The following is a 64,168-nucleotide window of genomic DNA, read 5'->3' on the forward strand; positions in this document are numbered from 1 at the left end:
TTGACTTTGTCCCCCCGCAGGACGGAGCGAACGCTTGTTTCCCCCGCTCTGTGATGAAAAGGAAATTAGTTTACATGTGATGAGGGCACATTAGCCTGTGCGCCTGCTTGTGTGTGTGTGTGTGTGTGTGTGTGTGTGTGTGTGTGTGTGTGTGTGTGTGTGTGCTGGTGTGCAGAGGCCGGGAGATGTTTGCCTGCTGTTGTAGGGTATACAGTACATAAACCCAACCTCCCCATATGTCCCACATATGCAGGTCTTAGTCATACTAAAGGAATCTCCTATGGATCATGGCACACGTTTCCACAGTATGTTCTTTCTCTCTCTCTCTCTCTCTCTCTCTCTCTCTCTCTCTCTCTCTCTCTTCCTCTTTATCTCCCTCTCTCTCCCTCTTTCTCTCTCTCTCTCCCTCCCTCTCTCTCTCTCTCTCTCTCTCCATCCCTCTCTCACTCTCCCTCCCTCTCTCTCTCTCTCTCCCTCTCTCTCACTCTCTCTCCTACCGCTGCACTGCGTTGCCAGTCTGTTCTTGCCAGTGAATATTTCGGGCTAACGTCACGTTCCGTACTGCGCAGATTTTGACGGAGCGCGAAGGAAAGTTGAGATAAAAGACGCTTCTCACGTCCCCTCCCCCGCTCCGCGCCTCCTTAAGGAACAAACACAACGCGTATAAACGGTCCGGGGCATTTACTAGCAAAAGGCGGTCAGGTGCGCTCCTCTCCTCCGCTAAAAGTGGCGCGTAAGGAACAACACGGCGGACACAAGCGTGGTGCCCCCCCCCCTTCAACGCGCTGGAGGAGCTGTGTTGAGTGTTTGTGTCGGCTGGCCGAGAGGTCATAACCACTCCATTTGAAGGAGGCAACTTCCTCCCCTGTCACCCCGCGGGTCAGGTGAATGTAATTGCGGCGTGAAGAGACGGCGGTGGCGTGCTCCGTGTCGGCGCGCCTGACATCCCCACAGGTTTAGCATGCACGCCCCCCCCCCCCCCCCCGCTGGGAGGAACACAGGCTCGCAAGGACATGGGCTTCACCTGTCAATATATCACGCTGACCGGCCGGCCTGAATGGAGCTTAGTTCAGCTCTCTCTCTCTCTCTCCCTCCCTCCATCTCTCTCTCTCTCTCCTCCCCCCCTCCCTTCTGTATCTCTCCCGTCTCTCCCTCCCTCCATCTCTTGCTCTCTCTCTCTCTCTCTCTCTCTCTCTTCTGTATCTCTCCCCCCTCTCTTCTGTATCTATCCTGTCTCTCTCTCCCTCCATCTCTTGCTCTCTCTCTCTCTCTTTCTCTCTCTCTCTCTCTCTCTCTCTCTCTTCTGTATCTCTCCCCCCTCTCTTCTGTATCTATCCTGTCTCTCTGTGTATCTGTCAGCCCGTTATATCTGCAGAATGTCTTCCTCCTTCCCTAGCTCTCCTTACACCTATCTATCCATCCATCTATCTTCTGTTTCTTACGGTCTTTCATCCCTACCCCCCTTTCTCTCTTCCTCTCTCTCTCTCTCTCTGTCTCTCTCCCGTTTTCTCTTTCTCTCTCGTTCTCTCTCTCTCTCTCTATGTGTATGTCTTTTTCTGTGTCTCTCTCCACCCTCGTCCTGCCTGCCGGTGAGGACTAAGCTGAAAGGCCCTGAGGGACCCCGATCCAAACACAGGAACTAGAAACATATGGCACATTTTTCAACTCCCAAGGTCAATTACAGCTATTTATCCAGAGATTGCAGCTAAATTTCCCAAGGTTTCCTCGAGATTTACCACAGATTGCCACGCCTGTCTGTCACATTTTAAATCAGGACACCTTTTTTTTTCTTCCTCAGGTCGCTCCACTCTGCGTCTCCACGCGACTCTCCATCAAATCTTTCAAAGGCTTTCAAGTGGATTTTAGACATGTTTTATCTCCGGTTATCATGTGCCCCATCTTTTTTTTCCTTCGGCACCGCTAGGGGCAAGTGCCCCTCGCAACACAAATCTAATAACATGTAAATTGGAGATAAGCCCAGATCCCTCCGAGTGATATTTTTTACATTCATAGTTTGTCAAGTCAATTCCTGGGCCCCTGTTTTAGCAGCACAACACATGAGGAGGGAGAAAATTAACTGGATAGGTGATTCATCATTGCTAGCACACTGTCAAGGACTCCCTCTGCAGCTATAGAGAGGAGGAGGAGGAGGAGGGGGAGGAGGGGGGTGCGTTGTTTTTAAATGATGGCATTTCATTCAGAATGCATTGTATTTACAGCGTCCCATTTGTATTTGTGGCTCCTATTATCCGGCGAAACAGTTGTGTGTGAAATGTTATTTGTGACAGGGGTGACCCGTAAGCCCCCCCCCCCCCCCCCCCCCTCCCCAGCCCCCCACCCCGGCGGTGGCGAGTATGTATTTCATCGGCTGAGGCCCGAACCGCGCCCACCGCCATACGCCGCGGCACTAGAGCCTGTCACAGCTGCGGCCGGCAGCGTGGCTCCCGGAGAAATATCACCTGGATACCGGGCCCTCCCTTCCACGGGCACCATCACTCCAGCGTCTGTCGCTGTAATTAAGTTGAAGTCAATGATTCTGGAGCTATGGTGAGAAATAAACATGCAAACACATGCCAGCCCCTCAGCCAGGCGGACAGAGAGAGAGAGAGAGGGAGGGAGGGAGGGATGGAGGGAGGGACAGAGAGAGAGAGGGAGGGAGAGATGGAGGGAGGGAGGGAGGGAGGGAGAGAGAGAGAGAGAGAGAGCTGGAGAGAACAGGCAGTACTGGGATGATGTACATCATAAATGTACGGTTCATTTTCATTAAACAAATAGAGATTATATTGATCGAATTAAGGGTCAAATTTTATTTTGCATGCTTACCCCCCCCCCCACCCACCCCCACACACACACACACACACACACAAACACACACACAAACACACACACAACTGCCTATATTTATGCAGTCCTCCTGGTGGAAATGTTATCTGACAAGCACCGCTGTAGTGTAGTTCCGAGTCTGTCGAACAAAACACGCTGTTTGCTTCCTCCCAGAGCGTGACAGGATGTTTTCCCTGCAACAAAGCCGTCAGAAATTCTCTGTGATCCGGCGTTGTGTCGTAGCGGAGGCCCGCTGAGCGGGAAGCCCGAGTTTGTTAAAGCAATGATTTATGATTAATGCCAACAACATTAAATAAGCCACAAGTGCCTACAGTACAAATCAATTACAAAGCTACAACATCAGATCTCTCCCTGAGGCCTGCTAGAGTCGCTTGTATTTATGCTGATTTTATTGGAGGGAATATGCATAGTGGTCGACAAGCAGGACTTACAGTATAAATAAGCACAGCGTCGTGTTCGTGTGTTGGGGTGCAGACAGCTGAACCGCAATAGGTTTGCTCAATGTTTTTTGATTCACGCTCACACGCAGTCAGTCCTTTGAGGCCATTTCACGCGAGGCGGGCCCTCCAGGTTCCATCGAGAGCATGTTTTTCACCACCTTTGAACGCTCTGAGTAAAAGCTTCAAAACAAAACCAATTACCACAGGAGTGTTTTTTTTTTTAAAGTAGGCAATTCATTATTTTTACGAAGTAAAATTATCTACAATTCTAATCCATTAGGCAACCATCCGTTCTAATTAATCAGCTCGGTCTGAAAACGGAGAGAGGTTGTCTAGTGTCTCCGCGGACCAACGATGCCCAGTCCTGCGTTTCCCTCCCCACCGCCTCTCCTCCGAAAACCACAAATTACAAACCTAAACTGTGGATCCAAGCGCCTCTCTGCTGGCGTGCCCGTGTTTCCAGGGCATTTGCAGATGCTTGAAATAATCTCCAATGTTTTTGCTCAATCTGCTCTGAGGATGGCTGAAATAAACGCTTTAAACTAATTAATGTACGACCAGCTGTTCCCTTCACTTGGCTGGCGTTGGTGAATATTGATGGGGGGGAGGCTGAGATTCCCTCACGTGTGTTGGTGGAGCGTTCAGCCTGACACATGATCACACATGAACACTGGAGGGAGGGGGGGTGTTTGGGGGGGGGGGGGGGGGGTCCACAGAGAGCACAGACTGTGCCCTCTCCCCAAATAAAACTTTATTCCTCAAAAATCGAGGGAGCAAAAACAATGGATGGTGTCTACTTCCTTTAGAGACAGCGTTGGCTCTAGGAGGGCTTTGGGGTTGGCCTCTGGAGACGCACCGGCGGTCATGAGTTAGCGGATGACAAAACCATCCTCAAACACATTATAAACATGCCACAGATCTCAATTGGGACCTCCTTCTGACAGACTGGAGATAATGTCCTACACAGCCTGGCCTCTCTCTCCCTCTACCCCTCCCTCTCTGTCTCTCTCTCTCCTCAGCTATCTCTCTCCATCCCTCCCTCCTCTCTTTCTCCCTCTCTCTCCCTCCCTCTCTATCTCTCTCCATCCCTTCCTCCATCACTCTCCCTCTCTCTCTCTCTCTCTCTCTCTCTCTCTCTCTCTCTCTCTCTGTCTCTCTCTCTCTCTCCCCAACTATCTCTCTCCATCCCTCCCTCCATCACTCTCCTCTCTCTCTCCCTCCCTCTCTATCTCTCTCCATCCCTCCCTCCATCTCTCTCCTCTCTCTCTCCCTCTCTATCTCTCTCCATTCCTCCCTCCATCACTCTCCTTCTCTCTCTCCCTCTCTCTCCCTCCCTCTCTATCTCTCTCCATCCCTCCCTCCATCACTCTCCTCCTCTCTCTCTCCCTCTCTCTCCCTCCCTCTCTATCTCTCTCCATGCCTCCCTCCATCACTCTCCTCTCTCTCTCCCTCCCTCTCTATCTCTCTCCATCCCTCCCTCCATCTCTCTCCTCTCTCTCTCTCTCCTTCTCTCTCCCTCCCTCTCTATCTCTCTCCATCCCTGCCTCCATCACTCTCCTCTCTCTCTCCCTCCCTCTCTATCTCTCTCCATCCCTCCCTCCCTCCGACTCCATCCATCCCTCCGAGGTGCGGTGCAGCAGAGGTGGCTGTGCAGCAGATGGCCGGGCCCCGCCCCCTCCGCTGTTGATGAATGGGGGGTGATGTCATCGCAGGTCTGACCGGAGGAAGCGGGGCCCCGGCGGGGTCGAGCGGCGGGCCTGCTTCTGATTTGAGGGATTCTGCGTGACATCCCTTTAAATGGGAAAAGCTGGATTCATGTGGGTGATGATATTGTTGAAACCCCTCACCTAGACCTCGAGAGGACCAGGGGGAGGGGGAACATCCCAGGGACCCGACCGCTCTCTGTAGCTCTGGTCTCCGATTGGCCGGTCTGTATCTCAGGACCGAGAAGATCTGGCCTCTGATTGGCCGTGCTCTCAGAGGTCAACACTGAGACACTCGCCGCTATTGGCTAATTGGAGTCAGGGCCTATGTTTGATAGGGCTTCGCTGAAAGCTAAGCATTGCATTTGTGATATCAAGTAACTCCAACAATGTGTTAAACTATCAGTCCTTATAGCCCCTGGGTGTTAACTGTTATGGATACCAACTCTAACTGTGCTTTAGAAGAATGGTTTCTTGACTGGGTGTTAACTGTTATGGATGGCAACTCTAACTGTGCTTTAGAAGAATGGTTTCTTGACACATGTGTTGTTGTTTGCATGATTTCAGAGGACAACCCCATGTGCACCCCGACAGCGAGAGACAGCTATGAGAGGTTGTCATTGGCTAGCCAGGGTCTACATCCCGGCTTCCCCTCCCCCTTCCTCTTCCCCGATGGCCTGTCATCAATAGAGACCCTCCTCACTAACATACAGGTACGTTCCACCAATAAGGCCTCGCCTTACTATCTTAACAGGAGGGTTTGACCAATGGAGACCCTCTGCACTAACACACAGGTAGGTTCGACCAATAACGCCTCTCCTTACTACCATGCGGGGTTTACGGAGAGGCCTGAACTCTGAATCACAAACATCTCTATACCGTCGGCTTAGCCAATCAGAAAACACCAGGACTTTACAAGCGTCTGTCTTCGTCCGTCGGGGACGGCGTTTAGTCTCGGAGGCGAATCGCGCAGTGGTTAGACGGATGGCGTCCGCGCTCTCTGCAGGAGTAATGATGTGTGTACAGAGCGCTGCCCTTCTTATTTCACTCCTGACGTGGACAGCGGCGTCTCAGTCACCCTTTAGCCCGCACCGGTAATTAGAAGAGCACACACACACGTACACACCCCGCACACACAAGTACACACCCCGCACCGACACTCTGGCAAGCCATCTTTGATAATGATCTTGGCGTTTAATATTTATATACAAATCAACAAAATGAAACCAAGCAGAAAATTGAGATAAAGCAACTTAGTGTAAATTGGGGTCATGAGCAGCGACAATTAGTAAGATAGAGCCCAGCGCTTTTGGTTGTAATTGCATGATGGGAAATGATAGTCAGAGACGGCCTTGGCGAAAACACGGACGGAGACCCGCCCGAACGCAGCGGGGGGCGGTTGTCGCTGTCGTGGCGTCCGGCGCCGCTTGAAATCGATATCATCAATCAGGGTGACCTCTGGGGGGAAAATCCCAAACAAACCCGAGATCCCCGGTCATGCGAAAATGGCGTTGCGACGTTCCGCGATTGGATTGTTTTCCACGCGGCGTTCTCGCGGTGGACACGGTACGGATCTCACAGAGCAGATCTCACACAGTCTTCCACAAACAGGCCGATATCTCTGACGCAACGTGTATTTCACCGCTACGGCCAAGAGGGGTCAGACATCTCTCAAAGCTCCTCAGTCCTTCAGTCCGGCGCATTGGCTTGAAAGTGATCGGAGGGTCTGTTTTTAGCACTTAGACAGGCGGTGATAACACACTCTGAGCTGTTAAAGGGGAAGTCGCTGAAAGGCCGCAGTAGTAGACATGCAGAGTGGACCTACACAGAGATGTGGCTGTGAACAGATGAGAGACTATTCACTCAGGCTCGGTCTCAACTCAGTCCTACAGTCGTGTGTGTGGTACATGGTTCTGTGACATACATTCAGTTTGGTCTGCATGTCTAAACTTCAATAGCTGAACTCTCTCTGTTTCTCTCTCTCTCTCTCTCTCTCTCTCTCCTCTCTCTTTCTCTCTCTCTCTCTCTCTCTCTCTCGCACAGGGCCTGCTAAAAGTGGCAATTGACAATGCACGGGCCCAGGAGAAACAGGTGCAGCTGGAGAAGACGGAGCTGAAGATGGAGTTGTTCAGGGAGAGAGAGCTTCGGGAGACCCTGGAGAAACAGCTCGCTGTCGAGCAGAAGAACAGAGGTATGCTGGGATGGCTGCCTGGCACACACAGTGTGTGTCTGCGTGTGCGTGTGCGTGTGTGTGTGTGTGTGTGCGCAGTGGGAGGTAGGGGGAGGGGGGGGCGGGGGGGGGGTGTAAAGTGAGTGAGAGTGTGCGTGCGTGCATGTGTTATGGGTTTGGGTGTGGGCGGGTCTGTCTTTGTGTGTGTGTGTGTGTGTGTGTGTGTGTGTGTGTGTGTCTATGCGTGTGTGGCAATTAAGTCAGGCTCTGTTTATATTAGCATTGGCAATACAGTGATACAGCGGAATACATGATTATACATTTCTAATCAAAGCAACAACATTGAAATGCAATTGTGTGTGCTTGCCTCAAACCTCATTAAAATCGTTTAACACACACACACACCACACACACACACATCTAAATTATGAACATGTTTATACATAAGAGAGATGTTGTGTGCGGCCTCAGATCCACTTAGCATGGTACTCTAGCAGTGAATCCGATCAGATAATTATAAGTACATATTAGATTATAGAAATGCATGATTTATCATCATTGTAAACAAAAGTGACACAAATATAGAACTTAACTCAACACACTCATGTTCCATGAATTAGATTCACGCTTAACTATTTAATGAGAATAATTTCATGAAACTGCCTATTAATAGTGCGCATTCTTCTTCCCATCCCTCTAGCATTTTGCTACTCTGAATTTCCTTTGTTTCTTTAATGTAGAGAATATGTTTGAAGTGCTTTTCTGTGTGTACAGTGTACTTTAGCCCCAATACACCTACTCTTAACCAGCTGATATTTGTGGTAACATCTGGATCTACTGTAGGCCTCGTCTGGAATAAAACAACACAAAACATGGGCATAGGGGCAGAGCCAGAGCCTACCTCTCAAATACAGCTGCATTTGAACATTATGTCATCGGGAGCGTATAGTCGGGATTAACGAGGAAAACTGTAGCTAGCCAACTCTGTGAAGTGAGATAACGTGGAAGAAAATCCAAGTAGCCTAAATCACACTTCATGTGCCAAATATGTCGACAGCTCACACAAAACCAGGACTCGTTAGAAAAGTGGAAAGCTGTGGTCAGTGACCAATCAGAGGCCAAATCAGCCGCCTGGCACCGCCCACTACCTGCACGGGCCAATCATCCTCGCGCGCATAAAATCCAAGAGTCTTTTCCCTGGTATCCATTAATATCAAGGAGATTTGCTGGAGCAAAATTGGTCAATCTGAGCTAAGCATTCATTAATACTCAGAATAGAAGGGAAAGTACTTTACATTTTCAAATATATCAGTGATACAGTAGCACACTATTATGTATTGGTTACATAACCTTAACTCAATGATAACCTTTATAGGGAAGTCATGAAAACCTACTTTAGGATCAATAATATACTTCCTGTGGACAGTATTATGGTTGATGTTTCTCCTCTCTGAGCGGTTTTGCTCCAGAGAATACCAGAGGGCCCTGGGCTAACTTCTCTCTGATACCGTGTGTGAAACGTCCCTCCCCCAGCGATCATTCAGAAGCGCCTGAAGAAGGAGAAGAAGGCGAAGAGGAAACTGCAGGAGGCGCTGGAGTACGAGTCCAAGAGGAGAGAGCAGGTGGAGCAGAGCCTCAAACAGCCCTCCCCCGCCGACAGCATGCGATCGCTCAACGGTCAGTCCCACCTCCCCTTTAACCCCTAATAGCCCACCTCCCCTTTAACCCCTAATAGCTATGATCAGTCCCACCTCCCCTTTAACCCCTAATAGCTATGATCAGTCCCACCTCCCCTTTAACCCCTAATAGCTATGATCAGTCCCACCTCCCCTTTAAAGGAGTAGTAAAGGGAAAATGCATGTTTAGTCCTGTTTTAAGGTTACTTATGATCATATACAATGGTTCAGATCAAAACGTTGACAAAGCTAGCATTTTCGAGAAAGTTGATAATTGCTCTACCACCGTTTTGGTCATACAATGGATGTGGATGGGCATCTTGAAAAATCATTCAAAAACATGTTAAACTCTCAATTTCAAAGACAAGAAACTCACCTAGGTGTTAGTTGGCGTTCTGACATATAATTAATAAGATTCTAGTTCATCTGGAAAGGCTTTTTAAAATATTAAGCATAGAACTATTTAGCCGCAGCACATACATGTGTAAACTTCCACAAACTAGGTAGCCTAGCAACATAAACAATGACAATAGCTACCGTAAGTAGTTCCGCTTCCTGAATCCCCTCTGCGGATTGATCTACACATCTACAACGGTAGCGTCAATACAAGTCAATGGATTTCATAAAATGATCAATAAAACCCTACAGGATTCATACTTTGCGGCGAATTTGATGTCAGAACACCAACGGACATCAATTACACCCTCGGTGAGCTTCTTGTCTTTGAAATCGAGAGTTTAACAGGTTTTTGAATGATTTTTCAAGATGCCCATCCACATCCATTGTATGACCAAAACGGTGGTAGAGCAATTATCAACTTTCTCGAAAATGCTAGCTTTGTCAACGTTTTGATCTGAACCATTCTATATGCTCATAAGTAACCTTAAAACAGGGCTAAACATGCTTTTTCCCTTTACTACTCCTTTAACCCCTAATAGCTATGATCAGTCCCACCCCCCCTTTAACCCCCCATACTGTAGCAAAGATCAGTCCCACCTCCTGTAATTCCCAATGGCAATGCCCTATGCCATGTTAACATTACAACATGTATGTTGAACAGAGAATATTGTAAGCTAACTCAATGGTCATTCTCACCACCATGAGCTTCAGCACACAGGCATGCATGGAAGATGTGGCACCTAAAGAACTGAACTACCCCACTAAGCTTTGGTAAAGAGAAAACATATCAGTGCATGTGACGGATGTTTGACAATAGTTCTCCTCCTCTCCTCTCCTCTCCCCCCTGGTCTCCTCTTCGTTCCTCTCCTCCCTTTCCCTCCTCTCCTCTCTCAGACTCTCTGACCCCGGAGATGGAGAGTGACCGCAGCAGTGGAAGAACAGATGCTGAGAGGACAATACAAGGTACAGGACCCTGAGGAGACAATAAATCTCTCCCTCCCTCTCCCTCTCTCTTTTCCTCTCTAGCGTTCTCTCTCTCTCTCTCTCTCCCTCCTTCCCTCTTCCTCTCTCCCTCCCTCTCTCTCACTGTCTCTCTCACCCTCTTCTCTCTCTCTCTCTCTCTCCCTCCCTCTTCCTCTCTCCCTCCCTCTCTCTCACTGTCTCTCTCACCCTCTTCTCTTTCTCTCTCTCTCCTTTCCTCTCTCTCTTCGCTACAGTATGTGAACATTAGTGTGTCTCTGCCTGCTGTTCAGGCACATAGCTCACCATCTGGGCCACAGCACTGGGTCAAGATCATTGGCTTTCACCAGACATAATATTATTCTTTTATTAGAGTTGGGAGGGTAATGTGGCATTGGAATAGACTTTCTTTTGAACCAATATTGGGGCAAGGAGGGAGGTGTGTATGTGTGTGTGTGTGTGTGTGTGTGTGTGTGTGTGTGTGTGTGTGTGCGTAATTGACACATGTGCGCTCGCAGTTTGTTTACCTCTTAAAAACTGTTAATGAGTCGTTAAAATCACCAAAAGCGATGGATCCCCCTGCACTCGTAAAGAAAACAAATCAATCCCTTTTATGAATAAGATGTGTGTATTTGTAATGGCTTGTTTGTGCGTCTGCCTGGTAGGGGCAGGAGGGGGGGGGTTATTAGCCTCCGAAGACTCTCAACTGTCTTTATCAGGAAACATACACCTTGCAGAGAGAGAGACAGGTGGAATATCTTTATTGTTATGAACATGATGGCTTCATCTAATAAGCCCCAGAAGGGACGCCTCAACACTTACCTTCGTATCATTCACAGAGGTATCCCATCCCACCCCAAAATAAAATAATTTAAAAAATAAGTCATTTGCAATGAAAAGCGGGAAATCCTGATGTTCGTATTCAGTAGCATGTTATAGAGAAACCCTGAGTCACTTTGATTAGCCTTCTTCAGAATGTTTTTGTGAGGAAGGAAAGAATGAACGAATTGAGCAAATTGTACCCTGAAGAAAGGACAATGATTCTCACTGTCATCATTTAAACCAGCAGGTTTACTGATCGGGTTACTGCACATTCATACACCTCCATTTCATAGCAATTTAGTATACTTAATTTCTAACACTGTACAGTAGTATAAAATATTCACTGTAGCTCATCATAGCCTAATTGAGTCATATCAAATGATATCTCACAAACCTTTCACACGTGTTGAAGTGGACAATCTCCTTTGTGTTAGATGAGGACGTTAGTCATTACCATGCATAGCTGTCCTGATGCAGTATGCCTTTATTCTACCATTTAAACTCACATCATTTCCTCATATTGAGATACCCTCACTTAGAAACCATCACAGTGTACATACAGGTGATGGCTGTGTCTAGATGTCTGTGTCAGTCCTCTGTGTGGAGATGTGTGTGGTGCCCTGTAACTATAGACTATCTGAGGGCCCCGGGCCCCCGAAGGGCCCTCACAAGCACTGATCATTGGCCTGGAGAAAGGACTCTGGAGAATGTAGAATAACAGGGTACATTGTGTGTTTCTGTTCAATTAGAGGAGCATTTGTCTGCCATCCATGTCTCTGCTGCTCTACTCTGCTAGCACTGCTGTATAATTAACCTCAAATGGCAAAAAATGATGTTGATAAATTACACCAGCAAACTGGGGAAAAAACAAAACAGCCTGAAAGCCAAGAGAAAATGTGTAACGTTCTCAACTCAGACCAGAGAAGGGAATGGAGAGAGAGAAAAAAAAATAATGAGAGCATAATTTTAGAGAACTAATTATTTCTATTTGTCTTTTGTCACACTTCTCTAATCCCGCTATATTAACACAGTCTGTGTTTATTAATTGGTTTTGCAGTGTTTTGAATCTGGTCCAAGAGGGAGCGTAGCTGCTTTTACAGCCAGCCCCGCTACTGGGACTGCACTAACGTCTGGCAACGGTGCGCGCATAAATATCTTCCCCGGTATCTCCTCCTCTGGTTCCTGCCTGCTGGCTTGCCACTCCATGTGTTCAGCAAGTTTACACGACCCTGTGCACAGAGATAAAGTTCTTTGTTGCAAGATTAAACATCAAAACAGTTAAAGTCAAATTAAAATTAAATGAATGAATGTCACTGAAGCAAAAAAGACCGTAATTAATGGATCCCTTAATTGTCTTCATAAAATATTTGCATGGGCATAATTTGCATAATTTACATGTATTAATTAATCTTTCAAAAGAATTTTATGCTGAGAGAAGCCAAAAATCCCCTTTGTTTTATTTAGCATCTAATGAAATATTTATCCTCTTTAATGAACTTTTCATCTTGATTTGAATATAAAAATACTAAGTTTTAACATATTTTAATGAGTTGTTCTTTCATAAAGATGTCATAGATGTTTTTCTTACTCAAAAATGTTAATCAAGATGTTTCAACATTTGCAGTGATATTGCATACAGATGGCTGTGCGAGCCAATTAGAATAAGGGTTTCATTAAACCCCTTAACAGATTCTCAATCCTTCCCTGTTCATTCAAAACATACACCGTGAATTATGATCCTCAAGCAGTACAATGGCGCAATATCTCAAAGGAAATTCACAGCTTATGAATAGTCATCATCTTCAATACAGTCATCCTCCCTTCATCCCATTATCAGCCATTATCATCCCTACAGGTGGACAGAGAGACAGACAGGCGGACATTCAGGTGTTGGTGTTGGCGGTGTCTCATCTGTCGTGTTTATGATGGACCAGGGACGTGTCCTAAACCTGGTCACCCCCCCCCCGCCCCCCCCTCCCCTGTATTTATTTTAGTTCCTGCGCAACGCCGTTCACGCTGTAATGACTTTTACACACAGCTCAGTGGTGTTGCTTGAATAGCGGCGGCCACAGAGCAACGCCTCAGAGACCCGGGTCCGAGCCGGATAATTACCCTGTGTGTTTGTCTTCCTCCTCCACAACAAGCCTTTGTTCTTCTTTTTTTTTTCTTTTTCCACCCAGCGCTTCCCTCACACAATGCCGCTCCATCGACGGCCGGGCTGGAAATAGGCTTGACCCAGGTCGTCGCCATTGATTTCGCTTTGTCTGCCTTCGACATCAGATTAGGGAATTAGGAGCTGCTTCAAATCCAAATGTTGAGGGGAAACGCTCGGCTACACAGGCTGCTGCTGTTGTTGTTGTTGTTGTCGTTGTTGTTGTTGTCGTCGTTGTTGTTTCCCCAACGTAGAAACGAGAGGCATGTTATGCGGAATATACGGTTGTCCTTTTATGAGGCGTGTCTCTCCTCCGAGATTGTCCTCTGAACTCCTGCGAAACGCTGCTTCCTCCTTGTCCCTTTCCTGTGACACGTCGCGTTTGACTGCCGGCAAAACATCGCTTCCCCCAGGGCTGTCACCAGCGGCCTTATGTTTTCTGGTACGCTTTTCCCTTTCAAATTGAATTATTTAGCTACACTGCCATGGAGAGGAGAGGGATGCTTAAAGGCAGTAATGTAGCATTCTCTGGCAGAGGGAACGTAAGTGTAATAAACGTCAAGCGAGCTCCTGAGCTGTGGCTAACAGATGCTTTTACCAGCTCCCGAGTCACCGCTGCTCTGCGCACTCAGGCGTGCACTCAGACAAGAGTGTTCTTTGAAAACGGACAAAGCTCGTTAGGCTGCAGGTGTCTGGAGCGTCGGGAGAGAATGGCTGCCTTTTTCAATAAACACTATTTCCTTGCAGGAAGGTGTCACTTAGAGAGCGCTTTTACATCATGAGGGCAATGCTGTGTTCAAACAAGCGCGTCAGGAGAGACGTCTCAAACATGGCTGACGTGCAATTGTGAGAGCCGGAACACCGGATGTCACCCTTCCTCTTACAGTTTTCCGTTTTGTAGCATATCAAATATGAATCCATCAGTGTAATCCTCCCCTTTAAGGTCTTATTGTTGTACACGACAGAGAAACATGGGTAAATGCTCCCTTTAAATACCCATCTCTACACATTCAGTTAGCCTGATTCATGCTGGTGGGATACTGTATAACTGTTTAAGGTACAGTAACATATAACTAGCAGGTCCAAGTTTGCGTCAGCATGTTGTTGAGAATAATCCCTCCTACCTTCCTGTGCCCTGTCTTGCAGATGGAAGGCTGTTCCTGAAAACCACGGTGATGTACTGATAAGTCCACGAGGACAAGCTGAAGGAAGGGGAAAAAAACATGAAGATTCTCAAGAGTTGAGCTGCTTGTAGGAGTTCAATGGAAGTGCTGTGCTCAGCCAAAAGCTGTGAGGGTTGTGTCTGAATGTAGAATTACAAGTCTTTTTCTCACAGATGCCAACATTACCATAATTTCTACAGTAAAGCAAGTTTTGATGCAGTTTGTTGGTTATATCGAAGGATAATAAATTGAGCACATTCAAATGTACCAGTGGTACACAGTTGGTAATAACTCAAAATTTACAGCACTGAAGATTTTTATACTGTATTTCAACCAGCCAGAAAGCTTCGATAAAGGGTCAGACTCCGAAGTCTTGTTTTGTATTTCAAATTAAATTCAGAGATGATTAAAAAAAATATGACACTTGGAGAGAACTTCGAGAGAAAAAAAAAAGTTAATTTATCCATAATGTTGATCAAAAGAGACAACTGATATTTGATTTTAATGTTTTTCTAAATTAGATGAATATACAATCAAGTTTCCTTTTTACCATTCTTGTATATACCAGATCTGAGGATACTGATGGGAAAACTCACTCTATCAACAACTGATATGATTGATAAGGTTTGTGTATATTAAGGAAAGAGCGGTATTGTGTATGCAGTAGAGCTATTAGGCAAACAATACCAACATTTATATACATTTATAGTTTTGTTTTGTTTCATTTCTGAGCCGTCATTCTTTCAAATAGCTGCCATTTTGGTGAGAAAGCATGCAGGCATGTAAATGTTTGTCCTGGAATTCTGATATTTATAAATCCTATATTGTGCTGAACAAATACTGGGATTGTTTCACTCAAGCCCAAACTACATTGGAACATAAATCTCAAATAATCCACTGTCAAAACACTTTGATGTCAATGCAAACCCTTTGAAACAGAGTTCATATGACATTTCGATTGACAGTAGCTTTTCAGGTTTTTCATGAAACACCCTGAAAACTGTGGCTATTTATTTGTAACATAGTTTTGGTCATCTCAAAGTATCCCTTGGAAAAATACTTGTACTTTTCAAGGCATTTTATCCAGATTAGTGAGCTCTATGAGGATGATATACCAGCTCGAGTTAAATAAGCAATCAGTCACTCTGAGTTGTAGAATATTCTTATTTCTAAACCTAAATATAACTACATCCGTGACACAGTTGCCTCTTTGACATACTTGTTTTAAGACTCAAATGTGTCTCATGCCATCCTGATGGAATCATTAGGAGACGCTGGGATTGTGGGTGCATCAGCTCCTGTGTGTATACGTACGTATATTCCCAAAACATTGAGTTAGTGTCAGATTTTTGTCAAACGGGTTTTACAGTATGCTTCAACTATGAAAGGAAAAGAGTGTCCTCACATGTTCATGATGTGTTCTTTTATTTGAAACCTTTTTGCGATGGAGTGTCTAGGTCTGTTGTCAACTTGTCACTGATAACTTATATAGCTTCTTGAACCACCCCTTCATTGTACTTCAATTTCAAATAAACTTCAAATGTTGATGATAACCTGTGAGTTCACTGTGTTGCTATCAGTCTGAGTGAGACCATGTTCATGAGGCCATCTGCTACTGTACAGGCCTGGAAACATTCAAAAGCAGCTATTCCCTTCAATATCATAATACAAAGTTGTTGGTACAGGTAAATGTGTTTCTAGACTTTTAACTTTGAGATGTTTCTTTTTAACATGAAAAGACCTTTAAGCTCATCTGAGATGTCCTTCATTTGTTTAGTTTGTTCTGTGTATATAATGTATGGCAGACTACATGCAGCCAGGTACAGTAAATGGTGCACTGTAGCAATATTAATGAGCATAGTTTTCTTCACTTTGTATCGCAGTAAAGAACAATGTATGGGTGTTCAAATTATCAGAATGAGTTTCCTTTATTTTCTATGAGGGAGTGTGTTGGTGTGTGCATGTGTGTGTGTCCGTGTGTGTGCGCATGTGTGTGTGTGTCCATCAGTTTGTAATCTGCGTGACAACAATTTAGCTTTCTTGTAGCTTGTTGTGCTTTTATGTCCGGTACTTCCTTAATTAAGTTTCAGTAATGATTGTTGATATGAACATGGGTGAATTTCCATGTGTTTCTGTTGCCAGTAGTAAGCAGGATCAATGGGGATCACATCTCTGACTAGTTACAGGTACAGCACTTTAAACATGTGGAGGGGGAAATGGAATCGACATTGAGAGACAAATTTCTCTCGTAAGCAGTTCTGAGTGAAATGTGTTGACACAGCACTGCTTGCCCCGGTCCCATTTTGCATGCTTTTTAAAGCATGGCCGTAACACAGGCACAGATGAATAATTGACTGATCCCTGCATAATTCAAAGCCGCATTGTAAAAATTCAAGGTCTGAAACATTTCAAGCTTTTCTTCTCTTTATTATAAATGAGGTTAAAGTTTCAATCAACCTTGAGGGAGAAACATGAGACACAAATAGGCAATCAATCCTGAGTCAAAACTTCCGCAGCGTCTAGTTCAGCTTTTTTGTCCGAATATAATGAACTTCTGTTGTCAGTTGAAACTTGAGCTGAAGTCAGGCCTAGATTAACCCCACTACGGCCCCTCCGATGACTCAACTCCTATCCTACACAACACATCTCACCCTCCGCACTTTTTGTTTATTTTAGAATGGCTTTAGTAAAAGATTCCCTTCACTAACTCCAATTGTGCTGAGTTAGTAAGATGTGGGCTCGTTCACAGCTATTAGGCAGATATTCTGTTTATTTCTCCATTTGATGTCTTGTTCTGCACTGGTAGCTGAGGAAAGGTCCCCTGCAGCTACATGCTTCATATCAATGCACATTTACTCATAAATTCAATTCGGTACAAATATGACCATAAGGCACAAAAACCTTAAATATCAAACGTGCGTGCGTTGTGTTGTTGTGTAGTATGTCAAGCATATTCATTTAGAACGCTGGCTACATATTCCAATCAGGAGCTGTTGAGACGTATACACTTGGCTTACCATGGAGACACGCTCATACTGACATCACCCATAGAACATTATTCCGCCTTATTCCTGCAAGGTCTTGTTCATCTCTTGGCTAACTCCACATTGCTCAATCCAACGTTGCTTTGTGGTCGTCTTGGCTAAGTCATGACAGCCCTATACACATCCTGTTCAAGGCAGCAATGTGGCACCTTTAGTATGCACCATTCTGTATAAAAGGCATGAACACGGATGGTAGAGAAGGGTATTTTTTGTTCCATCTTCTTAACGGCAATATTGTGGAATCTCTTTTTAAAAGGGGCTGATGAGTGTGTTGGTGTGATCAGTGAGAATCCCGGACAATGGTTCTCATCCTTGAATCCTTGGAAACTGAACAGGTGTACTGGTAGTCCAGGTGATATGTGCCAAATGTGAGTTGAATTGTTCCCTTTTTCATAAAAGCATGAAACTTGGTACACTTGTACAGTTCGGGGCCATGAACATTTTCAGAAATGGAGCCATCACAAATATGCTTTGTGGCGGCCATTTTACTTTCCGTCATATCCAAATTATATATTCATCATATCTACTGAGCATGATAACACAGAATAGGTGATGTCTACCCCCATGCTCTGATGATCAAGGATTACAATGATACCATATACTGTAGATACATCATAAACGGTTCAGGTGAAACGTTATTGGTGAATTCAGTGACATTGCGATAAGCAAATCACAGTATCCGAGAACCTAGGCTAGACTTTATAACATGCCTGTTGCATGTTGCTACGGCCTCCTTCCCTTTGTTCAGTCCTTTGCTGTTTTCTTTTGCAGGTTAGCGATGGGGGGAGGAGACCTGACTGAGATGTGCTTGGTTGAGATGGAGTACAGCTGTGGCTGGCTGTGGGGCAGACCAATATAAGCTGTTGTGTGTCATTCATCTCTCTCTCTCTCTCTCTCTCTCTCTCTCTCTCTCCATGCTTGAGCACCATTTTGGCCTATAGGTTGTGGCAACCTTTTTGTGTGTGGCAACTTTTCTTTATATCCATAACAACACCCTACATGACTGTCCACTCATCCACACCCTAGACTACTGACCCGACTGACTAACACATCCCACAACTATTTTGTAGATTATGTTGATTCTTTAGTCAAATAAATATTTTGGTTTGTGCGCACCCAGGTTTTGTCTCCCTTATCGTCATGCCCTTTGAGTCGGGACATGAAAATGTTGTGTAGTTTTAAAAATGTAATCATTTTCTTCATTAAATATGGCAATACAGTGACTGTAAAGAGTATAACAATATTTGATTGGACCTTAGCAACTTAAGAACAATGTGTCAAACACAAAGATGTAGTTCAGAAATATATTTCAGAAATACATTTGGCAGATTTGTTGTTGTTGTTGAACCTGTTCTTCACCATCTCCTCCACATTGACACAGAGCTGTTCATTTTAAGGAGGCTTTTTTGCATTTGCAAATGTGAGTTCAAGGATGGACTGCTTGCCTTTGGAAGAGCTGACCACAATCGCTTGGGTCCATCCAACCCCAGTCTGGAGGAGACGACATATTTGGTGCCACTTCAAGTGTTGGTCCCCAACAGTGTCCTCCTTGGTCTTTTGAGGTGAGGAATGGAGCCCATGAGATTGCCAAGTCTCTGGGTCCTGACAAATTCAAGGCCCTTCCTGTGTTCCTGTGACACAGTATCTGCATTTGCAACCAGGGGTAAGAAGACAGCGTGGGTTCCCTGGAATGACAAGGCAACGAGGCCTTCATGGCTCTGTCAGAGGCTCCAAAGAGCATTCCAGAGGAGCCAAGTTCCATTGTGGACTGCTTCAAAATTCTTCTCTACAATCGCACCAGCAGCAAACTCAACATCGATCAAGCTCATCTTGAGAAGAAGGAAGAGGAATGGAGCAAATCCCTCCCACCAACCAAGGATGCACTGGTGCAGCACCTCAAAAGAGCAGTGTACCAAGGAGGATAGTGTTGGGGACAAGCACTTGAGGTGGCACCAAATATGTAATCTCCAACAGAATGGGGTTGGATGTAATTGGAGACCTATGATCAACCCTTTCACAGGCAAGCAGTCCATCCTTGAACTCTCTTGTTCAAGTTGTGGCTAAAAGAAAGGCTGTCGGAGGCATTGCAAATGAAAAAAAAAGCCTCCGTAAAGTGCACAGCTCTGTGTCAATGCTGAGGAGACTGAAGAAGACAGTGAAGAATAGATTTAACAACATCAACAAAACAAGAAAATGTGCTCAGAGAGCACAGACCTCTGCCCCTGAATGCATTGCATGGCTCTGTGCACGCCAAAATTAAATGGGTTCAAAAATTGGCCCATGCTACACCCCTCCACCAAGTTTCATGAACATTTTATTTTTTTGTGTAATCCTAGTCCAAAAAATTAATGGTGGTGAATGGCCAACCCGGACGTGTTTGGGCAGCTCGTGGACCCGCCCCATAATTGGGATCCACACCAGAATTGAGTTGGCTCATGCTACACCTCTCCATGAGTTTCATAATAATTGGTCTGGTAGTTTTAGCATAAACCTGGTCGAAAAAATGAATGGAGGTGAATGGCCGACCGTGTTTGGGCGGCTTTGGGACCCACCCTGTGATTTGGATCTGCTCCAAAATGTAATGGTTTCTAAGTTATTCCATGCTGCATCCCTCCACCGTGTTTCAAGAAAATCGGTCTGGTTGTTTTTGCGTAATCCTGGTCTAAAGAATGAATGGCCGGCTGTATGGGTGGCATGTGGGCCCGCCCCGTTATTCGGATCTTCTCCAAAATGTTATGGGTTCTAAGGTGGCCCATGCTGCACCCTTCCACCGCGTTCTTTGAAAATCAGTGCAGTAGTTTTTGCGTAATCCTGCTGACAGACATACAGACGTACGGGTGTATGGACGCCGTGCCACTGAAAACATTACCTCTCACCCAGAAGTCGCTGGGGCGGAGGTAACAATCGAATAAACTTGTTTCTGAAATGCATTTTTTTAAGTAAATCTTTGTATGACATTCTTTTTAAGATAGTTGTTGATTGATTGTCAAGTTATTCAACAAAAGGATTACATTTGGACTACAGAACATGCATGCAACAGACATTCATATGAAGTCTAGCCTAGGTTCTCAGATACTCACAAAGTATAATAGAATTCACCATTAACTATTCGCCTGAAGTTTATAATGTTGTATGGTATCATTGTAATCCTTGACCATCAAAACATTTGGGTAGACATCACCTATTATGTGTTATCATGTTTTGTTCAGGAGATATGATGCACAATAATAATAAAAAAAATAGGTATGGTGGAAAGTAAACGCCACCACAAGGCATTTTTGCGATGGCTCCATTTCTGAAAATGTTCAGGTCCCCAAACCGTAGTGTCCCAAGTTGCATGCCTTTATGAAAAACTGAAAACTTTTTCATTATTCACCTTGACTATGGATGAATAGAGGCGCGAGTGACATCCATGGCGGCAACATGGCAACATGGCAGCTGTGGTGACACTTGCTGAATGTAGACTGTGACAGAGTGTGGTTCTGGTGCCTTCACAGAATTCAAGGCTATGTAGCCTACTGTACAGTAGATCCACAACAGCTTCTACCTGGCCTCCTCGGATCGGAAGACCATCAGCTCTCATGGTAAAGCTCAGTGTCCCCACAGAGATGGTGCAGCTAGATCATCCTCAAGACTCACACTAATGCCATCTAATCAGACAGAACATTACGTATTAGTGGAACTACAAAACAGAATTATACGACTAGGGCCCAGCTACATTACCTAAATGAACGTTTTGCAGGCGTGAACATGGAGGCCTTGGAGGCGGGGGAGGGTGGGGAGCTGTAGGATTGCGGCCTGCGCTTAGACATTCGGCAGTAATTATTAATTTATGATTGTCTCTGGTCTTAATGAAAATGAAAGCCAGGAAAGAGAACAGGGAGGGATAATGTGGCGTGAAATTGAGTTTCATTTGTACAGGGCCCACCTTTTAACTCTACGCTTCTTAGGCGGAAATGGAGCCGAGCAAGCTTTCGTTCTCTGGAGAATGTCTTTTAGTTTTTTTTTTTATCTCTCTCTCTCCCTCTCTCTCTCTCTCTCTCTCTCTCTCATTCCTCCCTCCTTTCAGCCCTTCAGTCAAGGCATGTTCATATCCTCTTATCCTTTTGTGCTATTTGGAGCCAACGCGCCCTTTAACATCTCCATTACTCTCGTAAGGCCTTTCCAGAATGACACATGGCTCTTTGATGTCTGATAACTATGTCAACAAGTTTTCTTCGATGGAAATGTCTCGGCACCGCTTTTCTTTAAAATGTCACGGGGGGAGGGGGGCCCCGAAAGGTCTCAGTGTCTCATGCCATGCCGCCAACGCGGGGAGGAACGCGCTGCTGGGTCGGTCTATACGGGATTACAGTACCTGAACAACGAGGGAGTCATCTGACGCTGATAGGGGGAGGGGCTTATTCCACGCCGGTGGATGTGGTTGACGTCACGGCGACTGTTAATGCTATGTTGAAGTGCTGCTGTGTGATGCGTGATGATGGTTGTGCGCTATTTGAATTAGCGTAGGTGAGATGTGGAGGCGATAATGGTAACCCGATAGGAGTGATGGTGAGATGGAGAGGGTGTTTGTACACACACACAGACACACACACACACACACACACTGAGAAGCCTGCAGGGTATGTAGAGAAGGGGTGTGTCTGTGAGACAATGCCATGTGGTGTTAAATGAAGCATAATTTGAGGACAGCTTTGTGGCACCAACAGCAATACAATACCTCTGCTGTTGCTTTGCTTTCCATTTGTGTCCACACTTCCACACACACAGAGATGTTACTGTCCCCGTCACAGCTGTGTCCACACTTCCACACACACAGAGATGTTACTGTCCCCGTCACAGCTGTGTCCACACTTCCACACACACAGAGATGTTACTGTCCCCGTCACAGCTGTGTCCACACTTCCACACACACAGAGATGTTACTGTCCCCGTCACAGCTGTGTCCACACTTCCACACACACAGAGATGTTACTGTCCCCGTCACAGCTGTGTCCACACTTCCACACACACAGAGATGTTACTGTCCCCGTCACAGCTGTGTCCACACTTCCACACACACAGAGATGTTACTGTCCCCGTCACAGCTGTGTCCACACTTCCACACACACAGAGATGTTACTGTCCCCGTCACAGCTGTGTCCACACTTCCACACACACAGAGATGTTACTGTCCCCGTCACAGCTGTGTCCACACTTCCACACACACAGAGATGTTACTGTCCCCGTCACAGCTGGTCCAGACAAGTGAGACATTGCTAGAATGTTGACATTATCTGCAAGTACAGTTCATGCGTCAGACAATTCTAACCCTTTGGAATTGACACATACAGTAGTACTTTTGCACTTGGGCACCGATCTGAAGAGATTCCAATGTTGTTTCCATCCTGTACCACTGGTAAGCATTGTTGAGTTGCACACCTGGATATAATCCGTAGACAGGTTATCAAATGGATTGTAGCATCAGTGTCTAAAAATACTGAGGGTTAGCTTTCACATTTCACCAGTGAGTGAGAGGTATTATAGTTGATTTGTTTTGGCCAAAGAGCCCTGACCCTTCCCCAGTGTGTCAGATGGATGAGACCTGGGTTTCATCCATGCGTGTGTGTGTGTGTGTGTGTGTGTGTGTGTGTGTGTGTGTGTGTGTGTGTGTGTGTGTGTGTGTGTGTGTGAAAACCCAGAGAATTACTCTTCATTTGGTGCCTTTGTCATAAAGGACGGTTTTGGAGGGATACTGCACGGTAGAGAAAAGACAACACACACACAAACACACACACGTACAGTACACTATTAACCTCCCCCCAGCTCATCAACTTTATTTTGCAATCTTCCCTGAGAACCATTAGAATACCCTGAAGAAATGACTTTCCAATTAAAGGGGATCTGGGCAAAGGAGGCCCTTTTATCTGGCTTCTGGAGTTCCTTATTCCAATCATTTAAATTGGAATTGATTTTTCAATTTAGCCACTGCCTGCTACGGTCACACAGCAGAGGGCCAAATAGAGTTGTGCTCCTGGCATATTTGTCATAGCAGTGCACCCCATGTGAGCCTGCGGAGGACTCACACACATGGATGTGGTCCGTCGTGTGCTCCGGGTCACAGTGGGGGTCTATGGTCACTCATACCCACTGGGTTTGTGACGCTGTCAGTAGGGGGTCTGTCACAGTGAGAACAGAACCAGTCAGCTGTCTGATAGAACCTCGGAAGATGAAGCGTTGTGGATGATAGACTGCATTTCGTATACTCAATTTGATCTGATCACAAGCCATTTCTATATTATTTGATCTGCTTTGGATGGCGTGCATATCATAGGAGTCCACTGATCCCCGCCAAACCACTAGACTGGGAGAAATCTATAGGACCACAATTGGGGGATTTTCACTTGAGGGCGACCTATTCTTAACAGACACACGTGCTTCCTCTGCATGTCCAGGCGCCTCGGTCCTAACGGGACGGCTGTCCCCGCGTCCTAGACGGCAGGACGCGACCGTGACGCCGCTGCGACAGGCCTGCGACTCAGCTGTGTGAGTTTGACAAACGGGAGTTTAGCGACTCGTCCGCGCCAGCAGCTACGGCTTCCTCTTAACGAGCTGTTATTGTGTCCGTTCCGTGCCTGCCGCTTTGCAGGGATCGGGGTTCAAAGCGGCCTGATTTCTCCCGGAGCTGTTTTACAGATGCGTTTCAGAACGGAGGAGAGGGGGGGGGGGGGGGGGGGGGTTGGTGGTGACTGGTCGACTCGTGTTGGAGGGATGACTCTGTCGTCGGCTGCTGACAGCTGCGGAGGGCCTGTTGTTCCCTCTATCCCGAGTTGTTTTAATAAAGTTGTGCTGCAGGAATACCAGGGGAAGATTAATGGAGGCGGAGGAAGTGTGGCAGTTGAGAGAGGATGCAGGACAGAGCGGGCCAGTCACCATCTGTTCCCCTCGCCTGCATGTGTACGGCTCTCTTAATGGACGACAGAAACCAAACAAGGAGGAACTGAGCCCCGTAGACAAATATGCACTGCACAGCCTTCTCTCTCTCTCTCTCTCTCTCCGTTAGACACAGCTCAATGCAAAATATCACCACATGTGACAGAGACGGCTTTTGTCACCGTTTTCCCTTGTCTTGTGTGCTCTCTCCTTCTTTCTTTCTCTCACTCTCTTTTCTTTTTTTGGTTCTACCTCTCAGCGCAGTGAAGTTGGGCGTGAGCCACGGCGGTGAGATTTAGATGAAAGACACAGTCTGGACAGAGCGTGATTAAGAGGTAGCCTACGTTCCTGAGGTGGAACAGGACTTGGCGTTTGTTGAGACGAAAACCTAATCAAATTAAAATGGTAAAAGCGTTATTGTTGCTGAGAGAGTTTTCTGCTTGTGTCATGTTTGAAAGCTAGCAGGGAGCAGCCTAATACAGGCCTAAGTTGCTGAGAACAGAGAGGATCAGAGAGGCTTTTGGTTCACGCTGACACACACGCCTTGACTAATGATGGTTCTTTCAGAACATTATAGCATTGTTGCTGAAAAAAAAAATCTGCTTCTTTTCCTCATATTCCCGTTACATATTAATGGCACTGTGAGATAACTTAAACGCTTAAAAGCTGTGAGATAACTTAAAATCTAACAAGCTATGCCACCGACAAGCTAGCTATTCGGTGACAAGCTAGCTATTCCGTGATAAGCTAGCTATTCGGTGATGCAGCTGGACGTTATTCATACTAATGGAGTGAGTTTATACAATTCGACTGAGGTACACTCAGCCCCTTAAACTCACTCCATATAGTACATATTACAGTATAGTTAGCTTTTCGGTGGCGTAGCTGGTTAGAACAGTGTTTTTCCCACGGACGAGCAGGGTTCAAATCCACACCTGTGCAATAAACATACACAGTGCAAACGAGTTGAAATCGGTCACAAGTGCATAATAAAGGGTTTATCAACATTAATACGGCACTGTTCTCACTTTAGATCCGGTACCTGCAAAATGCATAGTCATGTGCATAAAAAGTGGCTAATAAGTATGTGCAGTATCATAAACTAATTAGGCTTTTATTAATTTTATTAAGCAGTTTATAAACTGTTAAAAGGTGTCTCATAAATGTCAACAAACAGGTTTATAATGCTATTGCTAACACTTACAAACGTCTTATTAACACATATTAATGTTAATAAGCATCTCATCGGGACTTTATTACCTATTTACTAATGATTAATAAGATGACCTTAATATAACCTGTACCATTGCTGTTCCGTTCAATATTGATGTAGGAAATGAATGAATAAATAAATAAATAGGCCTACATAAATAAACCAGATTTTTTCTTTCTCCTTGGTTAGTATGAATGTCTATAAAACGTTATCACTTACAACCCTCTGTTCAACCAACATGAGCGTCTATGGAGCTCAGTGCTTTCTGTCCATATTTCCATTGAAGAGATGCAGATCTTGTCACGATAAATGATGACATGCGTCCTCTCCCTCTCTCTCTCTCTGCCAGTGAAGACATCTGTACGACATGATGAAGTTTCCTCTCTGAGTACCAATCTTGTAATTGAGCTCAGGGAGGGAGGACGTGAGGAGCACACAGAGAGGCACTCTGGACTGAAACACACACACGCACACACACACACTCACACACACACGCGCACTTCCTCCCTGCCTCTGTATCTCTCTCTTTACCTGTTTTTTCACACAGGGGCTCACTATGGCTCAAGTGTTTAGAAGAAGCGCTATGAGACATCTGTAGCCTTCTGTTGTTTTTTGGGGAGGGGGTGTCTCTCAGCAACGCAGCTCACCAAGGAGAAGAGTAGAGCATCCTCTCTCTCCCTTTCTCTCTCCTCTCTCTGTCTCTCTCTCCTCTCTCTGTCTCTCTCTCTCCTCTCTCTCTCTGTCTCTCTCCTCTCCGTCTCTCTTTCCTCTCTGTCTCTCTCCTCTCTCTGTCTCTCTCTCTCTCCTCTCTCTGTCTCTCTCCTCTCTCCGTCTCTCTTTCCTCTGTCTCTCTCCTCTCTGTCTCTCTCTCCTCTCTCTGTCTCTCTCCTCTCTCTCTCTCCTCTCTCCGTCTCTCTCTTTCCTCTCTGTCTCTCTCCTCTCTCTGTTTCTCTCTCTCTCGTCTTAACTTCCTAAGCAAGACGGCGTGTTTAAGAATGACAACATCTCACTTCGTGTGCTTTTAGCCACCGTGTACCGTGTAATGTAGCTCTCTCCGTCTGGTGTTGCGATAGCGCAGATCAGGAACAAACCAAAGTGAGACCGGATTAAATATTAACACGAGCTGACACAGTCCCGGCCCCCCCACTTCACACGATACAATTAAAAACATTCCCTCATGCGCCGGGTGGAACACTCGATTCCCCCCGAACGCTGTCAAGAACACGACGCTTTACCGACTTAAAATAAATCTTGGACTAATCTATAGAGAACCTGACAAGAGGAGCCCGAGGTTTCCAGCCACTTAGCTGAGTAGAGTCAGAAAAAATAAGAAAGAAATGTGGGCCTTTACATTATTTATATGCACTAATGGTGCCTTCCACTCTGTGTGTGTGTGTTTGTGTGTGAATCAGCACCAAGAACAATCTGCTGGAACAGACACAGCTGTAATCAAGGCATTATAGTACATTTCCCTTTCTCCCTCTCTCTCTCTCTCCCTCCCTCTCTCTCTCTCTCTCTCTCTGTCTTCCTCCCTGCTAACTGCAGGGTCAATTGGAGTCAGTTTGGTAGTGAGCACAAGTCCTCGCGACGCATTATCCCCTTTTAATGGAGACAAAGCACTATGAGGTGTAGATTTCATTTGCCAACGGAAAAGATTAGGTGTGTGTGAAGTTAAATAGCCCAATCCTCCCACCTCAGGCAGCTTCTATGTACAGTAGGACATTACAGCAGCACTTGGACAGTCTCAGTGTACTACTGCTTCCGCAGATAAGAACAATCCCTGCTGTTCTCAGCGCTGGTTTAGCAGACAAAAGGAATCCATTAGCGTTCGCCCGAGCACAGCTCTCCACCAGACTCTCGCTGGGGGGACAGAGCAACGCAGCGCCGCTAGATACACACATGTGCCTCTCATTTCCTATGGCAACCCAAAAGGATCCCTCTACATCCCATAGTAAACTTTACCGGGGGAGGTCTCCGTGTATTAAAGTGCCCTGAGAGAACATCTAAATGATGTAAACGCAGACAGCTGCTGGTGGCTAATGCCGCTGATATACCGGCCCTGTGGAGGCCGCTGAGGGTCGGGGGTCCGGGGTTGGGGAGGGGGGGGGGGGGGCACGGCGGGCGGGGCTGGAGGGATGTATGCACGGAGGCTGGAGCCGTAGGTAATTACTATAGAAACTCTTTCATCTTCTCATGCGCTGTAATGGAAGCAAGATGAAGGCCATAACGATACAGTAGAAGTGCAGGGGGCCACTTCGCTCGCGGAGCCTTCGCGCAACAACAGGCACCGTTTAGATGACCGCAGCGTTTAGAAAGACGGCGAAGTGTGACTGCGTTGAATGTACCTGAGTGTTGAGGTAACATGTTCCGACACACAGAACCCCCGAGTCACACCAAAACACCCCGCTTCTCCCACAGTAGTGAGCAAAGAAACGGCGAGAGTTCAGACCTGGAGGCTTAGTTCTCTGGGCCCTGAAAGACGGATCGACCAACAAAGCAATATTTGGAGAACAAATCTATCGACGGCGCCTCGACTGATCATTGCTTGATGGTGTGTCGACAGGCAAACTCTATTAAGCTGTCTTCAAATATGCTAAATTATATGATTTTACAATGATTACATTCACTTCCCCAGCTGGCTGGCTGTGGGCGTATCCATTTGTCATCGACTATTGTGTCCAATTATATGATTAGCTTTGAACACTCCAGCAGTTGGAGAGCCCTCGTGTGTTCCGGCGCGCCGAGCGATGCACAAACAAAGTCATTACAACATGTATTCACACATATCAAATAACAAAACAGATGGCCACTGAGCTCGACTGATTTGTTTTCCACACGAGCAGCGGGGAGAAAAGGTATTTTCTTCCGAGCTTCGTTTAATGCTGACTGTTTTATTCCCAGAGAAGAGCAGCTGGCGGTCGCGCTGTTAGATCAACTCAAATGAAAGACAATCTTGTTTTCATTAATTTCTCTACAACAAAGGCACTTGTTGTGAAGATTTAGAATCGGCGGCGGAGCAAAGCTTCCGGATAATTCATCACAGGGACTCGACAGGAAACTTAATTGTTTTAAATGTCAGTCGCTGCTTGGTGGGTGCATCTTGGGTTTCTCTTTGATACCTAACAGGTGGAACAGACAGACGCCCCTGCCCCAGTCAACTGACCCCTGACCTGTCAGATGATAAATCCTATTGGCTGAACCGGTCGACAACAAACCAATTACGCTGTGATGGACTGCAGTACCCATAATTCTATGCGTAACACATCTGGTAAAGGCGGCGACCAGGTGTCTACTTCCTGTACAGCGTAGCTGCCCCTCCTCTCCCCTCCATCGCTCTTGGTGATGTCATAAGATCATGAGAGGCTATGATGATGACACTTGTTTAAAACAAACCCATCGAAATAGAGAAGTGATGACCTGGTAATGTGAAGAGGGGGAAAAAATAAACTGTGAAGAGGGGGAATAAATAGACTGAGAGTCATCTCCAACTTCTGAGTCTGAATGCAGTCGATGCTTGAGTCCAAGTCATCAGTGCTCAAGTCCAAGTCAAGTGAGTCTTGGACTCGAGTACGCTACTAGTATTTTAGGCTACATGAAGTAAAATAGAATTAGTAAACTTGCTGAAAATGTAAGTATTTAGAACCTCTGATGCCATATAGAGACTGGTGTGTACTACAGTGATACCGTGATGACTCGCCTGTGGCCAGTTATAACACGCTGCAGCAGTAGGCTACGTCTGACACACTCACTGTCTCACTGGCACGCAGTCTTTAGATCTATTGTAGTTGACATCCGTGAAAGGTCTTCACGTGTGTGTATCCTCGGCCTTTCCACCAACACCTCCGTCAGGGAAACGGACAATAAAATCACATCGAAAAAGGGCGGTAGGCGTAGGTCTACCTCTTCCCCTCTCCCAAGCCGCGGCCTTATTGTTTCTCTACGCAGCAATGTGTTGATAATATCATCCAGAGAATCAGCTCTAGAACTGATCGCCCAGCCTCTGCCAGACGAGTTGGTCTGTGCTGTTCACTTTGGTGTGCTGCCACCTCCTGGCCAGGCCATGAATCAGCAGCTCTGCTGTGGAGTCCACTTCCATTTCCTGTATCACAGCACCTCCCTGAGGCAAGGTTTTCACGTTTAGTGGCCCATGCTCGAAATAGCTTGACGTTGCTAATGCTGTCGATGCACACAAAAACCAGACAACAGCGACCATGGGTAAAGCTCGGTTGTTTATACGCAGGTCATGTTGCAATGAGGGTTATTGTCATGTTATATAAGATTACAGCAGAAAAGGTTAACTTTAAAAGATGAAAATGTGGCTTTATCGTCAGAGGCATCACGCATGTTTACATTTGGATAAGAAATGAAAATCAATGGCGGAAATGACACCGACCTCGGTAGACTCAGACCACAGTTTCCTGTCAGCGACTCCAAACAATAAGATGTCAAAATAGGTTATGATACAATCAGAATGGGGTAAGTGAGGAAGTTGGTGTAAATGCAGTAGCCTATCAGCATAATCCAAGACAGACTCCAGGCTGTTACATGTTAGGCTACTGTAGATCAGAGCTAGAGACTGAATCTAACCAGTCTGTCAGTGTAGCCTACAGAATAAATTGACGAGCCTCTGTGTGTGTGCGTGCGCGCGCGTGTCTTTACATACCCCAACTCTCAGGTGTAAACCAATCAGTCCAGAACCCAGATGTTTATGGTAAAACAACAATGCACTCACACTGCGAGAGTGTGAATTTGCATCACGGAAATTAATTAAACAGGTTTTTTCCCAGACGATCGGTTTGATAATGAACACAGTGTTTATATAGTCAGTGTCAGAACACTAGTACAGGTGTTTCTGCCATTCCGCTGTTCCAAGGGGAGATTCAATTCAATTCAATTGAAAACACTTTATTGATCCCTAGACGGGGGTATCCAATCCCCTCCTCAGATCATGCCGCTGTTCAGGTTACTGAGGGACCTGACGCTGCCCGTGTTCGTCATACGGCTCTTCCTCCGGACGCTGCGCAGGTAGTTCCTGTAGAGGATCACGCTGATGACCCGGTCCTGAAACTGCTTGGAGACGATGTAGTAGAGGATGATGTCCAGCACCGTGCTCAGGTTCATCAGGAAGGTGGCGAAGGCCGCCCAGGTGTTGAAGTCCCCCCCGCCGCCGTCCGCCACCAGAAGAACCACCAGGCACACGTGGAAGGGCACGAAACACACCAGCACCTGGACGATCAGCGTGACGATGATGCGGATGGACTTCTCCTTCACCTTGGGCTTGAGCTTGGACGTCCGCCCGTGGATCAGGTTGTCCACGATCACCACGTAGCAGCCGATCATGATGCAGACGGGGACCAGGAAGAAGAAGACCAGGCGCACGAAGTTGACGGCGTTGTTGCGGCGCAGGTGGACCATGTCGCTCATTTTGAGGCAGGTGGTGTAGCCGGCGGCGCGGTCCGGGTCGTCGTCGGGGAAGAGGAGGGGCACCGTGCTCCCCAGGGTCATGACCCACACCCCCGCGCAGCCCGCCAGGGCCTTGGGGATGTTCTTCAGCTCCTTGCTGTGTTTGGGCTGAACGATGGCCACGTAGCGGTCGGCGCTGATCAGCGCGAACAGCCACAGTGCCATGCAGGGGTAGAAGACGGTCAGGGCCGCACTAACCCGGCAGAAGAGGTCCCCGAAGGGCCAGGCGTCCCGGGCGTAGTAGACCATGCGGAAGGGGAGGAGGAAGAGGAAGAGGAGGTCGACCACGGCCACGTTGATCATGTAGACGGTGACGGAGCTCCTCCGCTTGGTGGTCAGGGCGAAGACCCAGAGGGCCGCGAGGTTGACCGCGACGCCGATGGTCAGCAGGACGCTGTAGAAGGCGAGCCCGGCGATGCGGTATTCGCGGGGCATCAGCTCTTCGGACCGCGCCGGACTGGACAGCGCCATGGACAGGTTTGACCAGTTGGCACTCAACTACGGGGGGAAAAAAAGAGATCGATTAATGAGGTGGTTCTAAAAAAAGAAAGCAAACAATTTAAAGCAAATGAATATTTTTAGCTGACACACAAGTGAGGTGAAAATCAGGGGTGTAACAATATATCATGCCACAATATATCGCGATACAAAAACTTCACAATACGTATCGTCAAGGTGAAAACAATCGTGATATGTTTATTGTATATCAGTGAACGCTGGCTACACAACGCTGGTAACAAACATGTCTTTTGGCTCTAGGCCTATCCATGATATTACAACAGTTAAGCTCTAAATTCACAAAGTGTAGTGGAGTAGAAATGTGGAGAAATGCACTATTGATGTGAACAGCAGTGCTACTGCAACGCTTCACACCTGCCCTTAGTGTATCGTATCGTATTGTTATCGTCAACCCAATATAGTGTATCGTATCATGAGATTAGTGTATCGTTACACCCCTAGTGAAAATGTATCCAGGTGTACTGAAAACGCCAGAGAACGTGAAAATTACAGATTGAGAGAAGCTACCATGTCTGTATCAAGTCTTAAAGCGAAACTCTGTGTGTCTCTCTGTGTGTCTTAAAGCGAAACTCTGTGTCTCAGACTTTGCAGAACCTGCTGCTCGATGATTGGAATGTTTGTAAATAGCTATGCAGCTGCACAGTCAAAAGCGTACGAGTGAGACGAGACGAGTTTCATTCTGACTGTCCTCCAGTCTAACTAGAGTCTAGCTAGGGATGAGTCTAACTGGAGTCTAGCAAGGGATGAGTCTGACTAGATTTTAGCTAGGGATGAGTCTAGTCTAGCTAGGGGTGAGTGCCATGCTTCTCTGAGGAAGAGTAGGAAAGCAAGTAGCACATTGTAAAGTGGAATTTGTCCCAAAATGACAGCAGAAGCAGAACGAGATATTTAAAATCACACCAGAAGGAAGTGAAAATGGTTGCATGTTGGGACCAGTAAACGCCTTCGCACTCCTAGTCTCTTATCATCCCTATCAGTTAAGTGTTTATACTAAAATGAAGATATACTGTATGAGATAACATTAGCGTCAAGAACAAAGACACCGTAGTGAAGGCAACCAAACCTAGTCTTGTTGTCTTCTCACCACGATGAGTCAGAAACACCTGTATGCCTCAACAACGGTGAATGTGACTCAGATCACGGCCTAAAGCTTTGTCTTTGAATGCTCAAGAGTCACTTTAACCCCTGACCCTAAAGGGTCAGAGCCCACTGTACTAAGAGTCCGTCCTCACCTCTGTGGGTGCCGACATCTCCTCCGTCGTGTCCCATGTCCTCACCATCCTGCCACACAGGTCTCTCTCTTTCTATCTCTCTCTCTCTCCAACACGCCAACAGTAAGTTCTTTGTGATGTCTGAGCGGGGGAAGTGAAAGTACTGAGCTAGTTCACGCAGACCCATCTGCGGATATGGCGGGATTAAACGGCGCGTGAAGCCTCCGCTCAACATCCTGTTTCGCCTCGAGACGGTCGCGTCGCCGTAGAAGCCCGCGCGGCTACAGTACCGCTGGCGACGCGGCGAGGCCTCGCTTTTCCGCAGTCCGCAATTACGCTCCCTTAAAGAAAATGATGTGCCATTAGAAGTGGGAGTGTGTGTGCGGCAGGCAGAGCGCTGGCAGATTTAGGGCGAGTTATTGATTGGAAAAGTGGGGTCTGTCACAGCACATTAGTTCTCGGGGGAGTCATCCACAGCGGGTTGCTGTGTGGAGCATCTGCTGCCGCGGAGATGTAATTAAAAGCAGGATGTCGAGGCAGTCGCCATATAAACAGGAAATAAGATGGTAGTAATAGACACTTCACACCGCTGCTGCAAGATGGTTTTACACGTCAAAGCTGCTAATGGATGCAAACCCGCACACTTCAGGTGAAACGCCCAAGGTCAAACTGGACCTGAATACATATCAGGGGATGAGAGAGAAAGAGAGAGAGTGTGTGTGAGATTGAGTTTGAGTGTATGTATATGTGCAGGTGCGTGTCCTTCTGTCTGTTTTTGTGTGTGTGTGTGTGTGTGTGTGTGTGTGTGCATAGGCAATTTTACCCTCTGAGAGCAGGGGGGGGGCAACATTTGGACGTGAGAAAAAAAACAGTTCTGCCGTCCCATCCCATCTATTTACAAAGAATGCCAGTTGTCAACAGTATGCTAATAAGACATCCATATGACAATTCAATATGCACAACGCATCAAACTTCATCTAGACACCACGAGAATGTCAATATGACTTTATGAACATCACAACATCAAACTGCAACTGCTTGCTGGTGCTAGCTTCCTCGCCGATGGTGATGTTGCTAGTGTTAGTGCTAGCACTTCTGCATTCGATTGCACCTGCTGCTGTGTCATTTCGAGTGGTAGCTTCTTCATTAGCATTGATAGTTTTATTTTTTTTTTATGAAGAAGTGGTCAATTGTTTTTATAGCTCTTTTCGCCACTGAGCAGGTTGGCTAGTTGTAGCTTGTTGAGCACTGAGCAGTAGTCAGATCAAACCAGAAATAGTTGAGGTCGACGGACGAGTTGTGCCATTGGTGGATTTTTTTAATTTTTTTAAAGGTAGCCTAGTTTAAGTAATAAATACACTTTTAAAATGAATGATGACCTAGTACAAACCACAATTATGTATGTAATAATTGTGTTAATTAGTAAAAATATAAATATATATTAAGAATTTGAGCAGAGATGGGCTGGCCAATCAGGGGGGCACTTGCCCCCCCCTGCCGTCCCTATAAAATCGCCCATGTGTGTGTGTGTGTGTGTGTGTGTGTGTGTGTGTGTGTGTGTGTATGTAACTACATCTGTCCATTGGGTCAACCATGTAGGCTACACGATAACAGACAAGGCCACAAGGGAGAGAGAGAGAGAGACAATGTTTCTGTAAACAGAAAATCTCAGTGTACTCTACATGCTCATGGTTTCCATAATCATCATAGCTCATCTCCCACACAATAGAACACGGCCTCCGTCACACGTTCCCACGCCTTCTGACATTTCCTCTTCTACCCCATGTGACTGCTCTCCACAGCCCATTAGTTCCCTTCAAAGGTTACTGCTACGGTCCAGGGTCTCATGTGTTGTTAAGAGCAGGTTTGTTCTGTTTGAATGTTGATGGAGCCAGATATGTGTGTGTGTGTGACACTATGTGGAATAGGTGCCCTCTACTGTATGATGGTGGATAGACAACTAGCACTCAATCTTCTTCCTATACACACACATATCTTCCTACTTGCATTGCTGTCAAATAGATGTTTTGCTATTTTTCTTGTTTGGCGGACAACAGCCCTCAAACACTTGAGATTTTTGACAGGAAGGAATTGAGGGCGACATGTTTTTTATTTTTATTGCTTTTGTATTTTTTGCAGTGCCCTTCCATATTACTACCCCTCTTATGTACTGTAATAAATCATTGTTATTCCCTATGATGTGAAACACTGAATATGATTGAGGTAGCTTTAATGAGTAGAAATGCCATTCATCTAAACTGTTTCCCAGGAAATAATTACCTCGCTGCCGGTCGCCTCTGCTCTCCGACTGTCTGGTGGGTATCTGGGACCAGATGGTGTATTGTGTTCAACGCAATATGTTGTTTTGACAACAGTCTGTGTGATGTTGTCTTTGTGTGATGCCCGTCATGCCTCTGAAAGTCTATGCCTCTCTGGTCCTCATAATCAAAAGTGTCCGCAGACATGTAGCCTACTATGCTGTAGGCCTAGTGGTGAACTGCCTGTGCATGGTATTTTTAACAGTATAAATAGTTATCAGAAGATATTTTTCACTCAAAATATAGTGTAGGTAACACTGTTTAGTTGTATATTTGCTCTTTTCTACTGTACTTGAAAACAGAAATACTGCTAACTCTAATTAGACTGCACTTACAGTATAAAGCACTTTAAAATGGCCTCTCATTCACCCATTCACACACACATTCACACACCAATGGCCAATGCGCTACAGTAGCCTGCTCATTGGGAGCAATTTGGGGTTCAGTGTCTTGCCCAAGGACACTTCGGCATGTCGTCAGGAGGAGCCGGGATTTGAACCGCTGACCCTACAATCATTGGACGACCTGCTCTCCCTCCTCAGCCACAACCCCCTCCACTCTGATACAGGCGCTGTGCATCAGTAGCTGGGGCATGGGGCCACTCTTAGACAGGTCTCTCTTGAAAAACAGATTTTAAATCTCAATGAGCTTCTCCTTGTTAAATAAAGGTTTAATAAAAAAAAACATTACAAAACAAACAATACTTTACTGAAACCACTTGCTGTCTCCCTCCTCCTGTGTAACAGTGCCCTCTAGAGGCTAAACTGGGTTCCACTGTGTTAACAACACTGCCATCATGAGAGGTAGTATTTGCCACCAACAAGCTTTTTCTGAGAATTTTTATTAAAAATGAAATGAGCCAACAACAGGAAATGGTGCAAAGCGCTCTACAGAAACAGGCCATGCTTTCCCGAGTGACTGAACAACATAGCCAAGTGAAAAAGATGATGAGCATGAGAGGGATGTCTGAATGGAATGTCACAGACAAAATGGAAGTGCCATATTTTCTCCTATGTCAATACAATACAGTAACAGCAAATTAATGAGTCAGCACTTTTAGCTGGTATCTTTTACTTTAGAAAATACTATTTTCTTGCACATTGCCATGATCCTGAGTGATTTGTTCTGGTAACAGAACTAATGAGGTATGAAAAACATGTTGTAACTCTGACCTGGGAGAGAGTGTACCCAACTCTGCTTCAGAAAGCTTTTCAGGGGCTCGGTGATGATGTGGCTTTCTTGAGATAAAACAATAACAACTTCTAGTCCTCACTGTCTCCTGCTCCAAACTGAGCACGAGAGGGGAACAATGTCCACTGTTTGAGACGCTTTCCGGTGTCGCCACCGTTTAAGCAACTGTCCACAGTCAACGGTCCGGTTCCACTGCGTACGGATACAAAAGGGTGACCGTACCAGAATGCTACCGAGTACTGAATGGTCAGTCTGACTGCACTGTCTGTCATCCTCCTTGTCCCTCCGTCAGTGGTTGTGCCTCGAGGCGTTCAGGGGGATCTTATTGGCGTCGACGTCTCGGGAGGAGCCCTCGACGGAGTTCCTTGCCGCGCTGGAGAGCGACGCGCTCACCTGCTGCCTCAGCAGCCTCATGACCTTCCTCTTGTAGCCCTTGCAGGCGAAGAAGTAGACGAAGGGGTCCAGGGTGGAGTTGAGGTTCATCAGGCAGACAGTAAAGTGCAGCGACACCTGGAAAGCGGTGAGCTCGGCGCAGTCCGGCGCCGAGATCAGCTTGCGGACCATGTACTGCAGCAGGTCGATGTGGTACGGGCTGAAGCACACCACGAACACCAGCGACACGCAGCAGATCACGCCGATGGCCTTGTGCCTCCGCCCCGACTTATCCGCCATGCGGCTGAGCTTGAAAAACAAGATGGAGTAGCACCCCAGGATGGTCAACATGGGGATGACGTAGCCCAGGAAGACGGCGCCGATCAGCGTGTAAGCGATGTTGGGCACGTTGTCGAAGACGGGGTACTCCATGCAAGTGACGTGGCCGTCCCTCTCCCGTTTGGTCATCGGCATGGCCAGCAGGGGCAGCGTTTGCATCAGGACCCACGCCCAAACCGCCACGCAGACGTAGCGCACGTTTCTGCTCTTGCGGCAGCGGGCGAAGCGCACCGGCATCGCCACGGCGATGAAGCGGTCCACGCTGAGGCAGGTCATGAAGTTGACGCCGGAGTAGGTGTTGATGTAGAAGATGAGCGCAGTGACCTTGCACATGACCTCCCCCAGGGGCCAGTCGAACCCCCGGGCGTAGTAGATGATGCGCAGCGGCAGGCTCAGCGTGAACAGGATGTCGGAGACGACCAGGTTGAGCGAGTACATGGTGGTGGAGTTCATGTTCTTCAGGTTGGGCCGGATGACGTGCAACGCTAAGGCGTTACCCAGCAGCCCCACGGTGAAGACGACGGAGTAGAAAATGGGAATGAGGACCCTGGCGTAGGCGCGGTGGTCGTACAGGGTGCCGCAGTAGGCGGGGTCTGAGGCGTTGGCAGTGGAGTTGGGGTAGGAAGCGGCGACGAGCGGAGACTGGGTGGAGGACCTCGCCGCCATCTTGGCACCAGTGGGATTGGGAAACGTTTCTATCTGCGGAAGAAGCAAAGAAATCACGCCTTGTTAAATACCACAACATTCGGGACATGCACCTGCAGATATTGAGCTACAGTAAACACCATCTGTCTGAATGGCAGGCTTAGAGCCGGGCAGGTTTCACCTTGTTACAGTGAGGACTGAATCCCTGAAGAAAAGAAGCAGCTCTAACTGTGGTTTTGCATAAGCCAGGGTTTTATATCTAACGGAAATCTAGTTTCACTGAGGAAGTCGTTTTTCCTCAGCTTTCAATGCTTTAGAGTACAACCTGTACTTTGTTAAGAGCTTTCCAAATAAGCTGTATTTAATGAAGCTCTTTTTTTTCTTACAGCTATCACAGTTATCAATAACACAGCAAATGTGTTCGGTGGGGACATTTTTGGGTTAGGTTCCCTCTGAAATTATGACCATCTCCTGCACAAGTAATCTACAGTAACTAACACATATCCAGACCTCTGTCTGTCTGTCTGTATCTCTGTCTGTATCTCTGTCTGTCTGTCTGTCTGTCTGTCTGTCTGTCTGTCTGTCTGTCTGTCTGTCTGTCTGTATCTCTGTCTGTCTGTATCTCTGTCTGTCTGTCTCTCTGTCTGTCTGTCTGTCTGTCTGTCTGTATCTCTGTCTGTCTGTATCTCTGTCTGTCTGTCTGCCTGTCCTCCTTTTCCTCGGACCCTGTCGTCCTGACGGCATTCATATTTGGCACGGGCAGGTCTGGTGTCCCGGGCAGGTGGCGGAAGGGGACTGATTTTTTATTAATTTAAGCTTCGGCTCATTTTAACATAAAACACTGCTCCTGAGCCACTGGCTCTCTCACAATGTGCTGCTCTAGCATACACATCTACGGCACCCAAGTCAAGCCAGCCAATAGAAATACTGCTCTGAATAGAACCCCGCCCTGATACAAACTGTGCTTTTGTTATATGTTTTCACTGTGTGGTCCAAGGGAAACAATGTGTCCTGACCAAAGGGAATACTATCGCTCATAGTCATATCTAGGCCTACTGTATGTGGGTTTTCCTTTCAAACAATCCCATAGTACACACAATAGTAGCTACCGTATCTAACTAACTACTGTAACGTTAGCTAACATTCAGTGTTGAACAATTGTCTACAGTGTAAGTATGGGTGTGGGTTCTATGACAATGAAGCAGGGATCATGCTTTATACTGTACACTGGTCTACAACAGGCTTCAAATTCAATCACTGGAAATCTTTCGGGATAACTTCAGCCTACTCTGGCTAATGCACGAATTGATGTTTGTTGCACACATGGACAATAACCAAGCACTGCCAGGCATGCATAATTTCCTTGTATTCATCAGCTCACTGAAATAATAAAAGCACAGCATATCAGCAGCTGCCCAGTGCTGCTGTAGCTTCCGTGGTCCTATACTGAATAACATATCATAACATACATTCCATTTCCCCCCCAAAACCCCTGAGCTGCCCCAACAATGGCAGTTGGAGTACTACCCAAAGAAACCATCTACTAGGTAGGTAGGTAGGTAGGTAGGTAGGTAAGTAGGTAGGTAGGTAGGTAGGTAGGTAGGTAGGTAGGTAGGTAGGTAGGTAGGTAGGTAGGCAGGTAGGTAGGTAGGTAGGTAGGTGGGTAGGTAGGTGGGTAGGTAGGTAGGTAGGCAGGTAGGTAGGTAGGTGGGTAGGTAGGTAGGCAGGTAGGTAGGTAGGTAGGTAGGTAGGCAGGTAGGTAGGTAGGTAGGCAGGTAGGTAGGTAGGTGGGTAGGTAGGTGGGTAGGTAGGTAGGCAGGTAGGTAGGTAGGTAGGTAGGTAGGTAGGTAAGTAGGTAGGTAGGTAGGTAGGTAGGCAGGTAGGTAGGTAGGTGGGTAGGTAGGTGGATAGGTAGGTAGGTAGGTGGGTAGGTAGGTGGGTGGGTGGGTGGGTGGGTGCAACACAGCTCTCGCTGAATCGGGCCATTTTCAGGCCAGGGTTCTGTATCTGCGGCCTGATGGGAGCAGAGTGAACCCTGGGTGGAGGGGTCTTGGGGGGTCACTGGGGTCATGTGCTATGGTGTGAGCTTTACATGTGATGGTTGGTTGTTGAGGTCTGAGAGGGTGGGGGCGGGGAGGCCGATGATTTTAGAGGCAAAGTGTGTGACACGGAGGACTTGTGACTTGTTACTTGCATGTTGAAGAAACGGGGGTAGAGGAGATGGATGATGACCTTATAGAGCAGCAGCAGGAGGTGGGGGCAACGGAGAATTATCTGAGGTACATCTGCATCATGGATATATGTGAGTGGACATCACACGATAATATATTATATATTATTATATTATATGTAAAATAACAAAACAACACAATCAAAAATATTATGCCTAACATTAACATGAGTTCCACATATTCAAGTTTATTTTGTGTGGTCACGTTGTGTTGTTTTGAAGAAGAAGTAGAAGAAGAAGAAGTCTACTTTGAGGCAACTGAGCTTATAAAACACTTTTACATAATCAGATTGAGTCACAGTTTCAGATGCACATAAACTGACACCTATTGAATAACTACTATTTGGCCCCTGCTCAACTTAGGTCCCTTAGCCAAAATGGCCTTGGCGGAAATCTATAAACAATAGTGCTTCACCCTGAATGCAGCTGCGTTGGCCTCACCCCAGGCAGAGAAGGTGATGAAAGACACGCCCACAACAGGAAGTCTTAAGCTCCCCAGGGTGGCTAGGCTGAGCATGGCAGAGCGGAGGAAACGTACACTCCTTGACCCACAGTCACCGTCCAGACTACACGTGTGCTATCAGGCTGGGGCAGACCTGAGCGCAACAGAAAATGTTTCCTGAACCATAAAAATGCCGCATAAGGATAACCGGGGTATTTCATTGTGTTTCTCAGTGGCTCGCTCCCTCAGAAATCCTTCGTGTTTCCCACTCTTGTTATTCTCCCTTCTTTTGAGGTACAAAAGCTTATCTGACGTCTCGAGCGACGGGCGAGAGTGTGTGGCCCTCCTGTGAGGCCACAACTTTACAGTTGAGTTTAAATGAGTCACTGGTTTTCAATCTAACATCTATCAAGGTCACAAGGAACCAGTATTTATGTTGAGAACATAAGGCTAGGGTTAGGATTATGCACGGACCATGCAGCAACTCTGCTGGTTCAGTATTAGGACCTACTATTTGGTTATTATATATCTATTATTCTGGTGGCTCATGGTGCTTAAACTCTGGTTTTCAAAATGGAAACTCCCCGAGCTCACCGCAGGGACCACTAGTGAGAACACACACACAACTACAAACTATCTCAAACCATTCAGATGTAGGCCTATTTCTGGTTTCCAGCTGCAGATGAATCATCCAGCTTTGGTGTCTATTCAATGGATTTAGTCTAATAAAATTATAAATAAAGCCCAATACGACGCATATTTTGTGACGATTTTTTATCACCAGCCAGAACATCAATGGTGACCACTCAGTAAATTGTCTTTGAAGTTTATGATATTTTTTGAAGGATACCTGTATTCTATATGCCCATAGAGATACATTGTGTAATTTACCTGTTACATGAGCAATAACTACGCTTCAATGCTCTCTCGTTTGTGAGTCAGTCATACTAACCGTTGCGCCAAGAGGGATGTTTAACTAACAAACCTCTAACCGTCACCATTATACCACATTTTTACCCGGTTACATAAGCACTAATATCTCAAGAGTGCACAGTCTGTCAAAATTTGGATATGGACCATATGATCGTAAATAACCTTATAACAGGGCTTATAATGCTAAATACTAAACTAGTCCTTTAAAACCATCAGATCATGCACACAATTCACTGCTGTTGTAGATCACAATTGACTGCTGTGGAAATATTACAATATCTAAAATAACACTAACATGTTGCTAATTCATCCAGAGTTAAAGTCAATTTTTTTTTTTTTTTTATGATCATTTCAGCTGCATTCATCATCAATATTGTTTTTTGACTTTTTGTTGACCTTTGACAGATAGGTTCTGCGTGTTTTTGCTCCTCATAGATCTGCATTCCTGCATGCTCATCTAGTCTAAAAATGATGAAACCTCACATACGACCTGGAACAGTTTGACTCCATCAAGCAGGGACTTACCAAAGCCTAGCTGTGTTTCTGTCCTGTCAAAGTTGGGAGTTCAGTACGGGTCCTCTTGACATGGCACGGTCCTCTGTGTGTTTACAGACCACGTTGTTCCCGCTGAGCCCAGCGCAGCAAAGAGGAGAGGGACCAATAATAGAGAAGTCAGTTTCAGAGGCAGGCTTGTCACCATAGTGACACAATATCCTGTGTGGATGTTTATGCTCTCTCTCTCTCTCTCTCTCTCTCTCTCTCTCTCTCTCTCTCCCTCTCTCTTTTACTCCTTCACTCTCTCTTTCTCTCTGTCCATCTTGGTTAATGAAACCTGTGTCAGAGACCACATTGCTCACATGGATGCACAAGCTCCATATTAGTCAGGCAAACTTGTGTTAGAGCTGCAGTCTGTATTTTTAGGTTTTAGTGAGAAGGTCTGATTCGGGTGCTGGGATGTGTCCTGAATGAAGAGAGGTCATCCCGGAGGTGGGGGGATGGTCAGCAGGAAGGGGGAAAAGGGACACCTCTGTTTCACCTCAAAAGTTATCTTTATCACGATGACTAAGGACATTGACAATGATTGGTAATGAAAAATAGTATCTTCTCCACTATGAAGTACATGTCATGTGGTCATGCTTTTTGATTTCATGAGGAAGTGACTTGCTCTTGTGTCACATGGTGTTCCATGTGCATGTGTACCTTGCAGAGGATGTGGGCTCAACAGTGGGTGTGGGTGTGTATTCTGACACCCTATATCTTTTCTCTTCTTGACATCTTTGCTCCTTTTATAACCAAGTAGTTCTCGTTTTGTGGCTTGGCGTGCGCACGCATGCACATACACACACACACACACACACACGTGTACACACACACACACACACACACACACGTGTACACACACCCACAAACCCACACACAAATACATACATACATACATACATACATACATACATACATACACACATACATACACAGTCTACAGATGACAACATCACCCTTTGCCTAACCTGATGATTTGATTTGAGAATCATGCACAGGAAAAACCACATGCCTTTCTGATAAAACATCTTATTTTGAAGGGGAAAATTGAAAGGATCATTGGTTGAGCGTCAGGCGATGTCTACCCTTGATGATTTCCTTTAAACTCTGCATTCTTAGATGTTAGGTAATATATCCTTCAAGTCAAACAGCAACAAATCAGATCGACACACAAGTGTATGAGCCTGGTGGGGTCTGGATCAGATCAATAACATAGATGTTATAGATATGATTACAAATAGTAATTAGCCGGATAAGATAGAATTGTCAACGTGTTACACTCTGTTGAGATCTTCAACTCGGTGAAGAGGGTGGATTCAAAGGTTTGGATCCAGGCTAGAGTGTAGTGTGCTAGAGTGTAGTGTGTAACTACAGGATGTTTTCCTCTGGTGTCTTGTTCATGACATCAGAAAGAGAACAGAGGTGGAATACTTGTTTTGCACCAAATGCCGTGTGGTTTCACACCTTTGAGATTCTCCAGCCAGATCTAACAAGGTGTCAAACGTGGAAGCGCAAATCACTAGAAACCCGATACATGTTATTGGAGAATTGATGCAGCTAATTGTGTTTGATTGACTGTACAGATGTTTTTTTGTGAAGCGACGTCGTAGCATAGACGTTGTAGCATAGCCTCTTAAGTCATTTCTGAAAAGAAAATGTAATGTTCTAGCGTTTAATAGTATTCAGTTTGTCTTTCTCTCTTGTCTGAGTGTTACCATCTCTGAGGTTCCTCTTCTGTTAGGTGTTTGAAAACAAATTGTAGGAGCGAGGGAAGTTGGAAACTTCCTGTTAACATGGCCTTGCGATTCTGACTCACTGGAGTCAGACAGGCAGACAGGTCACACTGACAGACAGACGACCCTCAAGACAGACATGAGACTCACACACAGCAAGCGCTATTCATAGGACCAAGACGTCACTTAGACACAATGTTCAGTCACAAACTAGGATCTGTTTACTCTTTGTAGTAGGCAACAGGTTTTGGCCCACCATGTTTAAAAAAAATAATATATATATATATATATATATATATATATATATATATATATATATATATTATTTTTTGTTTCTGTTCATATATATATATATATATATATATATGAACAGTCGGAGAATCTGTCACAGAATGTTTAACTGATCCGGTTTTCACGTTACTTTTTGAGGTGCCTACAACTGATTAGGGAAAGTAACCCCCGACAGTGTCCCTGAATTGAAATGTTTTAGTGTCTCATTAAAGGCTCCACCTCCACTGACCCCCCAATCTAGCTGTGACTCTAACATGTGCTCTGCTTTTGCCTCAATACATTGTTGATTCCATTTGCTGTACGAGTTGCATGTTTGAGCTAAATTTGATGGGTATATTGTAGAGTGTGCTGATTCAAGTTTCAACTGAATCATAGACTCAATAACAATGCAACATCATTATCAGTAATGACAATCTTTGGCTCAGAGCCGACTCAACTTTGCGTGATAAAATAAGGCAAAAGGGCATAGAATATAATAAACAAAATATAATAAAATAGAGTAAAAAAAACAAACAGGTAGCCACCATATAAAGTAAATTAGTGAATGGTGCCATAAACCCAGTCTGGGTCTCATCAGAGCTCTATAGTCATATCATCAATCAACCAATCAAAGCTTTATTAGGATCTCTGATTCGTCTGAAAGTGAACCAATGGGAGAGGTGATCTCTGCTCAGTGAATAATGGGCAAAGGTTAAATCATTGATCTGTAGTACCAGTAGAGGAAGTGGAGATGTGCAACAGCTTTGCAGAGGATATCTTATGAAATGGTGTCTGATGAAATCTAGCTGTTTCAGCAGAATACTTGATAAAGTATGATATTGCCTGTCCTTTGCATAATATTCCAGTGAATCCTATCCTACTATCACTAGTAAACAGCCCCATCTAAATAGTGTACCAGATAGTATAGTGTGTTGTGTTGTTGGACAGTGTAGTGTGGTGGGTTGTGCAGTACAGTACCTTTATTTTACCAGGTTAGTCCTATTGTGATCAAATATCTCTTTTACAAGGGAGACCTGGCCAAAATAGCAGCATAAAAAAGTTACAGACACAAACAACGAATAAAGATGCAAGCAACAATTCTATCTGCTGCGCAGCCCTGGGTGGAGTCAGAAGAAGACAGGAAGGAAACTGTTGGCATATCTTTTCCTGTTAACTGCTACAGGTGGAACAAGGTTTGAGGTTGTGACATGGCCACAGCTCTTTTCTGTCCTGGCCACACAGTGAACTGCCCACAGACATGGCTAACTGTCAGGCTAACTGTCAGGCTAACTGTCAGGTTAACTGTCAGGCATAGAAGATATTAAACGGTCACTCTTTCAACACTGAATTTGATTGTTGTAACTTTGGTTGTTGCAACTGTGGTGAACCGAACCAAGGGGAGTTGCCACTCCAGACAATTGGCCAATCAATTAGGCATTGACAATTAGACTGATGTCCAACACCTGGCCCCGCGGACTCCGGCTGAGACTCTGGGGGTTTAAATAGACAGAGCCGGGAGTTGAGCGGGGTCGAGGGGAACAGCCAGCAATCCATGTACACGGGGTGGTCTTGTCGCCCCGGTGAGTCAAGTCTTTTTAACTAGTTTTTATTATTGTTATATGTTGGGTCAAATTGTCTTGTCTTGGGGGGGGTGAGTTAAGGTTTTTAAACAGTCGGGCACTAGCATGGGACGGGCGGACCAGAGCAGTCCCCCCTGTCGGCTGAACTTATTCACCTGTAGAACGGGGGTCTTATTGGTTTTGTGTGGGCAGTGTGAGCCGTGTTATCTGGGCAGTGGCAGTGTCCCTCTTTTTGGTTTGCTGTGTTGAGTTGCTTATTTTGTGTATTAAGGCTAGTGTGGCAGGCTGGTGTTTCATTGTGTTTGCAGTTATTGGGTGTTTGCTTTAATACTAGCTTGATTGCTGTGCACATCTTATTATTAGACAATTATCTCCTAGACTCCAGGTGGGCGGGGTTAGTCGTGGGAGGGGATTGAACAGAGTACTGCTTGTCTCATGCGAAGAGCTGTGGCTATATGAACTTTTAGCATTCATTGTAATAAAGATTGTATTTCTTTTCCTAAACTCTGTTTTGTGTAGTGTGTAATCTCAGCCATTTCTGACATCTGAGGCCAGACCAGACCTGGTATGGATCCATAAGCATTTGCGAGGTCCAGCCATAGCACAGTCAGGTCTCCATTTCCTTCGCGAGCCTCGCTGATAAGTTGTGTGACCACTCCTGTATGTTCCAAACCGCCAGGCACTCTGGGGATTCTGAACAGAGCTGTTATTTTAGCTGTTATTTAGAAGGAACTTGGTAAGTCGTTGTGACAGGTCACTAAAGAACGTCTTGCAATGAGATGGTGCTGAACTGGCTGATGTTCTCCAAGTTCTCTTCCTTGGGGATCCATACACCTTACGCACATTTCCACTGGTTGGCAACTCCCCCCCTGCAGCAGATCACCTTAAAGAGCTTCCAAAGGTTGTCGAAGGAGTTGCAGGCGGCAGCGCTTGTACACAGCGTATGGAACTCCGCTGGGGCCTAGGGCAGAGGCTGATCTGGCTCCTTTCACCACTTCCTGGACCTCTGACCAGCTGGGCTCCCTCATGGTGAACTCTACTGTTAGAGGTTGTGGGCTTATGAGGCCCATGTGTGGCTCCAGCTCCAAGTCCCTGTCTGGGTCGCTCAAGGGATTGTGTAGAAAGGAGTTCCCCTCCTCAGATGAGCACTTGAGGCTGCCGCCACACCTGTCTCCCAGCAGCTTCCTGGAGAAGGTGAAAGGGTTGGAAATTAAGGCAGAATGCTTCCTTGCTCTCTCCTTCGATGCCACTCTGCCCTGTGCAGGGTCATTAGCCTCTTTCTTTAGATGTTGCGGAGCTCAGCTCGCGGTTGCTTTTCTTCTTCGCTACCCCCTCTTGTGCTGCTGTTTAAGGCTTTGAAGCTCTTGACGCATCTGGTGTATCTCAGTGGCTCTGCGGTTCATAGTATAGGTGGGCTTGGTGTTTCCCCCCTCGACTTGGCCGAACCTCTCTTCTCCGTAGCTGACTATGATCGCTGTCATAGACTCAAGCCGGTGGTCCACGTCCCCCCTGGCTGTGGTGTCAATGATCTTACTGACGTCAGCATCAAATTGTGACCACATGGTCTGGCTGTTAGCTGAAGGCCCCTTGATCCACCTCTGGGACTGCAGGGATTAGGAGGCTCTACTGCCTGGAGGGAGTGGGCTCTGTGGGGTAGATCCTGGCCGGGCTCCTCCTGCGTCTCATCATGATCAAATCCTGTGCGCTGCTGTACATTTTCTTGCTCCATGCATTTCTTCCTGGCCTGATGTATTTTGAGGCCCTGCAAGCTCTTGCATACTTTTCTGCAGATTAATCTTGAGTTTGTTATCGCATTTCCGTTTGCTTGGGTCGATACCGTTGGGTCCGTCCTGTTGGCGTTCTCACCCCCCCCCCCCCCCCCCCTCTCTCTCGTTCCTTGGGTGTATATCTATGAACGTAATATGTATTTATTGGTATTTATCTATATATTGCTCTATTTGAAACCTGGGTTACACAGTGCATTAAGGGAGTGTAGCAGAGTGCAGTGTAGTGTGTGCTAGAGTGGAGTACATTAGCATCAGCACTCCATAATACTGATATTCATGTTCTTAACTCTACATCTGCATGACTGATAATGGTGCTGGTACTGCAGGCAGAGAGCATACAGCAACATGGACAGGATATGTCTGCGGTGGTTCTTTCCGATTTCTACGAAATCAAACGGTCGGGTACAGTAGCTGTCAAAGATTGATTGACATCTAGGCCTACAGTTTTTTTTTTTTAAACCTGTTGATTAAGCTAGCTCTGTGTTCAACTTGCAACCTTTTTGAGGATTTGCTAGTTTAAAGTATCGAAAACGACAACTTCGGCTTCAGGAAACTCTTAAGAGTAGCTTGTTGAGTATAAGATAAATATAATATTACATTTATAATATTCAATTAATATAGCAATAATAGCAATACTATTACATTAATTTATATTAATACTTATTAAATTATTATTGGCATACAATATTATTGAATTATATTGTATACCTACAATATACATACGAGGGTAAACGATAGTAAAGTGACAGGTGACATGCAGTGGGGGGGGGGGGTGCTCAGGCACTGTTATAACATCTCATGACTGCTGGCACAAAGGCCAAACTCCTCAATTGCTCTCTTTTGCACCTGGGTGGGATGAGCCTGTGGCTGAAGGTGCTCCCCTGGGTGGGATGAGCCTGTGGCTGAAGGTACTCCCCTGGGTGGGATGAGCCTGTGGCTGAAGGTACTCCCCTGGGTGGGATGAGCCTGTGGCTGAAGGTGCTCCCCTGGGTGGGATGAGCCTGTGGCTGAAGGTGCTCCCCTGGGTGGGATGAGCCTGTGGCTGAAGGTACTCCCCTGGGTGGGATGAGCCTGTGGCTGAAGGTACTCCCCTGGGTGGGATGAGCCTGTGGCTGAAGGTGCTCCCCTGGGTGGGATGAGCCTGTGGCTGAAGGTGCTCCCCTGGGTGGGATGAGCCTGTGGCTGAAGGTGCTCCCCTGGGTGGGATGAGCCTGTGGCTGAAGGTGCTCCCCTGGGTGGGATGAGCCTGTGGCTGAAGGTACTCCCCTGGGTGGGATGAGCCTGTGGCTGAAGGTGCTCCCCTGGGTGGGATGAGCCTGTGGCTGAAGGTGCTCCCCATCTGCCACAGCTCGTCATAGAGGGGATGGGAGGGGTAAGCCATATCAATGTGTAGGGGGAAATTGAATATATCCCCATTTATTAGAAACCTGAAGTGGAAAAGTATTTAAAAGTAATTCACCTGTTTGATATCATGTTGCTAAAAGGATGTATTTTGCAGTATGGACAAAATTCAAGATTTGAGTTCCACATTCTCTGCATTTGATATCTGCCCACTACTGATTCACTGACAGCTATAATCAGACCGATGCTTCTCTCTGCTGGGAGCAGAACGGTAATGCATTTCACACCCCCTGCCATGCATCAAGGAAGGCATTAGGGGAGGTATAAACATTTTGCAACAAGGACTGAAGACATTGTGTCACTTCAGCTGTGGCCACAGGATGGCAGTAGTGTCCTTAGCTTAAGCCACTCTTGACTGGAGGGAAAGGCGCCCCATTCATTCAGTTCAAATGTACAGCACTGTATGTCTTTGGGTGCTTTAGTGCTTGAACGAAACATCACAACAATACTTAAGAGAATCATGTAATATAACCCCTTTAAAAATGTACAGGTTTGGGCTACTGAGTCCTCTAGGGGCAGCTATAGCTCAGGAGGCAGAGTTGATCGTCCGATGATCGTAGGGTCGGCGGTTTGAATCCCAGCTCCTGCTGACGACATGTCGAAGATTCCCTGAGCAAGACTCTGAACTCCAAATTTCTCCCAATGAGCAGGTTAGCACCTTGCATGGCAGCTGCCGCCATTGGAGTCTGTATGTGTGTGAATGGGTGAATGAGAGGCTTTCATTGTAAAGCGTTTTGGATAAAAGCACTATATAAGTGCAGTCCATTTACCATTGACCCTCATCAGTATTGTCTCATGAAGAACAGGTCCTACTTAAAGGTGGGGTAGGTAGTTTGACGTCAACAAGGCCTCCGATTGGTCATCTTTTTCAAAAGAACCCGCCCCTCCCTCCTGTCAATCATTATGTAGTCCCTCCCTCCAAACATGACAGGTAGGTGTGGCGAGATAGAGACCCTGATTGGTCAATACATTCGGGTGTGGTGCAATACAAAATACAGAGGCAGCGGTAAACACGGAGATCCAAGTTTATTCTCAGAGCACTTCTGTTACTGATAGCTGAAAGGATATTATGCCAATTTTACCAAATAAAGCCAAAAGCAAACTACCTATCCCACCTTTAAGTGTTCAGACTCTGTCCTTGGAGAAAAAGCCCAGTATAGATAATGTCCCTATCCTTAGCAGTAGGTTGAGCTCTGGTGATGAACTGTTGAATAACACATGCCAGTATCTGCCACCCACTAGGTTCCTAGGTACCGTACACCTACTGTACTTTGTTCTACAACAGCCACATCTATTACATTACACAGTTCTGGAGTTGCGGCCAACTCTTTCTCTGAGAAAAACTGGAGCTCTGTTTCAAGAGAACTCAGGGGAGCTTTTACATCTAAATATAGAGATGGCATTTTGAAATACTTTTCTACACTTATGTGCACTATAAACAAACCACCAGCACCTGTTGCTAAGGCATGTCACACACACTAACACTTACACTACAACACAGTGTGTAGTAAAGCTGGGATGAGAGCTAGAAGCAAGGCAGGTGGGAGAGGAAGTGGGGGCGATGTGTGTTTGAAGGTTTAGTATTTGCATACTCCCACACACAACCACACGCACACATACACACACACACACACACGCACACATATTTGAGACATGTCTTTCTACCCCCTGTACCCAGTTCTGAGGAACGAGGTGTTTCTGGGGGCTTGACTGATAGGTTCAACCTGTCATCCACTCCAGCTTGTTGAGTGTTCAGGGAGAAAACGTTTTTCATCTTTAAAAAATTATGTTTGACTTTTAAAGAGCTTGTTTGCTCTAGGTATGTGGCATAAAGAGGGAAAGTAGAGGGAACTTACAGAATGACATTCAATTACAGGCTTTGCTGGATTCTGATTGCTTCTACTCCACTTCCCCCAGATGTGAATTTATTCACAGAAAGAAAGCGAAAGACTCATTACTGCACTTCATTTAATGACTACAAATGTTTCACAGAGCGCTTTAAATCAGTCACTGGTCTAGTTGACTGTAATGTAATATGAAAAGCAAAAGCCCCCACGCCAACACAAACCAATATGGGCATCAAGAAGTCATCAGGCTCTACCTGAGTTGTGGGTTTGATTCGTACATCAGCCTCAGACAGTGCATTTGCGCTATGCTTTCTAGTAATGTACTGATCGTTCATAACTGTTTGCATGTGTTAATAGTCGGCTAATTATCTCAAATGGGTATACAGGCATATAAAGGATAGTTAAAAGATGCACTGTTCTGCATCTCTTCTGCAGTATGTCACCTTCTATGACATACTGCAGCATGAGCAGAGCTACATTTAAAACATGTAATATAATGTATACTGGTACTGTAGGATGCTGTTAAAACACTATAACAACACATGTGCAGCCCTTATTCAAATCAAATCAAATCAAAGCTTTATTTGTATAGCACATTTCATACACAGAGGCAACACAATGCGCTTTACAGAGAACAAGGGAGGTGGGCATACGACCCACCCCTACATATTCCAGAGGGAAGCAAAAAAACAGTATCACCCAGGGGGCCAGAAAAGTGAGCTGTAAAAATTATTCGCTGACCCCTCTCAACGAGGCAATCGAGCAAGCTCATGGAGTATGTTTGTCTAACGGCTAAGAACATTTATAAAGCAATAAATTACATTAAATGTTATTCAGTGGCTTACTACAAGGCCAGATGTCTAGGGGGAACTTTTGTTGCCCACAATGTCAGATCGGTTAAAATGTCACTGACTCTTGGGAATCCCCCTCCTCCAAAGTACTGACCAAAACCAACTATGTTATGTTCAGTAATTGGTACATCACACAGGTGTAAATCTTACGTTAACGTGATAGCTGTGAATGTGGGTGCCCTGCATCTAAATGTTATACAAAGCTCCAGCACATTATACAAAGCTCCAGCACACCAGAAACGCCCCCTGTATCAAATCCCTTGGAGAAGGGGTCCCAGCCTTCCTCCAGTGGGAGAAACCAGCCACGTTCTCTCTCCGCGTGTCTCCTGTCTCCCTTTCCTCCGGGGTCTCTCCCTGGGAGGGTCTCAAGTGTTGCTGCTGCTGTTGTCGGTGGTGTTTTTGGAGGAGGGTCCGGAGGCAGACAGGTAGCCTTTGAACAGACTCAGCACCTTCTTCTTGTAGGTCTTTATAGCGAAGAAGTAGATGACCGGGTCCAGACAGCAGTTGAGGTTCATCAGTGAAACGGTCACCTAAAACGGATATCCAGGTTCAAAAATCACAAACATGAACATATATGCTTTTCACAATGTTGAGGATCACTCAATACTGATTTATTATGATATCACTTTGAATACATTGAGAGTGTTAGTGTAAAGTAGTGACATTTCATCATCTTTTAACTTATAAATCATCTAAACGGCCCACCACCCTTACATGGAATGAGAAACATAACTGTAAACTCAAAGGAAACTGTAAACTCAAAGGAAACATTGGCTCTTCCTACGTTAAATGCAATTATTGTTAGTCACTTTGGATAAAAGCGTCTGCTAAATGACTGTAATGTAATATAATGCAATGAAACAGACGTCCTAATGAATGACAGAACTCCAGAGAAAGAGGAGTGTGTGGGAAGGACAGACGCCCCTCACCTGAAGAGCCACCTTGAAGGCCCTCAGTTCGTCGCAGGAGGGCTGGCCCATCATCTTCCTCACCATGAACCGCATGACGTTGAGGTGGTAGGGGCTGAAGCACAGGACGAAGGTGAGGAGGATGAGCAGGATGACGGTGTTGGCCCGCCGGCTCCGCCTCGTCCCCCCCGTCAGGGGGTTGCGCTTGGCGTTGGCCCGCAGCGTGAGGTTGATCTGCGTGTAGCAGCCCAGGATGACCAGCAGCGGCGAGCAGTAGGACACCAGGCAGGCCAGCAGCAGCAGGTAGGGCGTGGCGGGCGAGCCCTCGAAGGTGAAGTACTCCATGCAGGTGCGGCGGCCCTGGTGCAGACGGAGCATGGGCCGGAAGAGTAGAGGGGCGGTCTGGAGGGAGGCCAGCAGCCAGACCAGGCAGCAGACCCCCCGGACCACCCAGACACCACGCAGGCGTCGCATCCGATGGGGGTGGACCATGGCCAGGTAGCGGTCTAGACTGATGCAGGTCATGAAGGCGATGCCTGGGGATTGGGGAGATAGACTTTGACTGACACATTGATATATATATATATATATACTGTATATAAATAGTTTATAATATTATATGATATATTTTCATTTATAATGCGCCCCCCATCCAACTTTTACATCTTAAAAAATTGTAGATTTAAAAAGAAGTAGGCCAGAACGCAGACACTCATACACACTCATACACGCACATACACACTCATATACACACACACACACACACACACACACACACACACACACCGCCCCCCCTTACCTGTGTAGGTGTTGGTGAAGAACAGGACGGCGGTCAGTCTACAGAGCGGGTCTCCGAACGGCCAGTCGAAGTGGCGCGCGTAGTAGACCACCCTGCCGGGCAGCGCCAGTGTGAGCAGGGCGTCGGACAGCGCCAGGTTCACCAGGTAGACGGAGGTGGAGTTGAACTTCTGCCTCTTCCTCTGGCAGGTGACGTACAGGACCAGGCTGTTGCCGAAGGCGCTGACCAGGAACAGCAGAGAGTAGAAGACGGGGAAGACGACCAGCGCTGCCATCTGGTGGACCAGCAGGTCGCAGGAGGTCGGGTTGCTAGAGGAGGTCAGGTCCGCCAGAGGGGTCAGCGTGGTATTACCGGCCATCACGTCTTGTTGGTAATTAAGTACACGTGTTTATCGCATTCATCAACTTTGCTTCAGATAAGGAAGTGAGAGATTCTGTGGTGGCAGGATATTCACAAGTGTTTCAGCTGGTCTCGTAGACTGCATGTGGAGTCGGAAGGGGAATGCAGCTGGGTGACTGGTACAGAACTCTTGTCATGACACTCAAATCCCGCCCACCCTTCTGACAGATCAAGAACAGACTCCTCACTCCCACTCGTCACTTCTTCAGAGCAGAACATAGTTTTGATGTAATCTGTAAATGTTGATCTGATCATTTTCAGTTAAAACATCGGGACAGACATAATTTGACACAGCACCGTACCAGTAAATGGGATATTCCATTTGAGTGACTCCTGTAAGTCTGAATCTTTTAGATCATACAGCAGTTAAACAGGTTTTTCTGTTGTATTATCAACTCACCACTGCTCCGGGTGGGAATTACATAGTAGTACTGTAGGCTATGGCCATCGATGCCCCTCGCTCTGGCCATGATGCCCTGAAAATAATTGTACTCCCTGTGGCCACCATGGCATTTGTGCCCCTACTACTGTCACAATCTCAAGGTTGCTTTAAAAGCATCAGTGGTCTCCTGTCATTTTCTTGATATTCCTAAATCAATTCAGTGTAGGCTACGTTATGACAGTATACATTGTAGCCTGAGTGGCTTTGAATCGATGTGATGCTGGCGCATACATGCGAATAATCAACAACCAATCTACAACCTATCTACAACCAATCTCCACTGACGCCCCTAGATTGATTAATTAATTAAGAACTTTTTTTTTAAATTAATCATAGTATTTTTCTGTTAATTAAAAATACTAACTTTAGATTCCTTATAAATTAAGACATTTAGAAACAATGGTGTGTTTTTTTGTTTGACGGCCGCCGTAGGCCTACTAGTTTATAGGTCTAGCCATGACCTAACTTTGAGGACATCTAGCCATGACCTAACTTTGAGGACATCTACCGCAATGTGTGAAAACTCATTTTCAACACTTAGCAAGTGTTGGAAGCGTTGGAAGCGTTTTCTCCAGGCATCAGCATAATATATTGCACAAACACAAGTTCAACATATTATCAGTCAGAGGGAGAACGAGAGAGCTCAGTATACTGTGCGTCAGTGCTGCTCAAATAAACAATAGCGTATCGTAGGCTATTATCAAAAATAGTAATAATAATTGTGTCCCCTCATGTGCCTCCCTTAAGACTCTACCAACTCTCAATGAGCTCTAGTGACGGGTCTGTTTACTAGGCCTGTATAAGAAGCCACAAGAGTCATTTCTATTGTATTCATATTTAACATTAATGATCTTAACACAGGCCAGACAACCATTTTGAGCGACACTGAAGGCCAAATGGCCTTGCCCCTAAAGTACCATGTACCTCAATTTATATATGGTATGCTGCAAGCTACAATTCACCTCTCTCACAGCCAGCTGGGGGAAGCTAAATGTGCTGGTGTGTTCTCATTTAAAGTTCATGATACACATGAATATCATAAAGTCCAACTCAATGCCGTTTACAATGTAAAACGACTTCAAAGCAGACGACACATCTACTTCTGCAGTAAAATAATATACATTATGTTCCAAGACCAGGATGTTCTGTGTGTTCACCGGTGTCAGAAAATAAATGATAAAATCATCGGTTGTTCGAGCTGCAGTGAAGGGAGGAGAAGCTTGAGGTGAAGATGTAAGATTAGGAGAGTGCAGAACTCGTGATGATGGTGGTGGTGGAGATGTAAATGTCAGAATCCTGTGATGTGGATGAATCATTTTCATAAGAATGTAGACACACTCTACAGTAGCCTAAGTCAACCGCTACCATCAAGATTAAAAATGTGCCAACAGAAAACAGCCCAAATGTCACAGTTTGAGTGTTGTGCAGTTGTTCGTTGATGACTGTTCTTAATTATTTAGTAAAATATGGATTATGAAAAAAACAAATATCAAAAGAAAATAAATGTCTACATCTGGTGGTAGGAAAGAATACAAGTGTCCTGATGTGCCAGCCATTTACAGTAGACTATAAGAACATAAAATAGGACAGCATGACATGTATCTGTGTAGGCTATAGATGATTGTAGATCAGTTGCTTTCCTGTTTTGATTATCGAAATCTCTACCAGTGAAGACTACAGTCAGAATTCAACAGAATTCAAGTGACAAGGAGAAACACAAGTTATCAGTGCATATTATTATTATTATTTTTTAGCTACAGCTACCTTTACAGTTAGGCTACAGTTACGGTTATAGTTACAGATACAGCTGCAGTTACAGTTGACACGAGTACAGTAGGGGCCTGATAGCTGCTGTGTGGATGGACTCTCAGAGCTACCGGCTAGCGCGCTGCGTAATCGAAGCGGATGGCTCCGGACGAGGGAAAGGTCACTAATCGTCACCAGTCACATGCGGTTATGATACAGCTCACTTAGGTCGCAATACGAGTCCCATGTAGCCAGTGTCACCTGCGAATGGGGGGAGCCAGCCACAGATCATGATGAGGTTTCACGCTTCATTAATCCGGAGAATGGAGTTAAAAGATTTCAACGTCCGGAAGACGCTCTGACGAAGAAGGAGAGGACAGTTGTTGTTCTGCACTCCCAGAGGGGCGTCCCAGGTCCCACTCCGCGAGACTCAAGACTTAAAGACTAAAAACTTATATACGTCCAACAAGAATTATGTTGGGCCTACCAAGCCAACCCACTTAAACCCAAATGGCGGTTCGATCTGGTGTGTTTGAGAGGTAAGCTACGTCGCTCCATAAAATGAATCAACGTGATTACAGCTCTTCCTTTGAAGAGAGATGAAGAGAGATAAGACGTAAGTGCTTGAATCTCACTGTACAACAGCAGCCGGGAGAGTTACTGAGGCGCCAGGAGAAGCGATCACAGCGCAGCGGCCTGACGGGTGTGTGACATGAAAGGTTTTAGGAAATTGAAAGAGACGACCCAGCATGTAACACGCATGGAAGTCACTTCTCAGAAATGTGACCTTTTTACGGTGGGTAAGTCGGGGTGAGAGAGAGATAGAGAGGGGGGGGGGGGGATAGGGCGGAGGGGTGAAACTGATTTGGAGGGAATTATATAGTCAATGCAGCCCCATAAAAGAGCGCCCTAGAAGGCATATCGCTTTAAAGGCAAGGGGTGAACTGGGGGGTGTAGAGGTGAGACAAACTGGGAATGACTTCTGGTGACCACAACATGCCCACAATCACCAGCATGGCTCCACAAAAGGTGCCTGAGCAAATTTGTGATGTTTTTTGCTGCCAAAGTTAATTTGATATCAAACTGTCCTTACTAGATGCTTTGCTGTAGATTTCATACAGGTCTTTTGGTAAAAGTTTTACCACCACTTTACAGATTTTGTATTGTATTGATACTGTAGAAAATGTCACTAATTAAATATATATATGAAATAAAGCATGAGTCTGGTTTAAGACTGCACCAGCACATTATTTTTTCTTCTATAGAAATGCTGTCTGTAGCATGTTTCCTAAAAAAATAAATAAAAAGACTTGCCATTTATAATTTTACCAGTAGAGGGCGTACAACTATTGATTAATGACAAAACGAAGGAAAACTGAAATGTGTGCAGCTTGGGAGTTTTGGAGGAAGATGACCAATCCTGATCTTTATCATGCATTTCCTCGCATCTTGCAATGTTGATACTAAAAGCCTTTGATAGTGACCACTTTTCACTATCGTCAGTCCAGCTTTCTTCCTTCTAAAGTTGTGTAATAAATCCTCACGTTCAGTGGAAGTGTAGACTTTCCTTTACACACACACACACTGAAGGATCTGGGCCCTGTTGCAAGCCCTGTGTGTGCGTGCATGCGTGTGTGCGTGCGTGCGTGTGCACGTGTGCGTGTGTGTGTGTGTAGGTTACTGGAGATACCGCGGGGCACTCCTCCTTTGTCAGGGGGCCTCATGTGGCTTGTGTCTGTTCTCATCAGCACCACGTTCCCCCGTGGACGAGGAGGCGCCTGGCCGGCCCCGGCCCCTGTCCGCTCGGCTCGCGTGACCACTCCTCGCTCACACACAGCCAGCTGCTTGGCAGCTTCAGCGCCGCATTTAGCTTCATTTGTTGCAAAAACAAATGCTTGGCTTTGCAGAAACACCCGACGTGAACGTAGATATGTGTGAATGAGTGGCGAGGGCTGGCCAATGGCAAAGTTCTCTGGTCAGACACACACACACACACACACACACACACAGGAATTTCATCATTTTAAGGGCAAGGCCATTTGGCCTTCAGTGTCGCTCAATATTTTAGGGCACTAAGGCCATTGAGTGAAATAAGAGTATTTGGAGCCTACAAATAAATAACTTGACTTTGAGATTGATTGCATTAAGCTTCTGGAATGGACTTGGACCTACTGACTGAAATACAATTGTCTATGTATATTCTTCTTACTCTAATAGGTAGTGCTATGTGTATTCTTCTTACTCTAATAGGTAGTGCTAAGTGCTAGTCTTCAAGTGTTGTTGATAAGCTTTGATAGTCAATTTCGATTGTTAGTTAGTTTCTGCCTGACGTAGACAAATTGCCCTGGTGACTGCCGCAAGGGAGTGGCCTACTCTACTGGCAGACAGGACACACAGGACTCCACCCCCCCCTTCCCCTCGACCACTACGCTCTGCTACCTCGGGGTGACTGGTTGCCCCGTCACTCCAGGGCCCCTTGGTCAATCGACACGACCGTGGCTCTTCTCTGTCCTGGCCCCGTAGTGGTGGAATGAACTGTCCACTGACGTCAGGACAGCAGAGTCGCTGCCCATCTTTTGCCGCAGGCTCAAAACTCACCTCTTCAAGAAGTACTACCACGATCCTCCCTCTGAAGCACCTGTTGTATTTTTTGTTTGCTATTCTTGCACTTTGCCTTCAGCACTAGGTTATGCTCTTAGTCCCTTGTTTTAGAAAGAAGATGCACTTGTGTGTGTGTTCTGGCAAGTAGTAGTACATTGACTTTTCCTACGTTAAATGCTTATTGTAAGTTGCTTGTAAGTTGGATAAAAGTGTCAACTAAACGACTAATGTAAAGTAAAGTTTTTGGGGTTTGACCTACAATTTGACAAAGAACTTGGGACATGATATCGAACCCAAATATAAATTGAACTATCCCTTTTACCACCCAAATGACTAACATTTTATTATGAAGTACAATAACTGTTCTCTATGTCCAATAAGAAACAGTAATGACATGAAAAACTAATAGCCTACTGTATTCACTTTTTGTATCATGAATGCCTCCATAATGTTGTTTATCCTAAGTCATGCAATCTTGGTTAAATCGTTTCAATAACAGTAGCCACTAGCAACTTTATAACCCACTGTTTGACAAAATATGTTTGTAGCAGGCACTTAGCAGCAGAATCTTGCAGACGTTTCAGTCGCAACATTCTGGAAAGACTAGTGCAGGATAATTAGTTTAGATATAGCGTTAGCTATTATTAGAACCAGCCAGGTGTAAGTGGATTCTAACTAGCTATGTTGGCTAGCTAACTATATAAGGTAGGCTAGTAGGTTAGAGCTGTCAACTTACACTGGTATTAAAAACAGAAGGTTTAGTTTCAGTTAAGCCCTCAGTAGGTCAGATATCGATGAACGATGGAACATTAGCTAACTGACTGGTAAGCGGTCTCTGGTCCATGATGGTATTTCTCAACCAGGGGTCCATGGAACCCCTGTGGTCCCTGGCATAATTACAGCAGGTACTTGGGAAAGTGTTTAAAATGTGTATTTTTAAAATTGTATTTAAAAAAAAAAAAAGAAAAGAAAAAAAAGAAGCAAATTAAGTGTCATAGAAGCCATAAAATGTGTACAATTTTTACTTTTTGTGGTGTGAAAAAAAATGCGGGGGAAAAAGCTTGAAACTGGCCTACAGTATGTTAATATCATTAAATATAAATGACTCTCATGGCTTCTGATGGCCTAGTAGGCTAAACAGACCCGTCGCTAGAGCTCAGTCTTAAGGGAGGCATATGAGGGGGCGCAATTAACTATTTTTGATTTTGAGTACGATATGCTATTGTATTTGAGCAGCACTGACGCATAGGGTATTAATTATACTGAGCTCTCTCGTTCTCCCTCTGACTGATAATATGTTGAACTTATGTTTTTGCAATAGCCTATATTATGCTGATGCCTGGAGAAAACGCTTCTATGTGTTGAAAATTAGTTTTCACACATTGCGGTAGATGTCCTCAAAGTTAGGTCATGGGTAGGACTATACGCTATGATGACAGTCAGCATGGCCTGGAGTGCACAGCTCAGCTCCACTCTCAACTGAAATCACACTTGGGGTAATCGCTACATAGGCGTAACTTCCTTATTCAGTAGGCCTACGGCAGCCGTCAAACAAAAAGAACACATTTTGTTCTAAATGTCTTCATTTATAAGGAATCTAAAGTTACTATTTTACTTTTACTATTCTAGGGGTGCCAGTGGAGGGGCACTAGCACTTTTGGGGTGGCCCTGGCCCCCTAAGGCCCACCGATAGTGCTATTGCTCATGCTACTAGGGCCTAAATAATATATATATATATATTGTTGTGCGGAGGTGGTGTGGGGTAGCCTGATATCAGACAGAATGTCAGCTCGTTACACTCTGTTGAAATCTTCAAGAATCAGTCAGTGTCGGTGGAGTAGGCGTATTTGAACATCTGGACCCAGGCTAGGGGTGGGGGGGTCCTTCAGGATTTTTGAAAAATTATCAGGGGTTCAGAGTTCAAAAATGTTTGAGAACCACTGGTCTATGTCTGGTCTAAGCTAGCTAGAATAACGATAGTTAGCTAGCTAGCTAACCTTAGCTATCACCTGGCACAAAGACTTTCTCTGCTCTGGACATTATTTTGTTGAAAGTGAAGAACAGTTGGCAATTGCTTGCGCTCCCTATTCAAACCAGAATCGCAGCAATGTAGATTGGTTGTAGATTGATTGTGGATTGGTTGTGGATTCTTCACATGTATGCGCCAGCATCACATCGATTCAAAGCCACTCAGGCTACAACGTATACTGTCATAACGTAGCCTACACTGAATTAATTTAGGAATATCAAGAAAACGACAGGGGACCACTGATGCTTTTAAAGCAACCTTGAGATTGTGACAATAGCAGGGGCTCAAATGCCATGGTGGCCGCAGGGGGTACAATTATTTTCAGGGCATCACGGCCAGAGCGAGGGGCATCGACGGCCATAGCCTCCATGTAATTCCCACCCGGACACACACACACACACACACACACACACAGGCACATGCATAAACATGCACACACACTCAAATACAGACACACAAACAAATGTGCATGCCCCCCGTACACATGCACCCACGCACACACATGGTGTAGGAGTGTAAAGGATGCAGGTGTGTTTGGGAGCAAATGTGGTATGATATGGCTCTCTATGGGGAGCATGTGTGTGTGTAGGAGAGAGAGAGAGAGAGAGAGAGAGAGCATACTGTATGTATGTACACAATAGTGTGTCTGTGCAGGTGTCCACGTATGTCGTCCTTATAGACTACGGTCTCCTGCATTTCACCGCTGCCTCTCCCTAATCTAAGATGGCAGAGTGTTGACACTGCTTTAGCTGGTTGAGAAACACACACTGTACTGCGGCTCCGCATGCTTCTGAACTGCTCGTGACTTCACACCCGGGCGCGTCGCGTGGACATCAACTTCCTCTTGTGGTGTCACTCACGTGCAGCACCTCCAGCGGTCTGTAGGCATGTCTACTGGCTGAGTAGGCAGGCTGTGGCTATGTGGACTCCTCCGTTTGACTCTACCACATGGAGGATCCACTCTGTCGAGGATATACGGAGTATTATCCACTTCTTTATCCATAGGATCACAGTATACCCACTTCTTTAACCACTCATGTAAAAACGAACATTTCTGCTACAGTATACCCACTTCTTCAGTCAGAGTAGCCTATACCCTCTTCTTTACTCACCACTACAACCCTGGTCGTACCTAACATGGTTTTTCAAAGTTGGGTTGGGTGCTTTTTAATACTATAATATCTCTTCAGCAACATCTTTGTCTAGTGATTTTGATATATAGCTCCCTATCACACCAAAAACTATAGGACTACAGAGAGAAATATCCAAACCAGTCTCCAAAGAAAATTGTGTCTTAAATACTGTATGTGGTGGTGGAAATCACTGATTGTGATTCAAGACTTTTTGTGTTCAAAATCAGGCTTTCGGTTATGGCCCAATTTCTGTCTCTCCCTGCTCCAGGTCCAGCCACGGGCTGTGGAAGGGAAGCTGACGTGCTCGTTCGAACCCGTCGCCACGACGAGGACACCGGGGATGGGGACACCGATTACCGTTATGGGAGTCCGGGGACACCGATTACCCTCTGTTACCGTGGTAACAGATTACCGTTATCACGGAGGAGCGGCGGGAACAAAGGCAGCATCGTAACGGCAAGAGCCGCGATCAAAACTCCCCCGCGCCTCTGACACAAGTCCTAACAAAAACCGGCCACGATGCTGTATTTTGTCGTGGCATTAACAATTGCTGCACGCCTCCCTCCCCCACCCCGACCCACCCCTGCACCTGCTTGAAGACGCGCCCCGGTTCGCTGGTCGCGGTGCGGCAGGTTTTCGGGTCATCTGAAAGCGATGCGCATATTCCGGACGTCGTCTCGGCCGTTGTGTTGCGGCCTCATTCACGGGGCACGGACTAATTATTTCAGCGGTTCTCGTCGGTGCGGGGTAGACTGACAGTTGCCGTCATCGGAGTGATCAGTCTGCTCCCCGGCCCTTGGCCCGGCCTATTTGATGTATATTAACAGTAATTGGTGCCACAGCCGCGCCGATGTTTAGTAAACCTTTGTGCCGATTTCCGGCAGGATGCCCACAAGGAATGTTCTGGAAGCTGGTGCGTCCGCCTCGAGAGATGTGGCAGATGCCGGGGGGAGATGGGAAGACTGCTGCCTGTCACCCGGAGATCAAACACAGCGCATCATCATCATCATCCTCATCCTCATCATCCTCCTCCTCAGTGTAGAAGACTGTAAAGTGTCTTTAAAATCTCATTTAATCAGAAAATGGGTTTGAATATTTTGGACATAACTCATAGCCAGCTACACCATTTTCTTTTATTTTCTATCAGGGAAAAAAACAATAATCTTTGGTATTGTGTTATTCGGAAAGTCTGTTTATGACGAAAGCTATACTGAGGGCCATACTGAAGTAAGACCGCGAAGTACGCCACAACAGCCAACTTCTGACCTCCTGACCTTAAAAGAGGCACTTCTTTGACGAGACTGCACTGCGCCACACGTATGAGAACCCCCCCCCCGTCTTCTCCGCCTCTCCGGTCTCACATGCCTCACGGATGACTAAGCAACACGTTGTGCCAAGATACCCCTTGTGTCGACCCCTCTTGTTTACACGTGTGTTTGGTTGGGTTTGTCAGGGAGGTGGTGGCAGCGGCGTGCCCCCCCCCCCCGTGTCTGCGAACAGCGTGGCCCTGTTTCGGTGACGTGCTCCGTGCGCGGTGGAGGTTACGGCGGTCGACCGGGCCGGGCCGGGCCAGGGACTCACGCAGGTTATAGGGCTGCCAGACCCTACAAGTGTAAGAGGGGCAGATGTGTGCTGACAGGAGTCTGCTCATTAGGCTGAATCAGCGTCACGCTGTGACAACCGGACACGTTGAGGCTTCACTGGTCACTCTCGTAGTACCTGCTCCAGACTAGACTCCAGTCCGGTCCCCGGGCCGAGCTCAGCATCACAACTCGTTCAGGCCCAACCCAGACTAGATCCGAATTCCCAGACCAGACTACACCAGACCAGACCACAGACCAAACCAGACCAGACCCCAGACCTATCCCTATCCCCAGCTGTGTGGTCAACCCCGGCTCCACCCCAACTCTATCATCCCGCTCCATCCCCCAAATCCATCTCCATCCACAGAACCAGCCCCAGAACCAGACCCAGAACCAGACCCAGAACCAGACTCAGAACCAGACCCAGCTGTGTGGTCAGCCCCAGCCCAATCCCCAGAACCAGCCCCAGCTGTGTGGTCAGCCCCAGCCCAATCCCCAGCCCCATCCCCAGCTGCGTGGTCAGCCCCAGCCTCTCCCCCAGGCCCGGACCTCTTGCCCCAGCCCCAGCTGTGTGGTCAGCCCCAGCCTCTCCCCCAGGCCCGGACCTCTTGCCCCAGCCCCAGCTGCGTGGTCAGCCCTGGCCCCTCTGGCTCCCGGTCCCCAGGCTGTGGTTGTGGTATCTATTTCAGTCTCGGAGACCGAGCAGCCGACACCGCCGCCGCCGCCGGAGAAGCCCCGTTCCCGGTGACTGCTAACGAAGGGACCCGCGCCGCTCATAACGAGCCGTAGCGTCTCCTGTGTCCAAAGTGTTTAGTGTCCGCTGGGTCGCTCTGAGGCACTACGACCAGGTCGCAATTAGAGATGCGTGGCCGCCGGTCGCAGAAACAGATGTGCTTTCATCTATTTAGGGTGAGATGGAAGGAGGATGAGGCTGTGTGTGTGTGTGTGTGTGTGTGTGTGTGTGGTGGGGGTGGGGGGGGGGGGGGGGTTCTTCACAGCTTCTTTATGCGTGTGTGGGTCAGATCACACACCTCTGACATGGCTTGTCACATTTAGCTTGACATCCACTCTGTTCCATTCTATTTGTTTGGGCCTTTAAATGACTTGCAATAGTCATTGTGTGTGTGTGTGTGTGTGTGTGTACAGTATGAGTGTGTATGTGTGTGGGCATGTGTTACTGTATAGAGAGAGAGAGAGAGTGTGTATTCCTGTGAGCATACACACACACACACACTCACATCTGTGAGCACACGCACGCACACACACACACACACACACACACACACACACGCACACACACACACACACACACTGCGTTTACACTCTATGAGGTTAAACCCAGTAAACAAGCAGGCACG

General features: G+C 46.2%; 4 protein-coding genes across 4 annotated transcripts in view; 1 reads left to right on the forward strand and 3 right to left on the reverse strand.

The window, feature by feature from the left end:
- dachd (dachshund d) overlaps positions 1 to 14,350 on the forward strand; it is a gene marked incomplete at both ends in the record, with an annotated part of 118,192 nt that extends 103,842 nt beyond the window's left edge. The window contains 5 exons of the mRNA XM_084451894.1: positions 5,555 to 5,700; positions 7,031 to 7,178; positions 8,691 to 8,834; positions 10,127 to 10,195; positions 14,313 to 14,350. Of these exons, the coding sequence (XP_084308020.1) occupies positions 5,555 to 5,700; positions 7,031 to 7,178; positions 8,691 to 8,834; positions 10,127 to 10,195; positions 14,313 to 14,350 (545 nt within the window). The remainder of the gene's footprint in view (positions 1 to 5,554; positions 5,701 to 7,030; positions 7,179 to 8,690; positions 8,835 to 10,126; positions 10,196 to 14,312) is intronic.
- A 16,089-nt stretch (positions 14,351 to 30,439) lies between these two features.
- On the reverse strand, positions 30,440 to 32,760 carry gpr18 (G protein-coupled receptor 18; the record flags this gene model as incomplete). Its single annotated transcript, XM_084452004.1, has 2 exons — positions 30,440 to 31,459; positions 32,713 to 32,760. 2 exons carry the CDS (start codon positions 32,758 to 32,760, stop codon positions 30,440 to 30,442), a joined length of 1,068 nt encoding a protein of 355 aa, XP_084308130.1.
- Positions 32,761 to 36,488: 3,728 nt separating this feature from the next.
- gpr183a (G protein-coupled receptor 183a) lies at positions 36,489 to 37,577 on the reverse strand (the record flags this gene model as incomplete). The annotated part of the gene is made up of 1 exon (XM_084452005.1): positions 36,489 to 37,577. One exon carries the CDS (start codon positions 37,575 to 37,577, stop codon positions 36,489 to 36,491), a length of 1,089 nt encoding a protein of 362 aa, XP_084308131.1.
- A 13,958-nt stretch (positions 37,578 to 51,535) lies between these two features.
- Positions 51,536 to 53,235, reverse strand: LOC311320276 (G-protein coupled receptor 183; the record flags this gene model as incomplete). The annotated part of the gene is made up of 3 exons (XM_084452008.1): positions 51,536 to 51,700; positions 52,100 to 52,614; positions 52,878 to 53,235. The coding sequence occupies 3 exons, from the start codon at positions 53,233 to 53,235 to the stop codon at positions 51,536 to 51,538; spliced, it is 1,038 nt and encodes a 345-aa protein (XP_084308134.1).
- Positions 53,236 to 64,168: the final 10,933 nt, after the last annotated feature.

The sequence above is a fragment of the Borostomias antarcticus genome, assembly GCF_949987555.1.
Source record: "Borostomias antarcticus genome assembly, chromosome: 17".
Classification (NCBI taxonomy): Eukaryota; Metazoa; Chordata; class Actinopteri; order Stomiiformes; family Stomiidae; genus Borostomias; species Borostomias antarcticus.